The 72089-nt window shown below is 38.6% G+C and overlaps 3 protein-coding genes and 1 long non-coding RNA gene across 5 annotated transcripts; 1 reads left to right on the top strand and 3 right to left on the bottom strand.

The window, feature by feature from the left end:
- Window positions 1–6336: 6336 nt before the first annotated feature.
- On the bottom strand, window positions 6337–6732 carry LOC140889564 (uncharacterized). The gene has a single exon (XM_073297277.1). The coding sequence runs from the start codon at window positions 6730–6732 to the stop codon at window positions 6337–6339; it is 396 nt and encodes a 131-aa protein (XP_073153378.1).
- A 3128-nt stretch (window positions 6733–9860) lies between these two features.
- LOC140889562 (uncharacterized) lies at window positions 9861–11382 on the bottom strand. The gene is made up of 3 exons (XM_073297276.1): window positions 10763–11382; window positions 10294–10717; window positions 9861–10205 (listed from the first exon to the last, which is right to left on the bottom strand). Exons 1-3 carry the CDS (start codon window positions 11380–11382, stop codon window positions 9861–9863), a joined length of 1389 nt encoding a protein of 462 aa, XP_073153377.1.
- A 2133-nt stretch (window positions 11383–13515) lies between these two features.
- Window positions 13516–15577, bottom strand: LOC140891411 (trihelix transcription factor GT-3b-like). 2 transcript variants are annotated; one of them, XM_073299885.1, is made up of 3 exons: window positions 15054–15577; window positions 14185–14810; window positions 13516–13722 (listed from the first exon to the last, which is right to left on the bottom strand). In XM_073299885.1, exons 1-2 carry the CDS (start codon window positions 15321–15323, stop codon window positions 14208–14210), a joined length of 873 nt encoding a protein of 290 aa, XP_073155986.1. In that variant the 5' UTR covers window positions 15324–15577; the 3' UTR covers window positions 13516–13722; window positions 14185–14207. The 2 variants fall into 2 exon arrangements, with proteins under 2 accessions (XP_073155986.1, XP_073155985.1); XM_073299884.1 differs by lacking the exon at window positions 13516–13722 and having other exon boundaries at window positions 14016–14810; window positions 15054–15576.
- Window positions 15578–53475: 37898 nt separating this feature from the next.
- LOC140886464 (uncharacterized) lies at window positions 53476–70329 on the top strand. The gene is made up of 3 exons (XR_012151566.1): window positions 53476–53559; window positions 53639–53670; window positions 70216–70329. It is a non-coding gene; the product is annotated as an uncharacterized lncRNA (long non-coding RNA).
- The last annotated feature ends 1760 nt before the right edge of the window (window positions 70330–72089 follow it).

The following is a 72089-nucleotide window of genomic DNA, read 5'->3' as shown; positions in this document are numbered from 1 at the left end:
ATATCTCGAGCAGTTGCGAACTGCGAAGAGTATGTTTTATATCGAAATAAATGTTTCACTTAATACTACTTCTTGGGTATTGGATACCAGATGTGGATCTCACATTTGCAATTATTTGCAGCTGAAGACAAGAAGTTGCAAGCTTAGGATGGGTGAGACCCAGCTGAGGCTCGAAAATGGTTCTCGAGTTGAAGCCAAAGCTGTGGGAGACATTTGTTTAATTTTGCAAAATGATTTTAAGTAATTTTTGAGAGATGTTTTATATGTGCCAGATTTGATTAAAAACATTATTTCTATTTCTATGCTTGATAGAGATGGTTTTTCTTGTAATTTTGTGAATGGGATTTGCAATATTTACAAGAATGAATGTTTAATTGGATGTGGACAACTTGAAAACGATCTATATAACTTAAAATTAAAAGACGTTCCAATTAATTATGTTGATAAACCGGTAACAACAAATAAAAGGAAAATTGATAATCAAAACCCGGCAAACCTTTGGCATGCTAGGCTAGGTCATATTTCTTCAAGGAGGATGAACAAGCTAGTGGGAGAGGGCATGTTTGATATTAACTCTCTACCTACTTGTGAGTCCTGCCTCAAAGGAAAAATGACTAAATCTTCTTTCAAAGGGAAGCCAGAGCGTAGTCAAAATCTATTGGATTTGATCCATACAGATGTTTGCGGACCATTTAGTATTGGTACAAAATTTGGTCACACCTACTTCATTACCTTTACTGATGATTATTCTAGGTATGGGTACTTATATTTGATAACATATAAGTTTGAATCATTTGAAAAGTTCAAAGAATTCAAGGTTGAAGTAGAAAACAAACTAGGTAAGAGTATTAAAGCACTTCGATCAGATCGAGGTGGAGAATACTTAATTACCGAGTTCTTGGATTATCTAAAAGAGAATGGGATTCTCTCTCAGTGGACTCCTCCTATGACATCTCAGCTGAATGGTGTTTCGGAGCGTCGCAATCGAACCTTGTTGGACATGGTTCGATCTATGATGAGCTTCACTGAGCTTCCACCTTCGTTTTGGGGCTATGCTCTTGAAACGGCGGTATTGTTGTTAAACAACGTCCACACTAAAGCAGTGGACAAAACACCATACGAGTTATGGAATGACAAAGCTCCTAAGTATTCGTACTTGAGGATTTGGGGATGTCCTGCTTACATAAAGCAGACAGTGGGAGATAAGTTGGATAGTCGATCCACCTTATGTTATTTTGTAGGGTATCCAAAGAATTCAATCGGATATTATTTCTATCATCCCACTGAAACAAAAGTGTTTGTTTCAAGGAATGCCACCTTCTTGGAGAAGGAGTTCTTATTGGATAAGAAAGGCAAGATGATGGAACTCGAAGAAATTCGAAAAGAACCCGAGATACAAAATAACGATCCTATACCTCAAGAATCATCACAAGACACGCCTATTATTAGGAGATACGAGAGGACTTCTAGGACTCCTATTAGATATGATCTTCTTCTTGAAGGGGATCAAAGTGAACCCGACATTGGATGTGATCCAAGAAACTTCAAGGAAGCAATTTCTGATGCGGATTCGAATTTATGGTTTGAAGCTATGCAGTCGGAAATAGATTCGATGCATACAAACCAAGTTTGGTCTTTAGTAGATCCTCCCGATGGAATTGTTCCAAGGGTGTAAATGGATCTACAAGAGAAAACTAGGGCCTGATGGTAAGGTACTGACCTACAAGGCACGATTGGTTGCAAAAGGCTACACTCAAAGACAAGGTATTGACTATGATGAAACTTTTTCACCAGTCGCAATGTTCAAGTCCATAAGAATCCTTATTACCATTGCTGCATGGTATGACTATGAGATATGGCAAATGGATGTGTAGACTGCATTCCTTAATGGAAACATTAAGGAAGAGATCTATATGATGCAGCCCGAGGGATTCACATCCATGGGAAGCGAGCATAAGGTATGTAAGTTTCAGAGATCGATCTATGGTCTCAAACAGACATCAAGAAGTTGGAACCAAAAATTTGACGAAACAATAAAGGATTTTGGTTTCATCAAGAACCCGGAGAAACCATGTGTGTACAAGAAAGTAGTTAAGGATGCGGTAACATTCTTAGTACTTTATGTTGATGACATCCTACTCATTGGGAATGATGTAGGGATATTGCAGTCAACAAAGATATGGTTGTCAGGTATATTCTCGATGAAGGATTTGGGTGAGGCGTCCTATATTCTAGGGATACAGATCTATAGAGATAGATCTAAGAGAATGATAGGACTTACTCAAGCTACCTACATCGACACTATATTGAAAAGGTTTTCAATGGATGAGTCCAAGAGAGGACATCTACCTATGTGTCATGGAGTCTCTCTATCCAAGTCTATGTGTCCCAAGACTGACGAAGAGATAGAGAAAATGACACACATACCATATGCGTCAGCCATAGGGAGTATCATGTATGGGATGATATCTACCAGACCGGATGTGGCATTTGCTCTGAGTGTCACGAGCAGATATCAAGCTAATCCCGGTCAAATGCATTGGAAAGCCGTGAAGGATATTCTTAAGTACTTGAGAAGAACTAAGAATGTATTCATGGTTTATGGAGGAAGAGATCTGAAATTGGACGGCTATACCGACTCTAGCTTCCAAAGTGACGTGGATGACTCGAAGTCAACCTCTGGATTTGTGTTCATGCTCAATGGCGGTGTTGTCTCTTGGAAGAGTTCCAAACAGGACACCACAACGGATTCCACCACTGAGGAAGAATACATTGCGGCATCAGCTGCTGCTAAAGAGGCCGTTAGGATGAGGAATTTCGTCCAAGAGTTGGGCGTTATTCCTGAAGCTGTTGGTCTAGTCCCGGTGTACTGTGACAACACGGGTGCCATTGCTCAGGCAAAGAAACCAAGTTCTCATCAAAGATCCAAACACGTACTGAGGAAATACCACATCATCCGGGAGATCGTGGAAAGAGGAGACATCACTGTCGAGAGAGTGGCCTCTGCAGACAATATCGCTGATCCACTAACTAAGCCCTTGCCAGGACCATTATTTGACAAACATCGCGAAGCAATGGGACTACGTAGTTTGACTAGTTGGCTTTAGGGCAAGTGGGGGATTGAAAGAGTTGATGTCCCGCTAGCCAGCTTGTGGCTAAGGGCTTTGAGAGTCTCTTTTTGTAAACAATCTTTGTTTAATATAATATAGGTTCTTTAAATGGCGTTCACTTTATCTTATTATTATATAATGATATACTATTACTATTTTGATAAAGACCTTGAATATACTAAAGTAAGATGAGATAGTGAATATAGAGAGATCACTGTCATGAAACACATCTTATGTTCACTATATATTCTAAACAGTTCCTAGTCAATTGAGCCGTCCACAAATAAGGATAAGGATCGCTCGAGATTGAGACTAGCATTTGTGATGCCGAGTACCACATTTCATTGGTATGGAACATAGAGATGTTCGAATCATGCAAATGGATATTCATATGATGAATGATCGAACTACCCTATTTGGACTTTCCAAGTGGTTATCACTTATCGAATGGATATAGTCCGCGGTTTTGGTTGTACACCATTAGTCCTTATTACTTGAAACATCATTGAGACTCTATATGCTAGTACTGTGCTTTGACTCATTTACCGACTCCATTGGGGTCATCAGGTGTCGGGATTGAATACAGTTACGACACATATAGGATTCGATGCTTTGTTGTCAAGGATTCACCGCACACTTGCGAGTGTGGATATCCTGTGCAATCTGAGGAGATATTAGTGTGACGAATCTCTGGCCAGAGTACATGATGTGTTTTAGGTTACTTGGTTTCCTAGTAGCACATGCAATGTCACTATTTGATCTTCAAGATGCATTGCATAGTTATCAAATCTCAAACGACTCTCGATTTACCAATGGTTGTTGATTCGATCGGGATATATGGATGTAGGGACCGTACTGTACGCTAACCAAAATCTATTGGTTCTTGCAGGCACTATCAGTGATACCTAGGGAATCATGGGGCGATGTTGCTAGGCGCTCTTACCATGATTCGTTGGGTAAGTCAGAAATTGTTGTTCCGAGTCACAAGGAGTTGTGAGCCCACGGTTAGCTGTATCTTTGAACCATTGAGGGTCACACAAGTAATGGATTTTTAATCCCCGTTGAGATAATTAAATTTAAAGAGTTAAATTTAGTGAATAAAGAAGTGGGACTTCTTATTTAAGAGTAGAGGGAGTAAGATTTTCTAAAATTACATAGTGATGGGCATTTTTTGAAATCACTGAATTCGGATTCAGAAAATTTATCTTGACTTTAAAAGATGCAGAAATGGTTTCTGTACACATTGGTGAAATTGGTTTATCAATCTGAGTCACGATGAATTTTATATTAATTTCTGAACATGCGGGCTTTGCTTGTCAAACTTGAACTTATGACTAATGGACCCTAAGCTGTTAGCAGCCCACATTATAAATAAGTTATTGCAGTACAGAAATTACACACAACACATGCATAATTTTCGAAAACCTAGAGCCTCCTCTCTTAGGGTTTTCGGCCGCCCCCCTCCCCTACTGTGTTCGAGAATTTCAGTCTGCAAATTTCGAATTTGCAGTTTGAATTAGCAGATCAAATCTGTTATTTCTCTTCGTCGAAACTTCTGATAGACTTTCTAGTGCAGTCTATCAGAGGGATTAAACTTCTGTTCGTGGACCTGATTGAAGAAACGTTCGTTCATCAATCCCTGGGATATACAACAAGAACAGTTTAATCTGTTGATGTCCATAATCTCGCTTCAAGATTATAAGGTAAAATTTACATTGTTTAAATTTTATGTTATCAATTTTAATCGTAGGAATTTGATACCCATATGGAATCGTTCCATATAAAAATTTTAAAAATTTCGCTGCGCCGGGTATCACTTTCTTTATCGATCCGCAGAACGACCGTGTTCCAACAAGTACGAGATGTGAGCATAAAACGCTCAGCACGAGAGTATGAGTATACATGCATGCAAGTGAACTGCCTACTGACTAGAGGTCAAGAATAGATAACAGAGACAAACCGGGCCCTGGTATGTAGCACGATGTGCCGTCGCTTCAGGAGGTGGCTCACATACCGCAATACTAGTGGAAACGCCGGACCCAAATCGATGGAAGTCCATCCACTAACAGGATAGGGTCGAACCCTACTAACAGACATCTCAAAGGAGATAGTACAAGATGCAAATGTATGCAGCATATAATCATGGCATATAAATCATGCAGTCACATAATACATGCATACTCAGTCAGGATATCTCGAACAGTACTTTCGTACCTCAAATACTAGGCGCGCTCTACCAGCTCTAGGTCTACGCCTATAATCCGCACTACACTGCCAAATGATACTAATATCATTAAAGTGCTCTAAAAGCCTTAACTAAGCTATTGCATACTCCTAAATATTTTTAGGAAGCAAAAGCTATATCTTCGTCCGTCGTTAGCCCTTTGCTGCCGATTGCCTCAAAACTAGGACACAGCTCCGCGCCTGGATTGCTATGCCACTTCCGAATTCCCAACGGGACACCTAGAATTCCCTGGATCTGAGCTAGAAGGCTAAGGAATCGAGAGAGAAGAGGTGAGAGGTGTGCTCAAATGTGAGCCTTGGCACCCCTATTTATATAGACAACGAGCGTTGCGTCCGTTCCTCCAACGTTGCGTCCATTCCTCCGATGAACGTTGCGTCCGTTCACCAACGTTGCTTCCAATGGTGCCAGTGTCACATCAAGTACGTAAGCAGTGACGTTTCTCCGATGGCACGAACGTTGCTTCCGTTCCCTTGAACATTGCATCCGTTCTGCCTGACCCTCCGGACCATTTCTGATCATTCTGGGCCTAACTCCGGACTCCGCTAATCCATTAGAAGTCTCCTTAATCACGTTTAATGATTTAATTAGAAATTACACAGTAAAACTGGATACGGGCTACTACATTGAGTGCCAGACCTGCCTCGGCTTTGAATTCCACTGATGTGGGCCACTGAGGTGGACTTTGAGTGCCAGACTTGCCTGGGCTTTGAATTGCACTGATGTGGGCCACTGAGGTGGACTTTGAGTGCCAGACCTACCTGGGCTTTGAGTGAAGAATATTACCAAAAATCACAGGGTGTTCCATAAAACAGAACTCACTCTTGCAACATTCAAAAACAAAATTGACGCTAAAACAAGACTGGTCCCGATGTAAACAAAAAAGGACTGACTATTACAAACATAAATAATGCAAAAAGACTTGGCTGGTTAAGAACCAGCTTAGTAAGATATAAATAATATGACGAGACCCGAGCTGAGCTACTAGGGATAGTATTTTTTCAAGTGCTGAGCATTCCATGGTCTTTTACCTTTTTTGCCTTGGGCATCTTCTAAGTAATATGCAGCTATTCCAGCTTTTCCTATCACTTTGAATGGGCCTTCATACATGGCCTCTAGCTTTCCTCTTTGCCCTGGATGTTGTATCTTTCGCATAACCAGGTCTCCCTCATGGAAAACCTTAGGGTATACTCTTTTGTTGTAGGCCTGATTCATTCGCTTGCGATAGGCTGCGAGCCTAATTGCAGCTTGGGACCTGTGCTCTTCAAGTAAGTCCAAATCCATTGCTCGCAGTTCTTGATTTTTTGCCCCATATGCCATTATCCTAGCAATTTCTTGTCCTATTTCTGCCGGGGGAACAGCTTCAGTCCCGTACACCATGCTGAAAAAAGTTTCCCCCGTACCAGAATACGGGGCTGCATCCAGTCATGTCTTAAGAGCTTGGACTATCGTTCTGTTGGTAACTTCAACTTATCCATTCCCTTGCGGGTATGCTACAGAGGTGAAAACCTGTTCAATCTTCATTTCCTGGCACCATGCTCGAACTTTGGATCCACATAACTGTCTCCCATTGTCTGATGCCAACCTGCGAGGGATCCCAAAGCGGCACACTATTCTTTTCCATAGAAAATTGAGCACTTCGCTTTCTGTAATTTTAGCTATGGGCTCGGCCTCCACCCATTTAGAAAAATAGTTGACTGCGACCAGCAAAAATTTTCTTTGCCCCGTGCTAACAGGGAATGGTCCTATAATATCCATTCCCCATTGATCAAAAGGACAAGTGACCACCACTGCCTTCATGTATTCTGCAGGTCTCCACTATAGGTTAGCATGTCTTTGGCAATTATAACATGAATTAACCAGATCTGATGAGTCTTTCCGCATAGTAGGCCAGAAGAATCCCGCAAAAAGTGTTTTTCAAGCTAGGGCAAGACTGCCCAGGTGACTGCCACAAGACCCTTCATGAATTTCTCGTAGTACATAACTAGCCTCGTCAGGACCCAAACATTTTAACAAAGGTTGAGAGAAAGATCGTTTGAACAGGATTTGATCGATCATGACAAAGCGAAGAGCCCTTTTTTTTTTTACCTCCTTTGCTTTCTTACTATCGCTTGATAATTCTTTCTTGGTCAGATACTGATATATATCATATCTCCAATCTCCTTCCGGTACCTGAGCTATAATATCATCGAGAGTTTCCAACTGAAAAACAAGCTCCCGGCCTGGAACAATTGGATCGGGCCGGTTGTTGAGGGCACTGGCTAGGCGGGCCAAGTGGTCTGCCTTGATATTTTCAGTTCGGGGGATGAGCTCCAAGTTCAATTCGGTGAACCCCTCTTTGGCTTTGTCTAGTGCTTTGGCATACCTCAACATCTTCCCATCCTTGCACTCAAATTTTTTGTTACTCTGCTGAATGGCTAACTGGGAATCGGAGTACAGAATAGCTCGAGAGATACCTAAGTTTCGTGCCGCTTTGAGTCCAAGTAATAATGCCTCATATTCTGCTTCATTTTTTGAGGCTCTGAAGTCTAATCTGATTGAAATATTATTTTCTTCACCCCAAGGTGAGATGATCACAATTCCAGCTCCGCTCCCGAACTGACATGATGACCCATCTACAAAAATCTTCCATAGTTCTTCTTGTTCTAGTTGAACTGTCTCTGCGAAGAAATCAGCTAGGGCCTGAGCTTTTATGGCTGTCCGAGGCTCAAATTTAATATCATATTCACTCAGCTCTGTAATCCATTTGATAAGCCTCCCTGATGCATCTGGATTGGTTGCAATTTTTCCTAGCACGCTTTTGGTGAGCACGGTGATGGGATGTGACAAGAAGTAAGGACTCAATTTTCTTGCAGTGATGACTAAAGCTAAGGCAAGATTTTCTTGGGTTAAATAATTGATCTCGGCTCCCTTCAAGGCATGACTCACAAAATAAACAGACTGATGGTTTGTTCCGTCCCTCCTGACCAGGACCGAACTGGCTGCTCGGGTTGTGACTGCCAAATATAAGAATAGTTCTTCCCCTTGAATAGGCTTATTCAGCACAGGCAACTGCTTTAAGTAAGTCTTCAAGTCCTGGAAGGCTTTCTCACTTTCATCATTCCATTCAAAATTTTTCGTCTTTCGTAGTGCCTTAAACAAAGGGAGGCTTTTATCTGCTTATCTGCTTATAAACCTGGCCATTGCTATAATTCTTCCTGTTAATTTCTGTTCTTCCTGTATATTATTGGGGGAGTTCATAGTAATGATGGCTTGGACCTTTTCGGGATTGGCTTCGATTCCCCTTCTTGTAACCATGTAACCAAGAAACTTTCCAGCTCGGACTCTGAAAGTACACTTGCTGGGGTTTAGCTTACGCTGATAGTGCTTCAAAGTCTGAAAAGTTTGAGTTAGGTCGGTAATGAACTGGTCCGCAGTTCGGGTCTTGACCAGGATATCATCTACATAGACCTCGATATTTTTGCCAATTTGCTGCTCGAATACTTTATCCATAAACCTTTGGTATGTAAGCCCAGCATTTTTTAGCCCAAACGACATGACCACGTAATAATATGTTCCTGTTGACGTCACAAAACTCACTTTATCCTTGTTCTCTTTAGCTAGTGGGATTTGATGATATCCTTGATAGGCACCAAGAAGCTGAGCAGCTCGTGCCCTGCTGTTGAATCGACAAGTTGATCAATTCTGGGTAACGGATAACAGTCCTTTGGGCATGCCTTGTTCAGATCCCGAAAATCCACACACATGCGCCATTTACCAGAGGACTTTGGCACCAGAACTATATTGGACAACCAGGATGGGAAATAGATTTCCTCAATGTGTCCAGCCCTGAGTAATTCGTCTACTTGTTCCTTTATTACTGCGTATTTCTCAGGACCGAAGTGCCGTTTCTTTTGAATAACAGGATGACAAACCTTTATCACATTGAGCTTGTGCTCTGCTGCTACTTCTCGATGGACCCCTACCAGGTCTGAAACCGACCATGCAAAAACATCTTTATTTTTTTCCAAGCATTCCAATAAGGGTTTCTTTAACTTTTCTTCAAGGGTGCGAGCAATTTTTACCATCCCAGAAGGAGGTGAGATCATGATTTCCTCAATTTCCTCTTCAGTAGTGACAGATGTGTCTTCTATCAGATTGACCTTTTCCATGCTAGAAAGTCCAGGTCTGTCAACTCTATCAGTCCTGGTCACCTTTTGCTCTATTCTGACTTCTTTCACATAACACTTGCAAGCAATAACTTGATCACCTTGTACTTCACCGACCTCATTACCAACTGGGAACTTTATTTTCTGATGCAGAGCTGATGCGACAGCCATGAAAGTGGTCATGGCGAGTCTACCCAGTATGGAGTTATAGGCAGACGGAGCGTCTACTATAATAAAGCTCACAATCCTGGTCTTGCGACCGTTGCCTTTCCCAAGAGTTAGGGGTAGATGTACTAACCCCACAGGTCGGATTGCATGACCCGTGAAACCAAAGAGTGATGTAACGACGGGCTCCATATTTTACTGTCCCAGGTCCATTTGATTTATTGCTTCTTGGAATAGAACATTGACAGAACTGCCTGAATCCACAAATATCCGGGCCACATCATAATTTGCGACCATGGCCCTTATTACCAGTGCATCATTATGGTTGCTAGAAACCCCTTTTAAATCTTCCGGCCCAAAAGAGAGGGTCGGGCCAGTGTTGAATGTCTGATTGTCAATCTCCATATTTATTAATTTTCGGCTGCTAGTTTTCCTAGCTCGATTAGAATCTCCATCGGTAGGACCTCCAGAGATCATGTTGATAATTCCTCGAGCAGGAGGAGCCGGTCTTTGATGAGCTCGGTCATCCCTGGGCTGGTCCTGATTTGGGCGATTGAAATCTTTTTGAGGGGGAGTAGTTTGGGCTCTCTGTCTCGATCTTCCTCGCTGTCTCCTATTCGGGCGATACCCCTCTTGACGGATCAATATATTTTTTTATTTCAAAATGTTGCTGTATTATCCATTCAATCTCTTGATCTAATTGACGACAGTCTTCCGTAGTGTGCCCGTACTCATTATGAAAGTGACAATATTTATCCGATTCCCTATTCCGAGGTCCCTTCTCAGTCCATGGAGGCCTTTGTGTGAGTTTTCGATCGTCACAAATTTGAAGAGCTCGGACTTTTCCCATGCGCAAAGGAGTGAAAGATGTGAATTCTCCCAATAGTGTGGGTCGGAATGGCTGTCCCATCCCAGAATTACTGCTCGGAACCCTACAGCTCTTCGGAATTTTTGGTCGTTCCCTCTTTACAGGTGCTCGCGAGACCTGTATTTCTTCCATGTTGACATATTTCTCAGCTCGGGCGAGTAATTCCTCGTATGTCTCCGGCGGCCTTTTTATTAAAAATTTGAGAAAATCTTTTGTATCCAGCCCTTACATGAAGGCACTGATGAGCAGGTCTGGGGTAGCCATGGGTACCTCGAGAGCCAAGGCACTAAACCTGCGGATATATGCTCTCAAATTTTCATGTTCTTGTTGCTTGATTTCAAAGAGGCTGAAAGTAGTGGTAGGATGCTTTTTGCTGCTAGCAAAGTGATGCAAAAAAGATTTGCTAAAATCCTTGAATTCCTTGATCTTCCCAGGGCGTAGCATATTGAACCATTGTTGGGCTGGTCCTATGAGAGTAGTAAGGAAAGCCCTACACTTGATCTGATCAGAATACTTATGCAACGGAGCTGCATTCTCGAAGCGTGCTAAATGATCTTCGGGATCTACTTTACCATCATACTCCTCGACGTGAGGCAATTTGAATTGTTTGGGGAGGTCGGCATCCAATATCTCCTGAGTAAAAGGAATGTTTCTGGTTGTGGTAGCTAGGTACCCGACCTGCTTCTTCCTTAGCTGCTCCATCTCTTCCATAATCTTTTTGATCTCCTCGAGGTGGGCATTATGATCGGGGTGCGGGGGATTGGCCTCACCCCTTTCCGCCAAAGCCCTCTGAACAGCCTGAGTTACTAATTCCTCTAAATTTGGGCGATCTTCATTCTGATTAGCCATCGAAACTCTTTTTCTTCAAATTTCCACATACGACGCCAATTGATGATGTCGGAATTTTACCTTGGGTCTGGTCTGGTAGAATGGATCCTCCAAATCCTCTATGAAGCAGGTCGGGTCGGGTACCACCGAGTTTTGCACAAGCAACAACTAGGTCAAGGGGCGCCGAAAGTGTTTTCGGCGTGACCCCTCTAATGCCTAAGTCAGTATCTTGAAGGCAGAGGGTACGATTAATGCGAAAACTGAGAAAAGTATGAGTGTGTGAATGTAAAAGTGAGAGTGAGTGCTGATGAATAATGAATAATGAGTAATGAATGAACACAACCATAACAGTACATGTATTTATAGGAAAAATAGAGTAAGTTACCTAGTCGAATTATAACATGTCCTGGAGTAGGACTCTTCATTCATTGGTCCGCCCTTGAGTTTATCCATATCTCATTCACATCTGTGCAATGGTCAAGCTTATCTTCAATGTATTCAAGTCCCACTTAAACTAGAAAACATACCAAGTCCATTGGGCCCCAGCTCGGGTCGGCCCATTAACAGCCGCCCAGGTCTTGACACGCCCTAATAGGTAGAAAACTGGGATGGACCTTATATAATAATAATAATCCCATAACTGGGTCAACCCTCTTAAACCCATAATGAACGGGTCCGGGTTAAAATAATTTCTCGGGGTATCAACTTCTTTACTAATATACTCTTATTAACTATATCTTGAAAATTGTGCAATTATTTTTTAATATATTAAATATGGATAAAATAGAAAGTTTATATAAATTTATTTTTCCAATAAATTTTTTATAATCTGTGTAAAAAACAAAATAGAACAATGTAATCGAAATGGAGGGAGTATTAGAATAAAATTTATTTTTACCAGAATTTGAACCTCAGTCCATTGCCACAATGGAGAGAGAATTATGCCAACTATTCGCACGTTTAGTAATCATCACAAAATAATGCTTCAAAATTCATTAATTAAATGGTTAATTTATGAATTCATATCTATTTTGGAAAGACAATCATTTTAGCCACGAAAACCATGAATTAGTTAGGTGGCATCTTATTGCGTATTGGTTACTCTTCCTAAGATGTTGACATTATAAATGTGAATGCCCATTACCTTCATTTAATAGGAACAGCCTGACCTAGGATTGGGATCTTGAAATCTGCCGTACAAAAGTACAGCATGCAGTTTAATTTGTAAAGGAATATAATATTCATGTTAGTTTCTCTCTATATTCATTTATAAAGGGGGAAATTATATTCCTTGATCATTTGTATGATTTTGTTATTAGTTATTTTACGTTTTTAGTCCATTAACCATATGCTTGTGTTTCGATTTTTTTTTTTAATTGGAGAGTCAACATAACACTAGAAAATGATGGCGCGGTAACAAAAAATAATGAAATGATAGAAATTTACTGAGAGCCAACTCTACAAACTCTATATCCCCTATCCTGCCTTTTCCAGGTAATAAAACACATCCAAAACATGGGAAAATTTGATGTTATCCTTCGGGCTACCACTCAGAAGGATAGATAGATCGAATGATTCAGATTCATTTGTATCTCATGTGCAATGAATTTGGGTCATGGATGCTGGCAAATGGGCACCACCCATCTCCGGACATTAAATCATCCCAAAATATGAACATGAACAACAATTCCATAGTATGAACAACTGTCTGCACTAAAATAACAAGGCATAGCAACTGTTGTATGAGCCAATAAAATTTCGCATTCTCTGGGTACCCAACTCTCTCTAGGGAAGGATATATGTACTCCTAATTACATTACACCGACCCCTTAGATTTGGGCAACATGCGGCACAAGGCTCGACCACGGTTTCTAATACGCTCACACCATGCATGGGCACAGCCCGGCCAACTGCGTGAATTTGTTCGACATCTGGACGTTGTCTCGTCGACTAATAAGTTGTTCGACGAACCAATTTAAGATCCCATGTATTCTTAACTAGTTTATTATAACTTTCTATTTTGGTAGTTTAAGATCTAATTGCAAATAACAATCAATATATATATCGTATAGTAAAATATATTAAACAATAGGAATTATAAAAAGTACTGTGTACATCAACCAAATCTGAATCTCAGTAATAACTTGAAGATTAGCCACAATTGTGTAGTACTGGTTATGAAATAAGTGAGTTAATTACTACATAAGACCGAAAATAAATTCCTTCATTCAATCAGTAGCCAGCCGACTTTCCCACTTTTCTTCCAAGTGAGTGAAATTTCAAAGCTTGTGCATCATATTTAGCTCAACAAATTTCCAACATTCTAGCAATCAATATACATTAGTTTGCGTAGGCAATGACCTACACAATCTTGAACTGATCAACTTATATAAAATTATGTCAAACAATTTACTTATATAAACATGATTAATAAAGCATCAATTCGTGCGAAAGATAAGACATTAAATTATTTAGGTATCACTCTTTAACATATAATATTATATTTAAGTTTTACAAATGATCAGAGTCATACCAATATCGTTATCTTATTCATATATATTGATTTATCATCATGAATCTCGTCTGATCACGAAGTAAACAGTGTGCACTAGATGTGTACGTAATTCCTTATGAACCTAAAAATTACACTCAAATTGAAATCAAAATTTTCATTGGAAAGGACAAGTATAGATGCTGATATATGTATAATCAGCCTACAAAGGTGAGATATGAGTTTCAAGAACATATACCTCTATAGTACTATATATATATATCTGATATATCTCTAGCAATTAGAACCAAGAAATGAAGAAAGAAACAAACCTCAAATTTAAGAGAAAATCAAACTACATGATGTCTTCTCTTCTAAGCTTATTCAAAAGAGCTGTAATAAGAGCATCTCTTCTCTCAGCTCTAGCTTCTTCCCTAACCCTCCTTTGCTCCTCTCTTTCCCTCCATATTCTCTCCATCATCATCCTCTCATTCTCCAAAGCCTCCATTTTTTGCCTCCATTCGATCTCTTTCGCCCTCCTCTCCTCCTCTCTCGCTTCATACGCTTTAATCCACTGCATGTCCATCTCCATCTGCTGCTTCATGTAGTCCTCCATTACGCCCTTTACCCCGTTTATTATCGAACTTATCACGTTGCTAGAACTACTCGTTCCCGCAGAAGGGTAATTTGCTGCTTCTTTCCCTTTGACCATCTTCTTCCTTCTAATTGTTCCCCCGGCCTTCTCCCCTTCGCTCTCCTCGTTTTCGTCTTCCTCGTCGGAGGAAGAATATTGGGCAGCCACCTTTTTCCTCTTCTTCGGAGTACTGCTGGCGGCGGCTCCGCCACCCTCGGCCTCCAGCCACAGCATTCTTTGCATTCTTGCGGCGAATATGGTTTGCAGATCATTGTAGAATGGAAACTGTTGCCTCATCCCTTCTGCTTCCATTGCTTCGCATCCCTATACATATAATAACATAAAATATTAAATCAGAAAACTTGCAAGTTAAGCATCTTTTTTTGGCACAATCTAATCCTAAATATTATCCAATTAATTAAAAATCTTACAGCACATATATTATAAGTTAAAATAATAATAATTGATTGCTCTACATACCAGAAATGATTAAGACCTTATAATTATCTATGGAATTAATATCTGTAATCTAATTATATATATTTTTATATAAATAATATAGTATACCTTATAGCGTGTGACAAGGTTTTTCCACTTGCATTTACACTGATCAGCGCTTCTGGTGTAGCCCTTTTCTTTCATCCTGGTGGAGATAACCTCCCACAGAAGCTTATTCCGCTTGGTCTCCATGAAAGTCGGGTCGAGTTCGGCCCGAATCATCAGCAAATCCCTGGTTTCTTGAATACTCCATTGCGGGAACCTGTCGCTGCTACCCGCGTCGATATTCAGAGCAGCAGAATAAGGATTATGCAACTGAGAATGATGCCCTTGATCCATATACAATACTTCGATATAGGGAATTTAAAAATAAAAATAAAAACTCCTAGCTAGATATCAAGAAAGTGAAGGAAGAAGAAAAAGGGGGCCGGAATGAAAATTACTTGGGAAAAGGGTTTTGTGATAATGGTCGTGCGGTATTATAATTATAATTATAATTTAAAAAATGGGCAGTGTGAAAATATGGTGTGAAAATATGGAAATCTTTTTCAAAGGAATATGTGGCTTAGGTGTCAAAGAAGAGAGAGCAGAAAACCAAACTCTTTTCCTTTTCTTTTAAATTTAAAGATCGTTCCTTTTCTTTTCCACAGTTTCTGTATTCATTCCTTCTGTCTCATCCTTCTACGCGGAAACTGAGTTTTTCCCTTTAAATATACCATTTTTTTTATTTGCTTTATTATTTATTGCTAAAAATAGTTAAAGAAAATAAATATCTTTTTGGAGCATACACATTTGTTCATACTGCGCGCGTTTTGCTGTCGCCATGCTGACGAACTGGAAAACTAAACATAATTAGAGAAGCCGGTGGGTATTTTTGTTCAATATATTTATTGTTTTGCGATTTGGTTTTTTTTGTATTGAATCTAATTAGTTTTAATCTGTTGTTTTCTTTCTCTAAAAATTATTTTAGTCATTTATATGACGTGACACTGATCCGACATGATGATATGTGTGCGTATGCAGTGTCAGCTCGTTGTACAATCTAATTAGTTTTAATCTGTTTTTTTTTTCTTTTTTAAAAATTTTTTTTTATTCATTTATACGATGTGACACCGATTCAACAAGATGGTGTGTGTATGTAGTGTCACGGTGCCGTTGGCACGAAAATGACTAAAATAACTCAAAATTGAAAGATAAGAGAACTAAAATCGTAAATAAGTAAATGTGGAAGATCAAAATTACGACATGTATGTGTGTAGATTGAATCGTTTTACTTTTGTTTTGCTTTTCCCACCCATCAAGTCTGGAATCCATCTCAAGTTATTGACAGTCACATTTTAGTAGCAAAAAGTATGAATATATAATAGAATAGTTATTTGAAAACTTTAAAAATAGATTTTTTTATTTAAAAAAAAAAATAAAAGGTTGTCAATTACATACTCAACTGTAAATTTTGAATTTCTAACTGTTGCTAGTTTTTTTTTAAAACAAATCTCCATGATTTGATTATTATTTTTCCCTTGAAATATATATAAATAATTTTCTTAAGATTTAATTTTTTTTGTTATATAATTTAAAAAATGATTAATGAAGATCATTAATTAATTGATTTGTTGTATTTTTTAAAAAAATGCACGCGTTTGGAGTTGGACATAAAAGTTGTCTTTTATATGTATTTGTTGCTGATGTATTTTTTTACAAAAAGAATAGATATGAAAAATTATAACTTTATTGATATATCAAATATTTTTAAATTTATAAGTTTTATATAAATGAAATCAATTGGATTGAGTAGGAAAAACATAACTTATTTCAGACTCAGATCTAAAATTCAAGATCCAATAATAACAAACACCTCTCGATTTCGAAAACAGAAAACAGTGGTGTTCATGTTTGCCCAAGTGTGTTATAGCTGCTGGCGTGTAGTGTCGAAACCGTGTATTGAAATTGACGAAACGATGGTGTATGAAAATTCTCGTATAATTAATCAATTGATTTATTATATATTTTCTGTTAACAATATTTTTGTAATGATTAAATATAAATTAACAATTAACAAGGCTATAATTTTTGTAATATATATAGACACACGCGCACATTCATATAATTTTCAAATGTAAAGGTGTAAAGCAATGTAATGATAGGATTAGATTATGTCAAAATTGTCTCATCAATCCACCTTCTTTATTAATGACATTAAATTATACGTCTTAATTAAATAAATAGAAAAAGAATAATTTTTGTTTCTTTTGGTGAGACGAGCAATCAAAAGATAATCTTCACATACATGGCAAACCGTGTGCACCTTACTGTTATTGTTATAAAATGGAAATTAAATGTAAGATTTAGCGTTTGTGCTTTAGAAAAAACCGAATAATTGTTTTGTGAGACGGTCTCATAGATTTATGATTATGAGACAAATCAACTTGACTCATTATCTAAAATAAAAAGTAATATTTTTGAAATAAAATATAATATTTTTTCATAAATCGGGTCAAAGATAAGATCTGTCTCACAAAATAACTCGTCACACTATCTCATACGACGTACGACAATTCAATCATTATATTTTTATATGGTTCTCGTAGCAGAGTCAATTACTATGTCAATCATCTCTTTAATTTCTTAATAATGCACTCTTTGCACTCTATAATGAGAATCGAACATGTAACAATATTTACTTTCATATTAATTGTAAGATCGAATTTCGGTAACTGTACAACTCCAATATTTTAAATCGTACAACAGTAGAATTCCATGGTTTATTCAACAAAAAGACTACAAGTTCCAGTCAATTTGGAAAAAAAAATGGAAAGCCTTTTGGAGATATATATATATATGAATGAGGAAATGAAGTTTATGTTTTAAAGGATAAATATAAAGTTAATTAGGCGCAAATCCCACTAAATTATTTAATTAAAATTTATTGGACAAAGAATAAAGAAGGAACATTATAATAGGTTGGCAAGATCCTCCGGCGGATCCGGGGCGGAATCAAACGCGGCCTTGTGTCGTGTCTCACGTGCGCCCGCCAACCATGTTATTCCACGTACCTTTCATGCAATGAATCCCAGGATTTAAGTGTGGGACACAATTTATTTGCTTGCTAACAAAGTTGACTTTATCCCTAAGCTTCCTTTGATATTTTGCCAATTTGGATATGTTTATTGTTTTTTTTTCATGTTATTAAATTTTAGTTTTAATTTGTTAGATTTGCGAATTCGGTTTGTTTCCGACGTGGAATATATGTATGTAGCGTCGCACAATACTTCTAATAAAAAAAATTAAATTTTAAAATCGAAAAATATAAAATCAGAAGCTAGTTTTCATAATATAGTTTAGGGAACAAAATTTTAAAATCGACAAACATACATTCTAAAAAAATGTAATATTTCCTATAGATATATTTATATAAATATAATAAATAGCATATTATGTTAAACTTAAGAATGAAAATATATAGAAAATATTATTCTCAATAATTATAAGGCAAAAAAACAGCGGAATGAAAATACGTCGAACCTTAACACCGAGTAATTTTAGAATACGATAGTAAAAATGAAAAAAACAATAATATTATTTAAAATCATGCATAAAATGATGAAGTGGGATAAAAGTTCAAAGAACTAAAGTCTTATCAAGAATATAAAAATGAAATCCTACATATATATATATATATATATATATATATATATTTATTGCATATCTATAAATAAAGTGTCTTTGAATTCGGGATGTTTCAAATTCTTAATTCAAATCGAATATATATCTCGACAAAAGAATTTGATGATGTTGAAATTTTACTTTGGGTTCGGTCTGGTAGAATGGATCCACCAACTCATGAAGCAGGTTGGGTCGGGTACCACCGGACTCTGCACAAACAACAACTAGGTCAGGGGGAGCCGAAAGTATTTTTGGCGTGACCCCTCCGATGTCTAAGTCAGTATTTTGAAGGCAGAGGGTATGATGAATGCAAAAATAAGAGAATATGAGTGTGTGAATATAAAGTGAGAGTGAATGGTGATGAAAAAGACATAAATAAGATGCGTAAAAGAAGTATATGGGAGACGTATGAAAACGATACAACTTGTTCTAATAAGGGTTAGAGATCCCTTATTTATAGGAAGAGGGTTTGAGTTCATGTAGAATTGTAATGTATAATACAACTAGATTTATGCATATTCATTCAATATTATAATATATCTCTAAAATATAAATAAAGATATGATAGGATTTTTATCATATCATCAATACTACCTCCCTGAGATAAGTGACGATGAGTGAAATGAGGAGAAACTTTGAAGTGGTTGAATTTATATTTTAGAGCATAAAGACAACATTCTGGCTGTTTACAATTTTCTTTGAGCGTTCGCGATAGAGTGAACTTATATGGTGCCGAGTTTGTCGAGCTTTTGATGCAGGCCACGAGTGGCGTGGGCTTACACATTGCCGAACTGGTCGGGCTTTTGAGAACACCACTGACGTGGATTTTTATGTCACTGATGTGGGCTTTTGATGCCACTGATGTGGATTTTTGATGCCACTGATGTGGTCTTTTGATGCCACTGATGTGGGCTTTGAGTGCCAGACATGCCTGGACTTTGTATATCACTGATGTGGGCCACTGAAGTGGAATTTGAGTGTCAGACCTGCCTGGGCTTTGTATACCACTGATGTGGGCCACTAACATGGGCTTTGAGTGCCAGACCTACCTGGGCTTTGTAAACCACTGATGTGGGCCACTGACGTAAGCTTTGAGTGCCAGACCTGTCTGGGCTTTGTAAATCATTGATGTGGGCCACTGACGTGAACTTTGAGTGACAGAACTGTCTGGGATTTGTATACCACTGATGTGGGCCACTGACGTGGGCTTTGAGTGCCAGACCTGCCTGGCTTTGTAAACCACTGGTGTGGACCACTGACGTGATCTTTGAGTGCCAGACCTGCCTGAGCTTTGTAAACCACTGATGTGGGCTTTGAGTGCAAGACCTGCCTGAGATTTGTATACCACTGACGTGGGCTTTGAGTGCCAAACTTGTCTGGGTTTTGTATACCACTGATGTGGGCTTTTTGATGCCGAACCTGCCTGGAATTTTGATGTGTTGGACCACATATTGGGCCTTATTGCTAGATTGCATGCTCAATGACGTAAAAGATGGCCTTACAGCGAGATCGCATTCCCGATACAATAAAATTGGGTCTTACTGCAAGATTGCATGCCCGATAAAATAAAATTGGGTCTTACTGCAAGATTGCATGCCCTATATAATAAAATTGAGTTTTACTGCAAGATTGCATGTCCGATGATGTAAAATAACCCAAACAAAATTACATGGGAAGAGAAGTCCAACAAATTTGATTACAAGAAAACAAACATGTAATTTTGATAGTAGAAGATGCCTCAGAATATTATTAATAATGATAATAAATAAAAATTTAATAATTTAATTCAAACATAAAGATGATTGAAATACTTATATCGTTCATGCGTTGTCGATGACATGACTTTAGATGTATAGCAAGATAACATCTTCTATTCTTTGATCAAAGAACTGACTTGATGTATGAATCAAAAATTGATCTCCATCGTCTAGAATGTGTGTCAAAATGTTTTGAACTCATGATAAAAATTTCAAATAATTTCAACGGTTAGATTTTTCAGAATGTCTTTTTTAATAACACTGCTCAGAAACTATGCAAGCAGATTGTGTTGCAGCTCGGCGGTCTGAGCCATCTTTCTCCAAGTCCAAACATTTCAATCAGGATCTTCACCGTTCAGATCCTAGAAAACATATTAATAAATATGTTTGCAAAATTTAAACCCGATCTGAAGGTTCAATTAATTCTAATAATTTTTCCAAGGTTTTGATGCGCAAGCCATGCGAAAATATACAGAAACTGTGCGAGTGAGAAGTCGCTGTTTGGATGTCAAAATCCCATCCTAAAAGACTCCATTCACAATATACACTGTTCAGATCCTAGAAAACATATTATTAAATATGTATGAAAAATTTGAATCTGATCCGACGGTTCAATTAATTCTTATGATTTTTTCAAGTTTCTATTGCGCAAGCCATGCGAAAAACACATAGAAGTTGTGCGAGCGAGCAGCATCTGTTCAGCGGTCTAGATCTGATTCTACAAGATACCAATCACAATCTCACCGTTCAGATCTTAGAAAACATATTAATGAATATGTATACAAAATGTGAACCCGATCCGACAAATAAATTAATTTCAATGATTTTCGCAAGTTTCTGATGCGCAAACCATGCGAGAATCCAAAATTTGTTTCTTCTCTTGTACTCACCATCTTAACCCTTTGTTTTCAAATTTCCACAGACGGCGTCAATTGATGATGTCAAAATTTTACCTCGGGTTTGGTCTGGTAGAATGGATCCACCAACTCATGAAGCAGGTCGGGTCGGGTACCACCGGACTCTGCACAAACAACAACTAGGTCAGGGGGGCGCCGAAAGTGTTTTTGGCGTGACCCCTCCGATGCCTAAGTCAGTGTTTTGAAGGTAGAGGGTATGATGAATGCGAAAATAAGAGAATATGAGTGCGTAAATGTAAAGTGAGAGTGAATGGTGATGAAAAAGACATAAATAAGATGTGTAAAAGAAGTATATGGGAGACGTATGAAAACGATACAACTTGTTCTAATAAGGGTTAGAGATCCCTTATTTATAGGAAGAGAATTTGAGTCCATGTAGAATTGTAATGTATAATACAACTAGATTTATGCATATCAATGCAATATTATGATATATCTCTAAAATATAAATAAAGATATGATAGATTTTTATCATATTATCAGAATTTTCTTTTGAAATTTCACCTTTTACTATGGTAAATTATTGCACATATTTTAAGAATTTAGAATGATATTTAAAAATACACATTTCTTCAAATCAAGATATTTTTAGTGTTTTATAATCCAAATTCAGGGTTAGCTTAATTTGTTGGGAATATTTAAATGGATATGCCTCGTTCAAACGGTAGAATAGAGGTAAAGGGCCTTTGATCCTGTTTAATTGGGCTAAGGTCATCGTAGACCCAAGCAAGGGGTGGGCTTATTTCGGCCATTTTGTGCTAAAACCATAAAAATAAATAATTAAATAAAACTCGGTTTTCACTTTTCACATGACTAATCCTGTGGGAAGATGACATTCTCTCGGTTTCCCTTTGTTTTGTTTTTTAACCCAATTAAGTAGTGTTTAGTAAGGGCGAGTAGTGATGAGGAGAATATTATTTTAATTTAATTTGAGCATGTTAGGATTAATGCTTATCATTTTTTTGAAGAAATTAATGATTATAATTATTAATTATTGTGATAAGAGTATGAGCTTGAGTTGTTATTTAGATAGTATTTGGAAAAGCTTTTCAAAAGTACTTCTCAGCTTTTCCTTAACAAAATTTTAAAAATTTGTGAAATTTTGTTAAGGAAAAGCTGAGAAGTGCTTCTTAGAAGCTCTATCAAACACTACCTTAAGTTGAGACCCACTAAGTGGGCAAATTATGCCCCTAAGCCCATGTCTTGGAAATCCCAAAGCCCATTTGAAAAAAATTTATAAATAGGAGACTCTTCTTCAAATTAATGGTACACACTCATTCTCTCTCAATTTATACTCTAAAAGTTTTTTAGTTTTTGAATTCATATTTTGAGATGAACGCTGACTTGAGCGTCAGATGGTTTTCAACGGATATCTCCCGGCTCTTCTAACCTTATTTCGTGACACAGAGTCACAGATAACAACCCAAATTTTGCTGGGATAGATGCATAAGGAGCAGTTGGTCACTTAGAGCGACGTGTTCACCCTAACTGACTGATCACACAGAGTCCTTATTTAGGATAACTTAATTTCATACAGCATCAAGTAGACACTATCAAAAGCACTTCCTAAAAATAATCTCAAACACTACCTAAATCTAAGAAAAACGTTGATAGTTTGGATTTATTTTAAAATCAATCAAACTAAAACATATTACTTTGGTTCAAAGTTTATATTTTAAAAAAAAATATCAAACCAAACAGATTTTATACATGTATAATTTTTTAGTCATAGAAAATATTTTATTTTTTTTTAGAAATACATTTTGTTGTAATTGATTTTTTTTATTTTTTTAATCAATTTTATTATTTTCTAAGAAATGTTTGTTGACAAAAGTAACACTAGATTAGAGCTTTCATATTGGAAAACTCATGGCGAGGCGGGGCGGCCCACCAAAAACCAACCGTTTGGCGATCGAGGACGGGTCGGCCCACTATCTCGACAGGCTGAAAATCCTCAACCCGACCCAACCAATGGTGGATTGCGAGTTAAGCGGGACGGTCCGCAGGTTGGCTTACTACAAATACAAATCATTATAATTAATTATAAATTTTATTTCATAAATAAATATTAATAGGAACATTTTAATAAAATTTCTAATTATTGATTTCACACGTTTATATTTTATATAAAATAATTAATAAAAAAATCACAATTTTCATTAAAAAAATACATATACATCATCATAAAGTAAAAAAAAAATTAAAAAATTTTACTCCAGGCGCACCTCGGGTTGGCCCGCCTAGGTCCGTGACCCACGCGGGTTGGCCCGCCTTTATTTGAGTTGAAACCCAAATTGTGTGGTGGGGCGGGCCGACTCGACGGGCTCAACCCAAATTGACGGCTCTACAATGGATGGCCGTGTAATTTATTTGAAGATTTAAATTCTTAATGTTAAATTTGTAATAACATCATATATTATATTTCTCTCTCTCTTTCTCCTTTTTTTTTTTTTTCAAAATTATATTATATTATATTGTCAAATGTTTTAGGCATTGTTTGGTTTGATGTATTATTAATATATATATAACTTATACCAATCAATTTTGCCTTATTTTCGTCATATTATTTATTTATTTATTAATTAATCATTTTACATCAATTAAATCAAATAAATTATAATCTATCCATCAAATCAAATAATGTATTAACTATTTTTTCTTATTTATTTTTAATTTACATTATATTATTTATCTATAAATTAGTTATCATATCACTCAAACCAAACTGTTCCTTAATATCTTAATATTTGTCTATTTATAGTAGCTAGTTTTAAAAACAGTCAAAGTATTTCATTTAAAGAAAACAGAAAGTTTAAAATCACTCAAACCAAGATGATGATCTGCAAAAAGTGATCTCGTGGTGATATAAGATCCCTCGTTGAATCTGGAGATAAGGGTGTTGAGCTGAGCCATATATGACATCTCAACCTGTAATGACTGAAATCACGAATAAGAGTGTTAGAAAGGGTCGAGAGGTGTTTTCGATGTACTTCTACGGCGCTCAAGTCAGATATGAGGACGAAAAAATATAGTGAGTTGTGTGTATTCAAAAAGTGAAAGCCTCAACAATGAGCTCAGATCTCAAAACTTGTATTATAGGAGAGACTACCGGATTTTGTGTCGGCTTTCCTTAACAAGAATCCGTGATTTGTGGGGGTCGTGATCCCGTGAATCTAGATGGAGATCTGTCTAAATTCTCCCCTAAAGATACAAGGTCGAATCTCTCGAGTGATGGGGTTCTTGCTCTTCGTACCGATGTTAATTGGCTGATCTGGGAGCTTAGCCGACCTGAGAGGTTATCCGACTGGGGGTATTGTTGATCTAGGAGCCTGGCCGACCTTCCATTTTACTGACCTGAGGGGTTAGCCGGCCTGGGGTCTTATTGCTACGGAAGCCTAGTCGACCTGCCACTTGGCCGACCTGGGTCTTGGCTTTAGCCTTTAGGCCCTTGAGGAATGATGCGAGAGATGAGCTAAGCTCATTCGTATGGTGGACTGAGCTCATCCTGGGGATATCACAAGACAAACCCAAACAAACTTAAAATTCGGTTTGATTTGATTTTTAATTATGAATGGTTTTGTTTTGTTTACTTTAGGGAAATTAAATCGATAAATTTCATATATATGGGTCGACTTTTTAATCAAAACTAGAACCAATCCGGTTTGTGTGTATTAGTGAGTAAGGAAAACATATAGTTTGTGTTTTTACAAACACAATAATAGACGAGTCACTCGTTTGTGTCCCGCATTCCCATTAATTTTACGGTACTTTGAAAGTGAAAATACTTTCACAAGTTTTCATTATCAAGTCAAAGTTCATGCAGTAGTCGTCACCAAAGTACGCATGATTTATGGTTTTAGACTTAATTCCCACTCATCTCTATCATAATTAAAGAAGATTAATTACTCAGAGGGAACATACAAATGGCAAGTCAAAATATTTATTATTTAATAATAGGTTAATCCTATAGAAAAATTGATTTTGGTCATTAATTTGGGTAGACTAATATGTCCTTGGTTTCCATTTTTTTAATCAAAAAGTAAAAAAAAATGATAATATCATATGATAAACTTCTCCACTCTCTCCATTTCCTCCCACGTTCTCCAAAAATCTCTCATCCATCATTTTGTCACTACAAAAAAAACTTCGAGTTTAGCCACGATTTTTAAAAAATCGTGTGTAAACTAACAACTGGTTTTTAAAAAACCGTATTTAAGTAACCACGGTTTGAAAAACCGTGGTTACTTAAAAAACGTGGTTATATAACCACGGTTTTTTCAAACCGTGGGTAGCATTAACCACGGTTTTTAAAACCGTGGTTAGGTAACCACGGTTTTTAAAAAACATGGCTTAAAACCGTGTTTTTAAAAAACATGGCAATTTAAGCCACGGTTTTTAAAAAACCGTGGTTACTTAACCATGTTTTTTTAAAAAATTGTGGTTAGTTAACAACGGTTTTATAAACCGTTGTTAAATTTAGCAACGTTTTTTTTAAACCGTGGCTAATGTAGCCACGGTGTTTACAAACCGTGGTTAATTTTTCACGATATCGAAAACCGTGGATATTTATACCCACGATTTTTTCACACCGTCGTTAAATAACCACAGTTTTTAAAAAACCGTGGTTAGAGTTAGCCACGGTTTTTTAATAGAGAAGATATACATCAATTTACTGTTATCAACTCTATTTTTTTTTTTTATCGTTATTGAATCTATTGTTTTTAGTATTGTTAGTGATGGTGTTTTTTTCGAATTTTTTTTTTTCTCAGTACTATAAAATTTATTGTTGCTATTATTATCTTAGCTTATTAATTTAATACAAGTATTATCCCAAAAATTTTTGCATTATTATTTATTTGTAATAAATGTAGTATTTTTTTTTAAAAAATCAAAGATATCAGCTATATTATTATTGTTGTTTTATATAAATAGTATGTAATAATTTCATTTTGAATATATTATTATAATTTTAATAATATAATTATTTTTATTGCGATACATATTTTTCATTGATTATTATTATTATTATTATTATTATTAATATCTACCCATTTAAAGTATTTGTGCGACAAAAAACATTTATAAAAAAAAAATAGCACTTGTGCTCCAGCGTGACAAAATGTACAACTTACTGTTTAGGGTGCGCTCGAGCACAAGAAGTTGTGCTCTAGCGAGCCCTGGGCAGAGACATAAGTTTATGAGCGTGCTCGAGCACAAGATGTTGTTCTCGAGCGCGATTGCATGGTTTTTTCGAGATGTTGTGCTCGAACGTGTTTGCATAGTTTTTTTTTAAAAAAATCGCGTTCTCTTTCTTTTTAACCTCTCTCCTTCCCCAAACCATGTTCCCTCTTTCCTTTAATTTTCTCCCTTTTACCCTGGACGCCGCTTGAAGACGACGAATTGCCGCCTAGTAGCCGGCCGGAATCTCCAAATGAACGTAATATCTCCATCTTCACTTCAATTTAGTACATAAATCTTGAAGAATCTCGCCCTAATTAAGCTTTAGATCGTTGAATATGTGTTATTTTTACTTGCGATTTATTTCAAATCGAGTCGTTTCTTCTTCATCCATCTTCTCCCCCTTTCCCGCGGTCGATCCCTTTTATCCTTGTTATTGATTTTCTTATGTTGATATATAGATGTTATAAAATTTTTAAAATTTTATAAGATCGATCTATACGATGTGGTAATATATATATATTGTACTACTATTTTGCTACATCATAATCGGTAACGATAATCATGACAATGTCATGGATTTGTGACTTCGGATTTTTAATTTTTTTCACAACTTTTAACAATTTTTCCCAAACCCTTGGAATTATGGTTGAATGATGTTAGGTAAAGCAATAAAAGTTATTGTATCCTAAAAAAAGATTCACGTGGACCTAATTGTTTGTCTCATACTTTTGTTTGAAACCAAAATTTAATATCACATAGCGAAGACCTTAGTATTTCTAGTTCAAATTTTATTGTGTGTGCATGTGGGATGAAGGAATATAACGGGAACCTTAATGCAGTATCTTAGTGAGGAACCATCTTTTGTATCACATCATTATTGACATATAAATTTGTTAATGTAAATGGCTTGATATTTGAATAAATTAGAGGTATGTATAGTCATGGTTTTGATTTCAAACTCATTGTATGAGTAGTTACAATTATTTGTAGTGATATATAATAAACTTTTCTCTTTACTTAATATATTGTTATTGGTTATTGTTCAGTATGCATGAATTATGAAGCTCATGTGTAGTTATGTCGTTACAAGAAATATTCGAGTATGCTACCTAAAAGAAATGTTGATGAGGGTGGGAATCCTAGGGAGTTCATATGGATCGAACATGAGTAGGCTATGAATTATTAATATATAGAATAATCGTTGCAAATCATTTTGATTATGTTACACGTTTTTGTCTGAAATCAATAAAGATCTGTAATATGTTTGTGGCTCGGTCGGTGCAGGGTCATTAGAAGGTTACGTGAGGAGGTACGAGCAGCAACTCAAAGCGCCAAAGAAGCGAATGACATAGTAGTAGAAGTACTTCGAGAGTGTGAGGAGCAGAAGGCACGCGTGGCATCATTGGAGTCGGTTCATTTCTTACAACTGTCATGTGGATCCCACAGCGGACATGTCTCACAAAGTCAAGAGACGAAGGGGAGCAGCTCATCACATAACTCAAGATCGTGATATGCACATGCATGCTTTTGTGGACATGGATGATAACTTGAACAATTTGTGATGTCGATTATGATTTGCATAGTGAGAATCAAGAGTCGGGGAGTTGTTATTTTGTTGAAAAACCTTATGGTCTTTAATTAGTTTGGTGTTTAATTTCGTGAACAATGTCTACTTTTGCGTATGAATTTTGGTAATTCTTATTTAAGTATCATGGTTATTTGTGAGTACTTGTCTTGAAATATCTATATCTATTATTATAAATTATGGTAATTCAAACTTGATTAATGGTTTTAAAAATCGTAGCTATTTATCCATGATTTTAAAAACTCTTTTGAATTAAAACCACGGTTTTTAAAAAACGTGGTTAAATTTAGATAAAGTTTGAAAAAACCGTGGCTAAAGGAGTCACTGTTTGTTAAAAGTGTGGGTAATTTAGCCACGATTTTAAAAATGAGATATTATTATTGCCCCCGCTCCATTCTCCCATTCCAGATAATTCTTTTTTTTTTCTTTAAAAACCGTGGTTAATTTTATAAAATCGTGGTTAATTTAACCACGGTTTTTAAAACCGTGGGTAAATGAGATATTATTATTGCCCCTGCTCCATTCTCCCATTTCAGATAATTCTTTTTCTTTCTTCAACTTTCTTTACCTTCTTTCAGATTTCGCCATCTTTGACCGCCAATAAGTTTCTTGTCAGATTTCGCAATTTACATGGGAGAGTAATTCCGAAATATTCCTCTTGTTTGGGACTTTCTATCGGTGCCTATTTTTTTTAAATTTTAAAATTGTAACATCGAACCCATATTCGGAAGCCGTTGTCCGTCGACGATTTGCCAAGTTATTGCGGATTCTTTATCCGTGGAAGTAAGTACAACTTCAACTCTCATTATTGATCGATTTCATTCTTGGCTCATCTGAATTGTCCCATTATTTTCATATTTTATTTTTTTATTTGATCTTTAGATGGATTGTAGTGTTTTATTCAAACAATTTGTAATTCAAGTTAGTTTATTAACTTGATGTTTAATTATTAACAATTCATTTGTAATTATGAATATTAATTTAAATTAGATTTAATAATGGATTGAACATGATAAAAGGTGGAATTCGAGCGTTTTTTAATTTATGAAAATTTTGAACTATATATATAAGAAATAAACTAGATATATTCTTTGACATATGCATTAATTTATGAAAAAATAAGTTTTTTGGTCCATTAACTTGTCCATATTTTGGTTTTGGCCCATTAACTTTTTCGATGTGAGTTTTGATACATTAAATTTGCATTTTCAGTATTTTTTGGTTCAACTGCATACGTGTCGACTTCTGATTTGTCCAAAATGATGACGTGGACCAATCAGAAGATGATACGTATGCAGGTGGACCAAAAAACACTGAAAATGCAAAGTTAGTATACCAAAACCCAAATCGAAAAAGTTAATGGACCAAAACCCAAAGGAAATAAAGTTACTGGACTAAAAAACTTATTTTTCCTTAATTTATACTTACAATATATGTATATTTCTATAGATATATATAATATATATATATATATAGAATATATATTATATATATGCAAAATATTAATTATAATCAATCAAATAATATGCATATACCTTTGTTTTTTTAGGAGAATATGGATCACGCTGATAGAAGGTGGATGCATCGTAGATTGCAAAACGGATATGTTACTGATGAGTATATTAATGGTGTAGATGGATTCATGGTCTTTGCTCTTAGTCATGTTGAATGTTTATCAGCGGATAAAGTACGTTATCCTTGTAACCTCAAAAAGTGCCAGGACAAGGTCTTCTTAGACGCGGTCACAATGAAAGTGCACTTAGGTCATTATGGTTTTGTATCAAACTATTACAATTGGCATTTTCACAAAGAAGGGTATATTTGTCCATATTTTACAAATACCAATCCAGATGTTCCGTATTCTTCATGGGCTCAGAACATGATTTTGGAGAACGAGAACATACATTTGAATCATAGTTTTCATATTCACGATCAAGAATATTTCTTCACTACTCAAAATGATCTTGGACAAGAAATACCTATAGATTATCATGAAGAAGTTCCATCACAATATGTACACCCCAATATCGATCACGTAGAAACACCCAACGACTATATCAAAGGGTTGTATGACCTCATAAAATCAGCGGAGAAAGAAATTTGGGACGAAAATCCACACGGCCACTCTTTGTTGTTCGTCCTTGCGAGATTATTGAAGATGAAACATGAGCGCAATATGTCCGAAAGAAACTTCAATGACATGTGCCAGCTAATGTCAGAGTTATGTCTAGCCGATAACCACATGCCTTCCTGTTTTAATTCGACGAAGAAGCTCATCAAAGACCTAGGTCTCCCCGTCGAGAAAATCAACTCTTGTAAGAATAATTGCATGATTTACTGGGGTACAGTTTCAGACTTAATTGAATGTAAGATATGCGAATATCCTCGTTATAAATCGTCTCGTTGAAGGGGAAAGCAAAATCATAAGAAAGACGTTCCGTACAAGAGGATGTACTATTTTTCTATCACTTCTCGTCTCCAGCGGTTATATGCATCTACCGCGACTTCTTCACATATGCGATGACATCATGACCACCATTTTGACCTAGATACAATGACACACCCATATGATTCTTCAGCATGGCATCATTTCGATGAAACACACCCGTGGTTTGCTGAAGAAATCCGGAATGTCAGGTTAGGAATTTCAACTGATGGGTTTCAACCATTTGGGCAAACAGTGCAACAATAATCATCGTGGCCCGTCATTGTGACCCGTACAATCTGCCACCTTGGATGTGCATGAAGGATGAGGTGATGTTTCTTTCCGTGATCGCACCTTTACCGAGTAACCCAAAGGATAAGCTTGATGTTTTCTTGCAACAATTGATTTCCGAGTTAAAACAACTTTGGTACGATGGAGCACCCACATACGACATACACTCGCATACTAACTTCACGATGAGAGCAGCATTGATGTGGACCATAAGTGATTTCCCAGCGTATGCAATGCTTTTCGGTTGGAGCACATATGGAAAACAAGCATTCCCTCTTTGCATGTCTGATTCGGAAGCGTTCCATCTAGTGCACAGTGGTAAGATGTTGTGGTCGACAACCACATGAAGTTTCTGCCCAATGATCACCAACTACGGCGCAAGAAAAACATGTTCATACGAGGAAGAAGGGTTTTTCAGTCAGCTCCTGCCATTAGAATAGGATCCGAGATGCTAAGTGAACTAGATGATTATGGTTTTCTACTGTCGTAATGTCGACGTTGAGAGCAGTAACATAGAGATTTGCCATCTTGCAAAATGTGGTTGGAGAAGACACAATATTCTATGGGAGTTACCGTATTGGCGTACCAATCTTATCAGACACAATTGGATGTGATGCACATTGAGAAGAATGTTTTTGAAAATGTTTTTAACAAAGTCATGAATGTTTCCTGACGTACGAAATACAATGCAAAATCAAGGGCTGATCTAGTTGAAAAGCGTATCAGACCTGAGTTACATCCAGATGTGTCTATAGGTAGATATCCTAAGGCCAGTGTTGGAACACGTTTTCAGATCAGTTAGATCTGATACCCGGAGCAGCGGAAGTTTAAAAATTTTTCTTTTCTGATATGGAACGATTCCATATCATGGGTATCAAATCCTTACGATTAAAATAAACAAGTAAAATAATAATAACAATTATAATTTTACCTCTTCAAGCTATGGCTTGAACTATGGACTCCAACAGATTAAATTTGCTCTTGTTGTAAATCCCAGGAACCGATGACTCGCTCGATCAACTCCTGAATTAGGTCCACGAATAGAAAACTGAAACCCTCTGATTGATTGCACTAGAAATCAATCAGATGTTTATCGAAAAGATTTACAGATTTGATCTGTCAATTCAGAATGTAATTTTTTAGAAAAATCACAGACTGAATTCTCTCAAAAAGGAAGACTGATTTTTGAAAATCCTCTTGAGACACTCTCTCAAGATTTTCGAAAATTCCTCTTTTAATTATGAGGTTGTGTGTGTCGAAAATCCCATCAACCCCTATATATAATTTCTGTACTGGACTAATTATATATCTAATAGGACACTAACACCTTAGGGCCCATTAGTCATAACTTAAGCCCAACAAGCCAAGTCTGTTATTATAGAAATTAATATAGAATTCATCATGACTCCGATTGATAAACTAATTTCACCAATGTGCACAGAAACCATTTCTGCACCTTTTAAAGTCAAGATAATTTTTCTGAATTCGAATTCAGTGATTTCCAAAAATGCTCATCCCTATGTCATTTTAGGAAATTCCACTCCCTTTACTTAAGAAGTCCAACTTCTCTTTCGCCAAATTTAACTTTTTAAATTTAATTATCTCAACGGGGATTAGAAATCCATTACTTGTGTAACCCTCAATGATTCAGAGATACAGCTAGCCGTGGGCTCACAACTCCTTGTGACTCGGAACAACAATTTCCGACTTACCCATCGAATCATGGTAAGAGCGCCTAACAACATCGCCCCATGATTCCCTAGGTATCCCTGATAGTGCCTGCAAGAACCAGTAGGTTTTGGTTAGCGTACAGTATGGTCCCTTCAACCATATATCCCGATCGAATCAACAACCATTGGTACATCGAGAGTCGTTCGAGATTCGATAACTATTCAATACATCTTGAAGATCAAATAGTGACATCGCATGTGCTACTAGGAAACCAAGAAACCTAAAGCACATCATGTACCATGGCCAGAGATTTGTCACACTAATATCTTCTCAGATCGCATAGGATATCCACACTCGCAAGCGTGTGGTGAATCCTTGACAACAAAGCATTGACTCCTATATGTGTCATAACTGTACCCAATCTCGACACCTGATGACCCTCAGAGAGTCGGTAAACGAGTCAAAGTACAGTACTAACATATAGAGTCTCCATGATGTTTCAAGTAGTAAGGACTAATGTTGTACAACCAAAACCGCGGACTTATCCACTCAATTAATGATAACCACTTGGAAAGTTCGAATAGGGTAGTTCGATCATCCATCATATGAATATCCATTTGCATGCTTTGAATATCTCTATGTTCTATACCAATGAAACGTGGTACTAGGCATTGCAAATGCTAGTCTCAATCTCGAGCAATCCTTATCCTTATTAGTGGACGGCTCAATTGACTAGAAACTGTTTAGAATATACAGTGATTATAAGATGTGTTTCATGATAGTCATTCAATTCTACTATCACATCTTACATGCACTCTAGTATATTCAAGGTCTTTATCTAAATATCGTATAGTACGTCACAACATAATAATATGATAAAATATAAAGTAAATGCCAATATAAAAGTGTAAATTATATTAAAAAAAGATTGTTTACACATAGAGTCACAAAAGCCCTTAGCCACAAGTTGGCCGGGCACCCACTCTTTCAATCTCCCACTTGCCCTAAAGCCAACTAGTCATACTACGTAGTCCCATTGCTTCGCGATGTTTGTCAAATAATGGTCCTGGCAAGGGCTTAGTAAGTGGATCAGCGATATTGTCTGCAGAGGCCACTCTCTCGACAGTGATGTCTCCTCTTTCCACGATCTCCCGGATGATGTGGTATTTCCTCAGTATGTGTTTGGATCTTTGATAATACCTTGGTTTCTTTGCCTAAGCAACGGCACCAGTGTTGTCACAGTACACCGGGACTGGACCAACAGCTTCAGGAATGACCCCCCAACTCTTGGACGAAATTCCTCATCCAAACGGCCTCTTTAGCAGCAACTGATGCTGCAATGTATTCTGCCTCAGTGGTAAAATCCGCTGTGGTGTCCTGCTTGGAACTTTTCCAAGAGACAACACCGCCATTGAGCATGAATACAAATCCAGAGGTTGATTTCGAGTCATCCACGTCGCTTTGGAAGCTATAGTCGGTATAGCCTTCCAATTTCAATTCTCTTCCCCCATAAACCATGAATACATTCTTAGTCCTTCTTAAGTACTTAAGAATATCCTTCACAGCTTTCCAATGCATTTGACCGGGATTGGCTTGATATCTGCTTGTGACACTCAGAGCATAGGCCACATCCGGTCTGGTAGATATCATCCCATACATGATACTCCCTATGGCTGACGCATATGGTACGTGTGTCATTTTATCTATCTATTCGTCAGTCTTGTGAGACATAGACTTGGATAGAGAAACTCCATGGCACATAGGTAGATGTTCTCTCTTGGACTCATCCATAGAAAACCTTTTCAATATGGTGTCGATGTAGGTTTCTTGAGTGAGTCCTATCATTCTCTTAGATCTATCTCTATAGATCTGTATTCCTAGAATATAGGACGCCTCACCCAAGTTCTTCATCGAGAATCTACCTGATAATCATATTTTTGTTGACTGCAACATCCCTACATCATTCCCAATGAGTAGGATGTCATCAACGTAAAGCACTAAGAATGTCACAGCATCCTTAACTACTTTCTTGTATACGCACGGTTCCTCCGGGTTCTTGATAAAACCAAAGTCCTTTATTGTTTCATAAAATTTTTGGTTCCAACTTCTTGATGCCTGTTTGAGACCATAAATTGATCTCTGAAGCTTGCATACCTTATGCTCGCTTCCCATGGATGTGAATCCCTCCGGCTGCATCATATAGATCTCTTCCTTAATGTTTTCATTAAGAAATGCAGTCTTCACATCCATTTGCCATATCTCATAGTCATACCAAGTGTAAGAGTGGGTGCCCAGTGAGCCAACTGTGTGGCTATGGGCTTTGTTGACTCTTTGTATAAACAATCTTTTGTTTAATATTATTTACACTTTTATGGCAATGACTTTATATTACTTCATATTGTTATATTGTGATATACTATTGTTGTTTTGATAAAGACCTTGAATATACTATAGTGTATGTAAGATGTGGTAGAACATGGAGATGTCTATCATGAAATACATCTTATAGTCACTGTATATTCTAAAACCGTTCCTAGTCGATTGAGCCGTCCGATAATAAGGATAAGGATCGCTCGAGTTTGAGACTAGCATTTGCGATGCGGAGTACCACGTTTCATTGGTAGGGAACATGGAGATGTTCGAAGCATGCAAATGGATATTCATAGGATGAATAGTCGAACTACCCTATCCGGACTTTCCAAGTGGTTATCACTTATCGAGTGGATAAAGTCCGCGGTTTTGGTTGTACACCATTAGTCCTTACGACTTGAAACATCATGGAGACTCTATATGCTAGTACTGTGCTTTGACTCGTTTACCGACTCTGAGGGGGTCATCAGGTGTCGAGATTGGGTACAGTTACGACACATATAGGAGTCAATGCATTGTTGTCAAGGATTCACCACATACTTGCGAGTGTGGATATCCTATGCGATCTGAGGAGATATTAGTGTGACAAATCTCTGGCCAGAGTACTTGATGTGATTTAAGAAATGGTTTCTTAGTAGCACATGCGATGTCACTAATTTGATCTTCAAGATGTATTGCATAGTTATCGAATCTTGAGCGACTCTCGATATACCAATGGTTGTTGATTCGATCGGGATATATGGATGAAGGGACCGTACTGTACGTTAACCAAAATCTACTGGTTCTTGTAGGCACTATCAGTGATACCTAGGGAATCATGGGGCGATGTTGCTAGGCGCTTTACCATGATTCGTTGGGCAAGTCGGAAAGTGTTGTTCCGAGTCACAAGGAGTTGTGAGCCCACGGCTAGCTGTATCCCTGAACCATTGAGGGTCACACAGTGTAATGGAGTTTTAATCCCCGTTGAGATAGTTAAATTTAAAGAGTTAAATTTAATGAACTAAGGAGTTGGACTTCTTAAATAAGAGTAAGGGAGTAGGATTTCCTAAAATGACATAGGGATGGACATTTTTGGAAACCACTGAATTCGGATTCAGGAAAATTTATTTTGACTTTAAAACGTGCAGAAATGGTTTCTGTGCACATTGGTGAAATCGTTTCATCAATCGGAGTCACGATGAATTTTATATTAATTTCTGAACGAGCGGGCTTTGCTTGTCGGGCCCCAGCTTATGATTAATGGGCCCTAAGGTGTTAGTGGCCTGCATTATAAATAAGTTATTTCAGTACAGAAATTACAACACAACAGGTCATTATTTTTGAGAGCAATTTTCGAAAACCCTACCCTCTCTCTCAAACATATTTCGGCCGCCCCCTTCACTCTGCCCGAGAAAATTCCGGTCTGTGATTTTGAATCGCAGTAAGGAATAACGAATCAGATTCGTGTATTCTCTTCGCAGAAAACTTCTGATAGATTTTCTAGTGCAATCTATCAGAGGGATTAAACCTCTGTTCGTGGACCTGATTGAAGGCGTTCATCGGTTCCAGGGAGAGACAACAAGAGCAGAATTGTTCTGTTGGTGTCCATTAATCTCGTTGCGAGATTTGAGGTAAAATTTATTTAATTGTTATTTAAATTTTACACACACGTAATTCAATCGATGAACGGTTGATACCCATACCATGGAAACGTTCCATGAAAAATTTTTAAACTTCCGCTGCACCGGGTATCAATCGTAATTGGTCTGGGAACTCGCCAGTTTTCCAACAGTGGTATCAGAGCCAGGTTGCTCAGATCAATCGATTGAATTAATCAATTGTACAAAATTTTTGAGTCTCGGTTTTTGAAACAAAATAAATATTTTAAATAAAAAAAAAAATATTTTTTTTTCCGGGGGGCGAAACCCGGGCAGCGATTGGATCGCTGCCCGGAGGGGGCAGCGATGGTCGCTGCCCCCAGGGGCGGCGCACGGCGCCGCCCAAAGGGGGCGCACGGCGCCGCCCAGGGCGGCGATCGTCGCCGCCCAGGGCGGCGCACGGCGCTGCCCAGGGCAGCGCTGTGCGCTGCCCAGCGCAGCGCTGGGCGCTGCGCAGGGCAGCGCTCGGCGCTGCCCAGGGCGGCGCACAGCGCCGCCCAGGGCGACGCACGGCGCCGCCCAGCGGCGGCGCCAGGCGCCGCCAGGGCAGCAAACGTTGCTGCCCTAAGGGGGCAGCCGGGCTGCCCCGGCCCGCGCCCCGGGTGCGGGCCAACCCGGGAATGTCCCGGGTGGCCCGCGGGAAAAATTAATTTTTTAATATTTTTATTAATTTTAATATTTAAAATTTTATTTTTGGTCCGGTCAAAAATTGTTTTTGATTGGTTCACGAGATTTCGGATCGAATTGTTCGAGTCCGTAAATTTTAAAATTGATTTTGGATAAATTTGAATTTTTGGAAAATTTTAATATTTTATCCGTAAATTGAATTTTGAAATCAATTATTTTGGTACAATTGATGATAAGATATGATCTTATGATATATTAGATAAAATATGATTTTATTTGTAAAATTGGATTTTATAGATAAAATATGATTTTATTTGATATGGAGATAAAATATGATTTTATATGTGAAATGTGATTTTATATATAAAATATGATTTTATCTTGTTTAAATTTGAATTGCCACAGCATGTTATCCAATAAATTAATTTTGAATTAAATGTTATTGGATAAGGATGATCGATTGCCATGACCAATTTTGTAGGTGTATGTTAGGAATTTACATTTTGTCTTTATTGTTGTTGGTTTTATTAATGGGCCTGGTTTATGGCCCGATATGAATGTCATATGTAATAAAAGTGGGCTTGGTTTATAGCCCGTTCCCACCCCCTAAAAATGTATCCCCTACTTGTCATTGTTATTTAATTGTAAATACATTAGATTTAGTGGGAGATCAAGATTTGAAGATGGTGGGCCCAGCAGACAATGAAGACTGAAGAAATGTAAATTGGAAGCATATGTAATAGGATTGCATTTGCATACTGCATATTACCTAGGATTGGACTAAGACCCGTGATTGGCAACCACGGGTCAATTAGAAATGGAATCGATCATCCTATATAATATGTGATATTATGATTGTATGCATGTTTAGACATAAATTGCGTGAATCCGGCAATGCATGCAATAAATTAAATATGATGAGACAAATATTTTTATAAATAAAATCCCTCATTTTAAATATGATTTAAAATTTATATCAAGATAAATAAAGGAAATTTAAATATTGTTTAAATGTTCCTACCTTCCATCAACGGTCAATGTATGTGATGCTACCCGCGGATACGGTCCGGCTCATATTATTGGGGGGGCCCGTCCGTCGGAAAGCTGTACATTGGATCGACAAATGTTGTAAGTTGGGTGGAACTCCCATGGGATCGGCTCATATTATTGGGGGATCCACATGGCGACCGTCCATCAAAACTTAATATTGATGGGTCATCTTGACATGTCACTTTAAACGGCGTCATATTATTGGGCCCTTATTGGACATGAGGTAAATACATGGGGGTTGCTTTGGAAGCAATTGGGCTCTACCTTTTGAGAATTATGGTTGGCTGATATTATTCGGGACCATAAGTTTGTCAATTGGACTCCATGTTCTCACTAAGGAAAAAGTTTCCCGTTTTCACTAGAGGGTGGTGAAATCGTTAAAATAGTGGGAGTGAGATTCATAAAATAAAATTCGCCAATTTTATGTCTTAGTAAATTATTTAAACAATCATCGATAATTGTCTGTTTTATCTCAGTAATCCACATGTTTCTGTTCTCCAACAAAACAAACTTATTGACGCAAACAATACAGAATGATTCCATAAGTTAAGATTGTCCTAAGTTCGGAAAAAGATTTTCTAAGTGTTAGAAAAGGCTTCTCCGAAAACAGCCCTGGCTGATGTAACTAGAGAAATGGTTGGACCATGATCTCAAGGCAAAATGTTACATACAAAATTGGACAAGTCTAAACAAGTTTGCCATCACTGCAAGAAACCCGGTTATTGGAAACGTAACTGCAAGGAATACCTCGAGCAGTTGGGAACTGCAAAGGGTATGTTCTATATCGAAATAAACATGTCACTTAATACAACTTCTTGGGTATTGGATACCGGATGTGGATCTCACATTTGCAATGATTTGCAGGTGATGACAAGAAGTCGCAGGCTTAGAATGGGTGAGACCCAGCTGAGGCTCGGGAATGGTTCCAGAGTTGAAGCTACGGCCATTGGAGATGTTTGTTTGATTTTGCAGAATGGTTTTAAATTATTGTTGAGAGATGTTTTATTTGTGCCAGATTTAATTAAAACATTATTTCTATTTCTATGCTAGATAGAGATGGTTATTCTTGCAATTTTGTGAATGAGATTTGCAATATTTACAAGAATGAATGTTTAATTGGAAATGGACAATTTGAAAACGATCTATACAACTTAAAACTAAAAGACGTTCCAATGAATTATGTTGATAAACCGGCTACAACAAACAAAAGGAAAAACGATAGTCAAAACCCGGCAAACATATGGCACGCTAGGCTAGGTCATATTTTCTCAAGAAGGATGAACAAGCTAGTGGGAGAGGGCATGTTTGATATGTCTGATATTAACTCTCTACCTACTTGTGAATCTTGTCTAAAAGGAAAAATGACTAAATCTCCTTTTAAGGGGAAACCTGAGCGTAGTCAGAATCTGTTGGATTTGATCCACACAGATGTTTGTGGTCCATTTAGAGTAGGGACTCAACATGGCCACACCTACTTCATTACCTTTACTGATGATTATTCAAGGTATAGGTATTTATATTTAATGAAATATAAGTCTGAAGCATTTGAAAAGTTCAAAGAATTCAAGGCTGAAGTAGAAAACAAGCTAGGTAAAAGTATTAAAGCACTTCGATCGGATCGAGGTGGAGAATACTTGAGTACCGAGTTTTGGACTATCTAAAAGAGAATGGGATTCTCTCTCAGTGGACTCCTCCTATGACACCACAGCTTAATGGTGTATCGGAGCGTCGTAATCGAACTTTGTTGGACATGGTTCGATCTATGATGAGCTTCACTGAGCTTCCACCTTCGTTTTGGGGCTATGCGCTTGAAACGGCGGTATTGTTGTTGAACAACGTCCACACTAAAGCAGTGGACAAAACACCATACGAGTTATGGAATGGCAAAGCTCCTAAGTATTCGTACTTGAGGATTTGGGGATGTCCTGCTTACGTGAAGCGGACAGTGGGAGATAAGTTGGATAGTCGATCCAGCTTATGTTATTTTGTAGGGTATCCGAAGAATTCAATCGGATATTATTTCTATTATCCTGCTGAAACAAAGGTGTTTGTTTCTAGGAATGCCACCTTCTTGGAGAAGGAGAAGTTGGAACCAGAAATTTGATGAAACAATAAAAGATTTTGGTTTCATCAAGAACCCGGAGGAACCTTGCGTGTACAAGAAAGTAGTTAAGGATGCGGTAACATTCTTAGTACTTTATGTTGATGACATCCTACTCATTGGGAATGATGTAGGGATGTTGCAGTCAACAAAGATATGGTTATCAGGTAGATTTTCGATGAAGGATTTGGGTGAGGCATCCTACATTCTTGGGATACAGATCTATAGGGATAGATCTAAGAGAATGATAGGACTCACTCAATCAACCTACATCGATACCATATTGAAACGGTTTTCAATGGATGGGTCCAAGAGAGGACATCTACCCATGTGTCATGGAGTTTCTCTATCCAAGTCTATGTGTCCCAAGACTGATGCAGAGATAGAGAATATGACACATGTACCATATGCGTCAGCTATAGGTAGTATCATGTATGGGATGATATCTACCAGACCGGATGTAGCATTTGCTCTGAGTGTCACGAGCAGATATCAGTCTAATCCTGGTCAGATGCATTGGAAAGCCGTGAAAGACATTCTTAAGTACTTGCGAAGGACTAAGAATATGTTCATGGTTTATGGAGGACGAGAACTCAAACTGGAAGGCTATACCGACTCTAGCTTCCAAAGTGATGTGGATGACTCGAAGTCAACCTCTGGATTTGTGTTCATGCTCAATGGCGGTGCTGTCTCTTGGAAGAGTTCCAAGCAGGACACCACAGCGGATTCCACCACTGAGGCTGAATACATTGCAGCATCAGCTGCTGCTAAAGAGGCCGTTTGGATGAGGAATTTCGTCCAAGAGTTGGGCGTCATTCCTGAATTTGTTGGTCCAGTCCCGGTGTACTGCGACAACACGGGTGCCGTTGCTCAAGCAAAGGAACCAAGGTCTCATCAAAGATCCAAACACGTACTGAGGAAATACCACATAATCAGGGAGATTGTGGAAAGAGGAGACATCAGTGTCGAACGAGTGGCCTCTGCAGACAATATCGCTGATCCACTTACTAAGCCTTTGCCAGGACCATTGTTTGACAAACATCGCGAAGCAATGGGTCTACGTAGTATGACTAGTTGGCTATAGGGCAAGTGGGAGATTGTAAGAGTGGGTGCCCAGTGAGCCAACTGTGTGGCTATGGGCTTTGTTGACTCTTTGTATAAACAATCTTTTGTTTAATATTATTTACACTTTTATGGCAATGACTTTATATTACTTCATATTGTTATATTGTGATATACTATTGTTGTTTTGATAAAGACCTTGAATATACTATAGTGTATGTAAGATGTGGTAGAACATGGAGATGTCTATCATGAAATACATCTTATAGTCACTGTATATTCTAAAACCGTTCCTAGTCGATTGAGCCGTCCGATAATAAGGATAAGGATCGCTCGAGTTTGAGACTAGCATTTGCGATGCGGAGTACCACGTTTCATTGGTAGGGAACATGGAGATGTTCGAAGCATGCAAATGGATATTCATAGGATGAATAGTCGAACTACCCTATCCGGACTTTCCAAGTGGTTATCACTTATCGAGTGGATAAAGTCCGCGGTTTTGGTTGTACACCATTAGTCCTTACGACTTGAAACATCATGGAGACTCTATATGCTAGTACTGTGCTTTGACTCGTTTACCGACTCTGAGGGGGTCATCAGGTGTCGAGATTGGGTACAGTTACGACACATATAGGAGTCAATGCATTGTTGTCAAGGATTCACCACATACTTGCGAGTGTGGATATCCTATGCGATCTGAGGAGATATTAGTGTGACAAATCTCTGGCCAGAGTACTTGATGTGATTTAAGAAATGGTTTCTTAGTAGCACATGCGATGTCACTAATTTGATCTTCAAGATGTATTGCATAGTTATCGAATCTTGAGCGACTCTCGATATACCAATGGTTGTTGATTCGATCGGGATATATGGATGAAGGGACCGTACTGTACGTTAACCAAAATCTACTGGTTCTTGTAGGCACTATCAGTGATACCTAGGGAATCATGGGGCGATGTTGCTAGGCGCTTTACCATGATTCGTTGGGCAAGTCGGAAAGTGTTGTTCCGAGTCACAAGGAGTTGTGAGCCCACGGCTAGCTGTATCCCTGAACCATTGAGGGTCACACAGTGTAATGGAGTTTTAATCCCCGTTGAGATAGTTAAATTTAAAGAGTTAAATTTAATGAACTAAGGAGTTGGACTTCTTAAATAAGAGTAAGGGAGTAGGATTTCCTAAAATGACATAGGGATGGACATTTTTGGAAACCACTGAATTCGGATTCAGGAAAATTTATTTTGACTTTAAAACGTGCAGAAATGGTTTCTGTGCACATTGGTGAAATCGTTTCATCAATCGGAGTCACGATGAATTTTATATTAATTTCTGAACGAGCGGGCTTTGCTTGTCGGGCCCCAGCTTATGATTAATGGGCCCTAAGGTGTTAGTGGCCTGCATTATAAATAAGTTATTTCAGTACAGAAATTACAACACAACAGGTCATTATTTTTTAGAGCAATTTTCGAAAACCCTACCCTCTCTCTCAAACATATTTCGGCCGCCCCCTTCACTCTGCCCGAGAAAATTCCGGTCTGTGATTTTGAATCGCAGTAAGGAATAACGAATCAGATTCGTGTATTCTCTTCGCAGAAAACTTCTGATAGATTTTCTAGTGCAATCTATCAGAGGGATTAAACCTCTGTTCGTGGACCTGATTGAAGGCGTTCATCGGTTCCAGGGAGAGACAACAAGAGCAGAATTGTTCTGTTGGTGTCCATTAATCTCGTTGCGAGATTTGAGGTAAAATTTATTTAATTGTTATTTAAATTTTACACACACGTAATTCAATCGATGAACGGTTGATACCCATACCATGGAAACGTTCCATGAAAAATTTTTAAACTTCCGCTGCACCGGGTATCAATCGTAATTGGTCTGGGAACTCGCCAGTTTTCCAACACCAAGCTGCTATGGCAATAAGGATTCTTATGGACTTGAACATTGCGACTGGTGAAAAAGTTTCATCATAGTCAACACCTTGTCTTTGAGTATAACCTTTTGCGACCAATCGTGCCTTGTAGGTCAGTACCTTACCATCAGACCCAAGTTTCCTCTTGTAGATCCATTTACACCCTATTGGAACAATTCCATCGGGAGGATCTACTAAAGACCAAACTTGGTTTGTATGCATCGAGTCTATTTCCAACTGCATAGCTTCAAGCCATAAGTTCGAATTAGCATCAGAAATTGCTTCCTTGAAGTTTCTTGGATCACATCCAATGTCGGGTTCACTTTGATCCCCTTCAAGAAGCAAACCATGTCGAATAGGAGGTCTAGAAGTCCTCTCGGATCTTCTAGGAAGAGGCGTGTCAATTATTGGTTCCAGAGGCGCGGGATCGTTATTTTGTATCTTGGGTTCTTCTCGTATTTCTCCGAGTTCTATCATCTTGCCTTTCTTATCAAGTAAGAATTCCTTCTCCATGAAGGTGGAATTCCTCGAAAAAACACTTTTGTTTCAGTAGGATGATAGAAATAATATCCGATTGAATTCTTCGGATACCCTACAAAATAACATAAGGTGGATCGACTATCCAACTTATATCCCACTGTCTGCTTCACGTAAGCAGGACATCCCCAAATCCTCAAGTACGAATACTTAGGAGTTTTGCCAGTCCATAATTCATATGGAGTTTTGTTCACTACTTTAGTGTGGACATTGTTTAACAACAATACCGCCGTTTCAAGTGCATAGCCCCAAAACAAAGGTGGGAGCTCAGTGAAGCTCATCATTGATCGAACCATGTCCAACAAAGTTCGATTGCGAAGCTCCGAAATGCCATTTAGCTGAGGTGTCATAGGAGGAGTCCACTGAGAAAGAATCTCATTCTCTTTTAGATAGCCCAAAAACTCGGTACTTAAGTATTTTCCACCTCGATCTGATCGAAGTGCTTTAATACTCCTACCTAGTTTGTTTTCTACTTCAGCCTTGAATTCTTTCAACTTTTCAAATGATTCAGACTTATATTTAATCAAATATAAATACCCGTACCTAGAATAATCATCAGCAAAGGTAATGAAGTAGGTGTTACCATATTTAGTACCAATACTAAATGGGCCACAAACATCTGTATGGATCAAATCCAACAGATTTTGACTATGCTCAGGTTTTCCTTTGAAAGGAGTTTTAGTCATTTTTCCTTTTAGGCAGGACTCACAAGTTGGTAGAGAGTTAATATCAGACATATCAAACATGCCCTCTCCCACTAGCTTGTTCATCCTCCTTGAGAAAATATGACTTAGCCTAGCATGCCAAAGGTTTGCCGGGTTTTGACTATCATTTTTCCTTTTATTTGTTGTTGCCGGTTTATCAACATAATTAATTGGTACGTCTTTTAATTTTAAGTTATATAGATCGTTTTCAAGTTGTCCATTTCCAATCAAACATTCATTCTTGTAAATATTGCAAATCTCATTCACAAAATTGCAAGAAAAACCATCTCTATCAAACATAGAAACAGAAATAATGTTTTTAACCAAATCTGGAACAAATAAAACATCTCTAAAAAATAACTTAAAATCGTTCTGCAAAACTAAATAAACGTCTCCCACAGCTTTGGCTTCAACTCTAGAACCATTTTCGAGTCTCAACTGGGTCTGGTCTCACCTATCCTAAGCTTACGACTTCTTGTCATCACCTGCAAATCATTGCAAATGTGAGATCCACATCCGGTATCCAATACCCAAGAAGTAGTATTAAGTGAAACATTTATTTCAATATAAAACATACCCTTTGCAGTTCGCAACTGCTCGAGATATTCTTTGCAGTTACGTTTCCAATGACTGGGTTTCTTGCAGTGATGGCAAACATCTTCATATTTGATCACGTTTGAAGCCTTTGTCTTGTTCTTCTTCTTGGGTCAAGTTTTCTTGGGTGGGGCAGAACGTTTCTTACCCTTTGCACTTGGTCCCTTCTTAGAGTTAGAAGAGGAGCCTACCAAGAGTACCGGTTTATCCTTCTTTAATGTGGCCTCATATGTGACAAGCATATTGACCATCTCTTCAAGGGTGGCCTCTATCTTGTTCATATTGAAGTTCATCACAAAACCTTCAAACGACGAAGAAAGAGATAGAAGTAATAAGTCCGCATTCAGTTCGTGCTCCAATGTCAGATCGAGTGTTACCAACTTTTCAATGAGCCCAATCATGTGTACCCCATGCTCACGGACCGAAGTCCCATCTCGCATGCGGCATGTCATGAGCTCTTTGACAGTCGCAAACCTCTCGGATCTCGACTGAGCTCCAAAAAGTTCTTTGAGGGCCTTGTGAATGTCAGCAGCATTCACTGCATCCTCAAATCGCCCCTGAAGTTCATCAGACATCAAAGCCTGCATGTATCTTTTTGCCTTGATATCATGGTCCCACCATTTATAAAGTTTAGCCAACTCTTCCGGACTCACATCAGCCGGGGCTTCCTTCGGAGGAGACATTTCTAACACGTAGAAAGCCTTTTCCGAACATAGAACAATCTTTAACTTACGGAACCATTCCGTATAGTTTGCGCTAGTCAGTTTATTTTGTTCGAGAATAGAGTATAGTGGATTTTGCGAATTCATCATAATGAAATACTGAAAAGAAACAGACAATAATTAGTGATTGCTTAATTAATTTATTAAGACATAAAATAAGGTTATATTAATTTTATGAATCACACTCCCACTATTTTAACGATTTCACTGTCCTCTAGTGAAAACGAGAAACTGGTTTCCTTAGTGGGAACATGGAGTCCAATTGACAAACCATAGTCCCGAATAATATCAGCCAACCATAATTTTCAAAAGTAGAGCCCAATTTCTTCCAAAGCAACCCCCATGTTTTTACCTCATGTCCAATAAGAGCCCAATAATATGACGTCGTTTATTGTCACATGTCAAGATGACCCATCAATATTAAGTTGTGATGGATGGTTGCCATGTGGATCCCCAATAATATGAGCCAATCCCATGGGAGTTCCACCCAACTTACAACATGTGTCGATCCAATGTACAGCTTTCCGATGAACGGGCCCTCCCAATAATATGAGCCGGACCATGCCCGCGGGTAGCATCTCATACATTGATCGTTGATGGAAGGTAGGAACATTTAAACAATATTTAAATTCCGTTTTGTTAATCTTGATATCAATTTTAAATCATATTTAAAATGAGGGATTTTAATTTTGAAAAATTGTCTCATCATTTAATAATTTATATGCTTATGAGATTCATGCAATTTAGTCTAAACATGCATACAACAATAATATCAAATATTATATAAAGGATTATCGATGCCTAGATCTTATCGACCCGTGGTTGCCAATCACGAGTCTAAGTCCAATCCTAGGTGACATGCAAGTATGCAATGCAATCCTATTACATTGAGCTTCCAATTTACATTTCTTCGGTCTTTATTGTCTGCTGGGCCCACCATTGTCTTCAAATCTTTATCTCCCACTAAGTTTAATAAATTTACAATAAATTTCGATGACAAGTTGGGGATACATATTTAAGGGTGGAAACGGGCCATAAACCAGACCCACTTTTATTAAAAATGATAAATCAAATTTGGGCCATAAACCAAGTCCATTAATAAAACCCAACAACAATAATAAAAACCAAATGTAAACAACCTAACATACACCTACAAAATTGGTCATGGCAATCGATCATCCTCTTATCCAATAATTAATTCAATAATTAAATCATTGGATAACATGCAATGACAACATAATTAAAAAGATAAAATCAAATTTTATCTTATATCTTCATAAGATCATATCTTATTATCAATTGTATCAAAATAATTAATTTTATAAAATCTAATTTAACGGATAAAACTTATAAATTTTTCAAAGATTCAAATTTATCCAAAAACCAATTTTAAAAATTTCGGACTCAAATAATTTGACCCGATGCCTCGTGGTCTAATCAAAACAATTTTCGATCGGACCAAAAACTAAAATTTCAAAAATTTAAAATTCTAAAAAAAAACAAATTTTCAATTTTCCGGGCTACCCGGGACGTTCTCGGGCAGCCCCGCCCCCACGAGGGGCCTGGGCAGCCAAGAAGCGCCCAGCGCTGCCCTGGGCAGCGATCCAATCGCTGCCCGTGTTGCCCTTAAAATTTTAATTTAAATTTTTTTTTTGTTTTCCAAAAAAAGAGGCCAAAATTTTGTACAATCGATAAATTTTAATCGTTTGATCTGAGAACAACCTGTCTCTGATACCACTGTTGAAGCACGTTTTCAGAGCAGTCAGATCTGATACCCGGAGCAGCGAAAGTTTAAATTTTTTTTTTTCTGATATGGAACGATTCCATATCATGGGTATCAAATCCTTACGATTAAAATAAACAAGTAAAATAATAATAACAATTATAATTTTACCTCTTCAAGCTATGTCTTGAACTATGGACTTCAACAGATTAAATCTGCTCTTGTTGTAAATCCCAGGAACCGATGACTCGCTCGATCAACTCCTGAATTAGGTCCGCGAATAGAAAACTGAAACCCTCTGATTGATTGCACTAGAAATCAATCAGATGTTTATCAAAGAGATTTACAGATTTGATCTGTCAGTTCAGAATGTAATTTTTCAGAAAAATCACAGACTGAATTCTCTCAAAAAGGGAGACTGATTTTCGAAAATCCTCTTGAGACACTCTCTCAAGATTTTTGAAAATTCCTCTTTTAATTATGAGGTTGTGTGTGTCGAAAATTCCATCAACCCCTATATATAATTTCTGTACTGGACTAATTATATGTCTAATAGGACACTAACACCTTAGGGCCAATTAGTCATAACTTAAGCCCAACAAGCCAAGCCTGTTATTATAGAAATTAATATAGAATTCATCATGATTCCGATTGATAAATTAATTTCACCAATGTGCACAGAAACCATTTCTGCACCTTTTAAAGTCAAGATAATTTTTCTGAATCCGAATTCAGTGATTTCCAAAAATGTCCATCCCTATGTCATTTTAGGAAATTCCACTCCCTTTACTTAAGAAGTCCAACTTCTCTTTCGCCAAATTTAACTCTTTAAATTTAACTATCTCAACGGGGATTAGAAATCCATTACTTGTGTAACCCTCAATGGTTCAGGGATACAGCTAGCCGTGGGCTCACAACTCCTTGTGACTCGGAACAACAATTTCCGACTTACCCATCGAATCATGGTAAGAGCGCCTAGCAACATCGCCCCATGATTCCCTAGGTATCACTGATAGTGCCTGCAAGAACCAGTAGGTTTTGGTTAGCGTACAGTATGGTCCCTTCAACCATATATCCCGATCGAATCAACAACCATTGGTACATCGAGAGTCGTTCGAGATTCGATAACTATGCAATACATCTTGAAGATCAAATAGTGACATCGCATGTGCTACTAGGAAACCAAGTAACCTAAAGCACATCATGTACTCTGATCAGAGATTTGTCATACTAATATCTCCTCAGATCGCATAGGATATCCACACTAGCAAACGTGTGGTGAATCCTTGACAACAAAGCATTGACTCCTATATGTGTCGTAACTGTAAGGCCCGGGATTAATTAGAAATTAATCTGAATTTAATTTGATTTTAATCCGCGTATATTTAATTTGGGAATATTTAGAGTTTTGATTTAAATTCTAATATTCTTAAATTATTTAGGATTGAAATTGAATTAAAAATAAGGTCGAGGACTGAATTGCAATTTACGAAGTTTCAGGGGCCAAATTGCAATTAATTGAATACATATCCGATTATTGTTGGATTTGTCCACATGATTACGTGTTATATGATAGTTCATTCAGAATATTAGAACAGAGCAAGCCGACCTTCTTCGTTTCTTTTGAATTTTGGATTTTCGATTTGCCGTAACTTTTGAACCGGTTATCCGATTTCGATTCCGTAAATTGTTTTGGAATCCTTACGACAAGGGCTTTGATCTCGTGTAAGTTTTATGTTGTGTTATATGGATTTCGAAATCAATAAAGGGCAGATATCAGATGTTGAGTTTTCTATTATGTTTATCGACGTTTATGCGATTCTATATCAAAACCGGATTGATGAGTTTGTGTTATTTGTATCCAATCTTGATTCCAACATGTTAATCGATTTTTATAGCTATTGAGATGAGGAACTGAATGATTTATCAGCTGGTTATTGACTTGAATATACGTATGATTGGGTTTTGAAGTTAGAAATGGTTTCGGGATTACGTCGGTTACCGATTTTCAATCGCTACGCCGTTTAATCTAGTTTTTGGACTGTGTTGTTATTCGATAGCTAAGCTGAAACACTTATCTTGATGATGTGAATGTTATGGAATTTTATTCTTCCGTTTCAGTCGAGTTTGGAAGGCCAACGACTCGAGACAACGACTTTGAACCGAAGAAGTTGGATTGAGGTTTGAAATGAGTTTGATCGATGATCTTATGTTGTTTTCGACTCGATTTTGATATGATAGATTGAAATGAAGTTGATATATGTATTTTGATTATATCTTACAGATTTGAAGAGTTCAGAACCTCAATAAACGAAGGTATAATGACGACATCGCGAAGTAGGGACTTTGAAACTCAAGAACGACTAATCTTGAGTTGGCCCGCAAAAACCACATACTTGTTTATGTTTTTAATTTGATTGTGATGTTGTCGATCCATCTCAGGTAGTGGATCTTTATATTCGAGTTGATATGATGCTATATTGAATTGATTCTATGCCAAGGTTGCTGTTAACCTGATTTGCGAGTCGGTTACGAACTCGTTAGATGGATATCCATGTCAAGATCAGTTATGAATCTTGATGGCCTCGAAGTTATGTGAATCAATTTGTATTTGAAGCGTTAATTTACTCTATTTGTTGAGTCGAGTTAAATAGAGTCTATATGATGTATTTAACGCTTTCTATATGTTGGTTATACTGATAATTGTTTCTCATCGGAGTTTATCCGGCTGTTGTCTTGTTTTGTATGTGTGCATGACAACAGAAGGGGCAGAAGCTATTCATCGACGTCATTGACAGCTGGGAGAGAGTCTAGCACGTGAGGACTCGGGTTGTAGATGATGTCTTGAACTTTAGAAGCATGAAACTTTAGTCTAGTTGGTTTTGAATTACATGTATAAAGTTTGAGATAATTGATGTCGTTTACCGATCTTTAGCGACTTGTTGATGTAATGAAATGCATGTATAAATGCTTATGACCTGGTTTATATGTATATGCATGTTTTGGAATTGATATATCATGATTTGGATCGAATTTGGTGATTGGAATTGATGGTGCACGATTTTGACAGCACAAGAACTTCTCTGCAGATTTCTGGAATTTGAAGCCTGCTCGATCCGCAGAAGTTGACGGATCGAGCGAGCCCTGTATTTTGCAAATAGAGGATTTGAGTTTTTGGCTCGCTCGATCCGCAGAAGTTGACGGATCGAGCGAGGCCAAATTATGTTTCCATCCGAGAGTTGAGCAATTGTGCTCGCTCGATCGGGTGTTTTTCACCGATCGAGCGAGACACTGAGTTTTAAAATTTTTTTTTACTTGGCTCTTGGTTCCTTAATTGATGTTTAATGAATGTTAATTGTTCATTAATTACCCTAAGATGAGATTAGCAACCCAAGGTCCCCACAACAGGTGGTATCAGAGCATAAGTTTCTTGGACTGAGATTAGATGAGCGGGGGTAGATCGAGTCTTCTATTCTGATTTATTTATTGCTTTCATACTTGTATGGTATATGATTGATTGATTACAGATATTAAATTGTTACATGATGCTGTGATAATTTGCGAAGAATATGCTATACAATGGGTTGAATTATATGCTATCTGGTTATTTGATTTAAGTACTAGCATGTATTATGAGGATGAATCGAAACTCGATCTTTTATGAAGACAATGTGGATTGTAACAGATTTGTTGTAATTGAGATTGAACTGTATACTAATCTGTTTGATTATCAGATATGCCTCCCCGACCAGCACCGAGAGTTAGACAGACATTGGCTACGAATCAGCCTGAACAGACAAATGCTGCACAGGTCCCGGTGACAGTGTCTGAACATGGACAGGGTAGTACGTCTAATGATGAGTTTAGTGATGCTAATCCAATGGAGAAACTTCTGAAACGATTCCAGTCATTCCAACCATCGAAGTTGCAAGGAACTGAGAATGCTGTGGAGTGTGAGAACTGGCTGGAAGATATTGAGCAGTTATTCGAGTCCATTGACTATTCAGATGATTGTCGTGTGAGGCTGATTATGCATCAACTGCATGGCCTTTCCAAGAGTTGGTGGATAGCGGCGAAGAAAGCATTGGAAAACCAAGGTACTGTTATTACCTAGTCTGTATTTCGAACTGCTTTCTATCAGCGTTTCTTTCCTATGTCTTATCATAAGGACAAAGGAGCAGAGTTTGCAAGTCTGCAATAGGGGCAGTTAAATATCGAGGAATACGTTGCAAAGTTCACCAGCTTGTTGAAGTTTGCTCCACATATTGCTATTAGTGATGAAGCTCAAGCCGATCAATTCATCAATGGCTTGAATCCTGATGTATTTACACTTGTGAATTTGGAAAGACCGAATACCTTTGCTGATGCTCTGAATCGAGCAAAGGGTGTAGAAGTAGGGATACTAAAACAACGAGGAGCACAGTTTGTGCCACATCCAGTGAGACAGTCCCAAGAGCAGCCACAGATTCCACCGCCACCTCGATTTGAAGCTGGAGGTAGCAGTAGTGGAAAGAAGAACTTCTTCAAAGGCAAGAGTAAATAGTTCAAGAGATCTGGTGGTAGTAGCTCTTCGAGTTCAGGTAGTTCCCGACAGTCTAGGGCTGGACAAAAGTCTGATGTGTATTGCACCAAGTGTGGTGGATGCCATACCAATGAACAATGCCGAGGTGTATTTGGAAGCTGCCACATTTGCAATAAGATGGGACATTTTGCACGAGTGTGTCCACAACGAGGTTCTGAAGGTACACAGGGTGCGGGATCATCGAGACCGGTAGGTCAATCTACATCTTCTGTTCACTCTTTTCAACCACAACCTGCAGCACCGAGTAGAGGAGGAGGTCAGACGGTGAATCAACCTCTGAGGCAACAAGCACGAGTGTTTGCATTGACAGAAGAGCAATCACAAGCAGCACCGGACGATGTGATTGCAGGTAACTTTTTTCTTTCTGGTTATCCTGCCTATGTTTTATTCGATACTGGTGCGTCGCATACTGTAAGGCCCGAGATTATTTAATTTTAATCCGAGAATATTTAATTTGGGAATATTTAGAGTTTAGAATTAAATTCTAATATTCTTAAATGAATAAGGATTGAAATTGAATTAAATCGCTTTTCCGAGGACTGAATTGCAAATAGCCAAAATTTCAGGGACTAAAGTGCAAATATGCTATATATATCTCATTCTCCACTTGAATAATTCTGAATTACACGTGACATATTAGAATTTGGAGAAGGAAAACAGAGGAAACGATTCAACCCTCCAAGACACCATTTTTGATCCGAAAAAGCTTCGATAACTCGCGCTCCGGTTGTCAGAAATTCCAGATAAATATATATCTGCGATCACCGCTCCGAGACCTTCGATTTGGTACAAGTTTCATTCACTTTTCTCAGATTTTATTTTTATGTTGAAGATGGAAATTTATGATTTTAAGATATATGCGTATATCAGCTGTACCGATCGTGTATTCGCAGACGGTTCGGAAAAAGACTGTCATTCGGATTTCTTATGATTTTAAGAAGCAAATATTCGAACCCTACACTATGTGATTGTGATGTTTTTGATGGAATTGAGTGGATATGATGAGTTATCTTGATTGGTATATTGATTTGAATATTGTTTGGATTGCCGGTTTATAGTCGTTACGCCATCGATTCGCAAAATGTCAAGACTTTGATATTCTTAAAAGGGTGAGCCCCACCCCCAAGGGCCCCACACAGAGCCGCCCCAAGCCTCGGCGTGAAGGGAGGTAAATCAGGGTTATGCCTGGCCAGGTAAGTACCCAAGGAGAGGAAGGCTCGCAAGCGCAATAAACAAGGCCAAATACACCTTTTACGGGATTCGAACACTCGTCACCTTCTTTTTCACCAAGGCCTTTGCCAGTCTAGCTGTGCCCCTGGGGGCAAGACTTTGATATTCTTGATTCAAAGAAGCATGTTTTGAGTTGCATCTGATCTTGTTAGCTCTTTGACATGTTATTTCTCAGCTTTCAATAGAAGATTTACGAATCGAGAGTGCCGAGTCGCAACGAGAAGAAGTTGAAGCAAGGTTTGCTAGCATTGTATTTGAGTTTGAGTTGAGAACTTGAGCAACCGTTTGATATGCTTTATCATTGATGTCTTTGCAGACTTGAAGTACTTTCAGACGTGTTATTGAAAGGTATAAATGACAGCTAATCCAGATGGGATAGAACACTCGAAATAGCTATCGTTTTGAGTATTCCCTTGTTAATCACATACTTAATTGTTTATATGTTTTATGTGATTAGATGTTTTAATTGCTTTGCTTGCTTATGTGATTAGTTGTTCAAGATGTTTTATAGACTTTAATGCATACAATATATATTGCATTCATCTTGAACTCCAGCCTAATAAGCACAGAGGGTTCAAAGCCTAGAGTGCATATGACGTTTGGCGGATTGTAGTTGAGTGGCATGGATTGCAGCCTTCGCTTTCAGAGCCAGAAGACTCTCTATAATTGCACCAAAGTCAGAGGATTAAAATACTTGATGCCGCCTCGATTGGGAGTGTCGGTGGTTTGATAGTTATTTTATTCCTCGGGATCCTAAAGAACCAAGCCTTTGATAGCAGTTTTGATAGCCTATTCTTCAAACATGCATTGCATGTATGTTATAGCATTAGATGAGATGCTATCTTTATTGCATGTTATGTTGTTTATACTGGGATTTTATTCTCACCGGAGTTATCCGACTATTTCTTTGTTTTGTATGTGTGCATGGCAATAGGTGGGGCAGGAGCTAGTCAAAAAGACAAGGATAGCTCAAGATAGAAGCATAGAAAGTGAGGACACGGGTTTTAGTAGCAAGACATGTATTTTGAGTTGTTAAACCATGCGAGAAATAATACAAGAACTTTGTAAATTGTGGTTTGGAATACATGCTAGTTTATGTATATGATGTTTAGAAGCTTGTAAGAGGTTATAAGATGACATGTATTTGATTTTGTATCAGGTATATCAGATTATGTGATTTGTTTTCAAGTCTTGATAGCAGAATTTTAGCAGCAAAAGTTTTTGCATTTTAGGCTCGCTTGATCGGTCGAAATGCACCGATCGAGCGAGGCCATTATTGTGCTAAACAGAGGAGCAAGATTTGTTGCTCGCTCGATCGGTAGAAATTCACCGATCGAGCGAGGCCTTAAATTCTGAAATAGAGCGTTTGAGCATTTGAGCTCGCTCGATCGGCCAAGTTTCACCGATCGAGCGAGACCCTGCTTCTTTAAAAAAAAAAAAAAATTTTTTAGCTCTTGTTTCTTTAATTCTTTTAAGTACTTGTTTAATTGTTAATTACAATAAATTACCCTAAGATAAGATTAGCAACCCGGGTCCCCACAACAGGTGGTATCAGAGAATAAGTTTCTGGAATGAGATAGAAGTTGATGAGCGGGGTAGAGTGAGTCTGTTTGATTGTTTGATATTGTATGAGATTATATATTGTATCTGATTATGTGCATTATATGCTAGCATGCTTATATATAGCAATAATTATGTGATTGCATGATTATGTGCTTTTATTGCTACTGCATGCTATATATGCACTTGTATTCCAGATTATCCTCAGTCAGAACCTGAATTCTCATGAGAATGCATGAGAATGCTTATCAGAGAAGGATGGAATAAATTGTTGCATATGATATTGTTTATGCACTAATCTGTTTGACAATCAGATATGCCTCCCCGTAAAGAACCGGCCATTAGACAACCATTAGTGGTTCCTCCAGCTGAACCAGCACCAGTACCACCGCCAGCTGTTGAACCTCAGAATGCACAGGGTAGTACATCTACTGACCCGTTGGATCCTACTGCTACTCCAATGGAGACTTTACTGAAACGATTTCAGTCATTCCACCCGCCAACATTGAAAGGAACAGAAAACTCAGTGGATTGTGAGAATTGGCTTGACGATATTGAACAGCTGTTTGAGTCAATTGATTATACTGATGATCGTCGTATCCGACTGGTAATACATCAACTTCACGAAGTTGCCAAAAGTTGGTGGATTACTACAAAACGAGCATTAGAACAATGAGGTACGATTATCACCTGGACTGTCTTTAAAACTGAGTTCTATCAAAGTTTCTTTCCAGTCTCCTACAGGAAGGATAAGGGTGCTGAATTTGCCAATCTAAGGCAAGACAATTTGAATATCGAAGATTATGTGGCCAAATTTTTCAAGTCTTTTGAAGTTTGCTCCACATATAGCTGCAACTGACGAAGCAATGGCAGATCAGTTTATCAATGGCCTTAATCCGGATGTGTTTACATTGGTGAACAGTGGAAGACCTAATACTTTTGCTGATGCTTTGAACAAAGCTAAGGGAGCAGAAGCAGGTATATTACGACAACGAGGAACACCGTTTATTCCCCAGCCATCTCCCCAGCCTGTATCATCTTTCATTCCACAAAATCCGCCACAGTTTCAGCAACCATCTCCCAGATTTGAGGGAGGAAGCAGTGGCAGAAAGGATTCTCGATTCAGGCCTAAAAGGAAACAGTTTAAACGGGCAAGTAGTAGTTCTTCCAGTTCTAGTGGACAGAGACAGTTTGGTACAGGTCAGAGAACTGGTGAATCAGGAGTGTTTTGTGGTAAGTGTGGTGGACGACATGCTATCGAACAGTGCAGAGGTGTGTCAGGTAATTGCAATATTTGTCGCCAACCAGGTCACTATGCCAAAGTATGTCCTCAACGAGCTATGGGTGAAAGTTCTTATTGACCAGCACTTCAAGCAGAAAGACAATCAGTGCATTCATTCCAGCCTCAACAATAGATTAGAGCAGGAGGAAGCCAGACTGTGACTCAACCTCCTAGACAACAGGCTCGAGTTTTTGCACTTACTGAGGAACAGGCACAGGCGGCACCTGACGATGTCATAGCAGGTAAATGCTCTATTTATGGTTATCCTGCCTATGTTTTGATAGATACAGGTGCATCTCATACATTCATCTCTGAAAAATTTGTTATGATGCATGCTTTATCTTCTGAGCCATTGCCTACTGTTGTTTCTATTTCTTCACCTTTGGGTGAAGGTATTATATCTGTTCGAATGATTCGAAACTGTGCTTTGCAATATGACAAAAATGTGATTGATATCGACTGTATAGTACTTGGATTATCAGATTTTGATTGTATTGTCAGTATAGACATGTTAACCAAATACAGGGCGACTGTGGATTGTTTCCAGAAAGTGGTCAGATTTAGACCAGAAATGGCATCAGAATGGAAATTCTACGATAAGGGTTCTCGAGCCAAGATCCCTTTGATATCTGTGTTATCTATGACCCATTTATTGCAGAGAGGGGCGGAAGGATTTCTGATTTATGCAATCGATGTGTTGAAATCCAGTCCAGCAGTAACAGATATTCCAGTTGTGAATGAATTTGCGGATGTATTTGTAACGCCCCATTTTTATCTTAATTGAATTTATTTGAGTTAATCAGAGATTACAGAGTTCTCGAGCCGGTTTGATTTTGATCAGGGTCCTTTTTGCAAAAATTGGATTTTTCAGGGACTAAAACGCAATTATCGGTTTTTATAGATATTTATAAGGATTTTGGACCCACTCTCTTCTCCATCATCTTCCTCTTCACGCCTCCCTCCTCCATTGTTGAAGAAATCGATTCTTCAAGCTTCCAGATTTCATCCCGAGCTCGATCCGGCCGTTGGAATTTATTTCTGAAGGCAGATTATCGATCACTGCTGTGACAGCTCTGTTATATTGTAAGTTCTTCTACGATCGGATACATTCTAGTTTTTGGATGTTGTTAGAATCGTTCGAGATTCGAGTATGTTGTTCTAGACAGAGTTCTGATCGTTTATTATCTGTCGGTTTTGAATTAGAGCGACGTTCGGATTTGTTATGATTTTTGGAAGCCATTTTCGAAAATGTGGATTTTTAGATTGATGGGTTTGCTTTGTTATTGTTGTTTTGGGCATTGATATGAGTTTATATCGGTATTGAACTGCTGTCTGCATTTCCGGTTTGTTCAGTTTATAGCCGTTATGCCGTCGGTTTGAGTTTTGGGTTTTCGAATCGTTTTTGTATTGATTGAAGTCTTGGCGTGTGAGGGATCGTGGTTGTTGATCAACTCTTGAATTCTTACAGATTCGTTGGAGTTTGTCGAGCCCTGTGTTAGCAGCATTGTTCTTCGAGAGTTGGACGAAGAACGGTATAAAGAGTTTTCCTTGAACCGTTGCCTTGTTGTTGTTAGATTGTGTAGTTGTTTATACAATCTCTTTTGTAGCTTATCCAGAGTTGGAGCTACTGCATTGAAAGGTAAAAGCAGTCATCGCAGCGGGATAGCATACTCGGGACTGTGGTTCTCGAGTTTTCCCTTTTGAAATCACGTACTTGCATCTACACTTGTTCTAGCATGAGGAACTTGTGTTTTGTTTGATTGTTTTGGCTTATGTTTTATGTTTCTGTTATGCATTCATCTTGAGCCAATCTCGTTTTCAGCGGGCAGAACCGCCCTTTTTGTTTAGACGTTTGGGAACTATGATTGAGTGGCCCAGGTCGTAGTCGTTTCGTCTGGTGCTAGCATACTCATTATAGTTGCTCAAAGTCTAGAGGAGTGAGATACGTGGCACCACCTCGATTGGGAGAGTCGGTGAGTTGTTACGTGATCTTACCCTCGGGATCCCAAAGGCACAGCTGCAATCCCTCGTTATCATATTTAATATCCCTGTTTAAAGACATGCATTCATTACGATGTTACTGATTTCGTTATTGTATTGAAAGCATGTTTGTTACTTGTATTACTTGTTATGTTGCTTTTACTGGGAATGTTGTTCTCACCGGTTATCCGGCTGTTGCTTTGTTTTGTATGTGTACTTGGCAACAGGTGGGGCAGGAACAAGTCAGAAGAGGCATGGTTAGCTTCGAGGGCAAGTAGTAGAAGTGAGACTCGGTTTAGAAGTCGAATTAGCATGTTTATCTAGTTTAAGATTGGAGCATGTTAGAACTCGAACTTGATATGTTTTGTATTCGAACTCTTTCTTGTAATTGAATACTTCGTTGTTGAAAAGTGTTAGTTGGATCATGTCGGAGCCTTTCCGGGTGTTGGATTGCACTTTTGGAGCCTTATTTTGAGCTAAAACAGCAGGCCATGCGCGCCCGCGCCTGGTGAGGAGCGACCGCGCGTTCTGCTGCCTTTCTCGGAGGCCCGGGCAGCTCTGTATGCGCGCCCGCGCGTCACCTTGTAAAAAAAAAAAAAAAAAAAACTTTGCTTTTAATCTTAGATCTTGTATGCGTTATTATTGTTTATTCTGAGATTAGATGATTAGAATCGAGGTCTCACATTAAGTGGTATCAGAGCATTAAGATTCTTGGTCGAACTAGAGTGAGCGGGGTAGATAGAGTCTGTGTGCAATGACTCCTCGCATGTGTTTGAATTATTTAATTGTGTACTTAATTCCATGCGAGCATGCTTTATTGTTTGAGCATTATTTGAATTACATGGTTGTGTGATTTAAATTAATAAAGCATGATCTACTTGAGATATAACTGTTTCTGTTCTCGACTGGTATTCGGTATTCCAAGCGGTTGTAAGGGCACTGATGGTAGCAATTGAGATATCTCGTGTGCTAACCTTTGATTATCAGATGGGTCCTCGTCGAGTGATAAACAGAAACACACCACCAGTTATCCCTGCGACTGAGCAAGCTAGCACTGAGGTTGATCAGTTGGATGCTTCAGCGACTCCTATGGAAACCTTGTTGAAGAGGTTTCAGTCGTTCAATCCGCCATTGTTGATGGGTTCAGAAAATCCAGTTGACTGTGAGAGTTGGTTGGATGATATGGATCAGTTGTTTGATTCCATTGACTACACAGATGACCGCCGAATCAGGTTAGTAATTCATCAGCTGCGTGGTGGTGCTAAGAGCTGGTGGATCATGACAAAGAAAGCAATTGAGAGTAGAGGTACAGAGGTTACTTGGACTCTTTTTAAATCTGAGTTTTATAAGCGGTTTTTCCCTATCTCGTATCGTAAGGATAAGGGAGCAGAGTTTGCAAATCTGAGGCAAGAGAATCTGAACATTGAAGAGTACGTGGCTAAGTTCGATAGTCTGTTGCGTTTTGCACCGCTAATTGCCGGAGATGAAGAAGCTAAGGCAGATCAGTTCATCAACGGGTTGAACCCCGATGTCTTCACGTTGGTTAACACCAACAGGCCTAGCAACTTTACGGATGCCATGAATTACGCAAAGGGAGCAGAAGCAGGCTTGTGGAGGCAAAGAGGTAATCAGGGGGCACCTCAGCAGCAGAGGCAGTATCAGAACCAACCATTTCAGTACCAGAATCAGCCACCTCAACATCAGAACCAGCAGCAGAGGTATGAAGGTGGAAACAGTGGGGGAAACAGAAAAGATCAGTACAAGGCAAGAGGTAAACAGTTCAAGAGACAGGGGAACAGTTCGTCCAGTTCCAGTGGTTCGAAGCAATTCGGTTCAGGACCGAGTTCTGGGTCATCATCCTTGTACTGCAGCAAGTGTGGAGGAAGACACTCACCGGATTAGTGTGTGGGAGTCTTCGGCAATTGTAACACATGTCAGCAACCGGGACACTTCTCTAAAGTGTGCCCTCAACGTAATAGAGATAGAGCTCAGAGTGGGAGTTCGTCTAGACCTGCAGCTCAGCCGGAGAGGCAGTCGTCTGCAGTGCACTCTTTCCAATCCCAGCAACAGCAGAACAGACAAGGAGGTAGCTCTAGTGCAAATCAGCCTCCGAGACAGCAAGCACGAGTCTTTGCATTGACAGAGGATCAGGCTCAGGCAGCACCTGACGATGTCATAGCAGGTAAATGTTCGATTTTCGGTCATTCTGCTCATGTCTTGATAGATACAGGTGCTTCCCATTCCTTTATCTCTGAGAAATATGTGTTATTGCATGCTTTGCCAACTGAATTGTTGCCTACTGTAGTAGCTGTTACTTCACCTTTGGGTGGAGGAATTGTTTCTGTCCGACTAGTCAGGAACTGTGAACTTTGTTTTGAGGGAAATTTGTTAGAATTCGACTGTATTGTACTTGGACTGTCAGATTTTGATTGTATTGTCGGGATAGATGCTTTAACCAAGTACAGGGCGACAGTTGATTGTTTTCTGAAGGTTGTCAGGTTCAGACCTGAAATGGCAGACGAGTGGAAATTCTTTGGTAAGGGTTCTCGATCTAGAATTCCTTTGATTTCAGTGTTATCTATGACTCGTTTGTTACAGAGAGGTGCAGAAGGATTTTTGATTTATGCGGTTGATGTACTGAAATCTAGCCCAGCTTTGGTTGACTTACCGGTGGTTAGAGATTTTGCTGATGTGTTTCCGGAAGATGTTCCTGGATTGCCACCCATTCGAGAAGTCGAATTCAGCATTGACTTAGTGCCAGGTACTCAACCTATTTCAAAAGCTCCTTATCGTATGGCACTTGTTGAATTGAGAGAGTTGAAGGAGCAGCTTGAGGATTTGATTGCCAAGGGATACATCAGACCTAGTGTATCGCCTTGGGGTGCTCCTGTTCTATTCGTTCGGAAGAAGGATGGTTCTATGCGGCTCTGTATCGACTACCGCCAATTGAATCAGGCTACAGTTAAGAACAGATATCCTTTACCCCGAATAGATGACTTGTTTGATCAACTGCAGGGTTCTTCTGTCTACTCTAAGATTGATCTGAGGTCAGGCTACCATCAGCTGAGAGTGCGAGAGGAAGATGTTCCTAAGACCGCATTCAGAACGAGGTATGGTCACTTTGAGTTTATAGTCATGCCGTTCGGTTTGACCAACGCTCCAGCTGTTTTTATGGGTTTGATGAACCGTATCTTTCAGCGTTATTTAGATGAGTTCGTCATTATTTTCATCGATGATATTCTTATCTACTCGAAGAACCGTACTGACCATGCAGAGCACTTGAGAATCGTCTTGCAGATTTTGCGAGTTGAGCAGTTGTTTGCCAAGCTATCGAAATGCGAATTCTGGTTAGATCGAGTTGTCTTTCTCGGTCATATTATTTCTGAAGATGGGATTTCTGTCGATCCCAGCAAAATCGAAGCGGTTATGAATTGGCCTAGACCGACATCAGTACCTGAGATCCGAAGCTTCATGGGTTTAGCTGGTTATTACCGTCGTTTCATCGAGGGTTTCTTGTCTATTGCCAAGCCTATTACCCAGCTGACTCAGAAGAATGCGCCTTTTTTCTGGACTCCAGATTGTGAGGCTAGCTTTGTTGATCTAAAGAGGAGACTGACCAGTGCTCCAATTCTTACTATTCCGAAGGGTACTGGAGGGTTCACAGTCTATTGTGATGCTTCTAACCGAGGCTTGGGTTGTGTTCTTATGCAACATAAGCATGTGGTGGCGTATGCATCAAGGCAGCTGAAACCGCATGAGACTCGTTATCCGGTCCATGATCTTGAACTAGCTGCGATCGTCTTTGCTCTGAAGATCTGGCGTCACTATCTTTATGGTGAGTCTTTCGAGATCTTTTCTGACCATAAGAGTCTTAAGTACTTGTTTTCTCAAGCAGAGCTGAATATGAGACAGAGGAGATGGTTAGATCTGTTGAAGGATTTCGACTGTGAAATCAAGTACTATCCGGGGAAGTCTAATGCAGTTGCAGATGCCTTGAGCCGAAAGCTTTGTTCTTTATCTCTTTCTACTATGGGTGTTTCCCAGTTGATCGATGATTGTTGCACTTCTGGTTTAGAGTTTGAAACAGATAGGGAGACTATCAGAGTGTTTGCTATTCAAGCCGAGCCAGAGTTGTTTGTTGCAATCAGAGAAGCACAGAAGTCTGAGCCGAGCATCCAGATTTCAGTAGAGAAAGTCAGATCGGGCCATCAGTCTGAATTCCAGGTTAGAGATGATGTTTTGTTCGTGAATAATCGTATTGTTGTGCCTGATATTTCGGAGTTGAGACAGCGTATTCTCCGAGAGGCTCATTGCAGTCGGTTTAGCGTTCATCCTGGAGGTCGTAAGATGTACAACGATCTGAAGAGTCAGTTCTGGTGGAAGAGAATGAAGGACGATGTTGCGAGATTTGTATCTTGGTGTTTGAATTGTCAGCAAGTGAAAGCAGAGCGGAAGCGACCAGGTGGTCTTTTGCACAGCCTATCTGTTCCTGAATGGAAATGGGATCACATTTCTATGGATTTTGTCACGAAGCTACCACGATCCGTTCGAGGATGCGATGCTATTTGGGTAGTGATCGACCGATTGACGAAGTCTGCGTGTTTTATTCCGTACAGGATGACGTATCGTCATGATCAGATGGCTGAGTTGTATGTTAGCAATGTTGTGAGATTGCATGGTGTGCCGAAGTCGATCGTTTCAGACAGAGATCCTAGATTCACTTCTCACTTCTGGCACAGTCTTCAGGGGGCACTTGGTACTTGATTGCATCTGAGTACAGCTTATCATCCTCAGACAGATGGACAGTCAGAGCGGACTATCCAGACGTTGGAGGATATGCTGCGAGCGGTAGTGCTAGACTTTGGCACTAGTTGGCAGGATTCTTTGCCTCTTGTCGAGTTTTCTTACAACAACAGCTTCCAAGCGAGTATCGGTATGGCGCCTTTTGAGGCTTTGTATGGTAGAAAGTGCCGATCTCCGTTGTTTTGGGATGAATTGTCCGAGTCACCAGATTTGGGACCGGAGATGCTTAGAAATATGGCAGAGCAGGTTAAGATCATTCAGACCAGAATGAAGTCAGCTCAAGATAGACAGGCGAAGTATGCGAATGTTAGACGTCGACCTCTGAGTTTTGAGCAGGGAGACCGTGTATTCCTTAAGATTTCTCCGTTCAGAGGCACCGTCAGATTCGGTAAGAGAGGAAAGTTATCTCCGAGATTCATCGGTCCGTACGAAATTCTCGAGAAAATAGGCGATCTTGCCTACAGACTTGCACTTCCTCCGTCTTTATCTGGTATTCACGACGTTTTTCACGTCTATATGCTGCGAAAGTATCAACCAGATATTTCTCATATCCTTCAGCCTGACGAAGCCGAGTTAGACGAGACCCTGAGCTATTTTGAGCGACCGATTCAGATCCTTGATCGGAAAGAAAAGCAACTCAGAACCAAGTTGATTCCATTGGTGAAAGTGCAGTGGAGCCGTCACGGCGTCGAGGAAGCGACTTGGGAGACAGAATCTGACATGAGACAGCGATTTCCGGAGTTATTCGGATGACGTGAGTTCTTCTTACTGTCTTTAGTTCTTTATTCTATCTTATGAGTTATGGTTCTTGTGGATTCGAGGACGAAATCTCTTCTTAGTGGGGGAGAATTGTAACGCCCCGTTTTTATCTTAATTGAATTTATTTGAGTTAATCAGAGATTACAGAGTTCTCGAGCCGGTTTGATTTTGATCAGGGTCCTTTTTGCAAAAATTGGACTTTTCAGGGACTAAAACGCAATTATCGGTTTTTATAGATATTTATAAGGATGTTGGACCCACTCTCTTCTCCATCATCTTCCTCTTCACGCCTCCCTCCTCCATTGTTGAAGAAATCGATTCTTCAAGCTTCCAGATTTCATCCCGAGCTTGATCCGACCGTTGGAATTTATTTCTGAAGACAGATTATCGATCACTGCAGTGAGAGCTCTGTTATATTGTAAGTTCTTCTACGATCGGATACATTCTAGTTTTTGGATGTTGTTAGAATCGTTCGAGATTCGAGTATGTTGTTCTAGACAGAGTTCTGATCGTTTATTATCTGTCGGTTTTGAATTAGAGCGACGTTCGGATTTGTTATGATTTTTGGAAGCCATTTTCGAAAATGTGGATTTTTAGATTGATGGGTTTGCTTTGTTATTGTTGTTTTGGGCATTGATATGAGTTGATATCGGTATTGAACTGCTGTCTGCATTTCCGGTTTGTTCAGTTTATAGCCGTTATGCCGTCGGTTTGAGTTTTGGGTTTTCGAATCGTTTTTGTATTGATTGAAGTCTTGGCGTGTGAGGGATCGTGGTTGTTGATCAACTCTTGAATTCTTACAGATTCGTTGGATTTTGTCGAGCCCTGTGTTAGCAGCATTGTTCTTCGAGAGTTGGACAAAGAACGGTATAAATAGTTTTCCTTGAACCGTTGCCTTGTTGTTGTTAGATTGTGTAGTTGTTTATACAATCTCTTTTGTAGCTTATCCAGAGTTGGAGCTACTGCATTGAAAGGTAAAAGCAGTCATCGCAGCGGGATAGCATACTCGGGACTGTGGTTCTCGAGTTTTCCCTTTTGAAATCACGTACTTGCATCTACACTTGTTCTAGCATGAGGAACTTGTGTTTTGTTTGATTGTTTTGGCTTATGTTTTATGTTTCTGTTATGCATTCATCTTGAGCCAATCTCGTTTTCAGCGGGCAGAACCGCCCTTTTTGTTTAGACGTTTGGGAACTATAATTGAGTGGCCCAGGTCGTAGTCGTTTCGTCTGGTGCTAGCATACTCATTATAGTTGCTCAAAGTCTAGAGGAGTGAGATACGTGGCACCACCTCGGTTGGGAGAGTCGGTGAGTTGTTACGTGATCTTACCCTCGGGATCCCAAAGGCACAGCTGCAATCCCTCGTTATCATATTTAATATCCCTGTTTAAAGACATGCATTCATTACGATGTTACTGATTTCGTTATTGTATTGAAAGCATGTTTGTTACTTGTATTACTTGTTATGTTGCTTTTACTGGGAATGTTGTTCTCACCGGTTATCCGGCTGTTGCTTTGTTTTGTATGTGTACTTGGCAACAGGTGGGGCAGAAACAAGTCAGAAGAGGCATGGTTAGCTTCGAGGGCAAGTAGTAGAAGTGAGACTCGGTTTAGAAGTCAAATTAGCATGTTTATCTAGTTTAAGATTGGAGCATGTTAGAACTCGAACTTGATATGTTTTGTATTCGAACTCTTTCTTGTAATTGAATACTTCGTTGTTGAAAAGTGTTAGTTGGATTATGTCGGAGCCTTTCCGGGTGTTGGATTGCACTTTTGGAGCCTTATTTTGAGCTAAAACAGCAGGCCATGCGCGCCCGCGCCTGGTGAGGAGCGCCCGCGCGTTCTGCTCCCTTTCTCGGAGGCCCGGGCAGCTCTGTATGCGCGCCCGCGCCTTGGGTGGCGCGCCCGCGCGTCACCCTGTAAAAAAAAAAAAAAACTTTGCTTTTAATCTTAGATCTTGTATGTGTTATTATTGTTTATTCTGAGATTAGATGATTAGAATCGAGGTCTCACAGTATTTCCTGATGAAATTCCTGGTTTACCTCCAGTCCGAGAGATAGATTTCAGTATTGATTTAATGCCAAGTACGCAACCAATATCCAAAGCTCCTTACAGAATGACACCTATTGAATTGAAGGAGTTGAAGGATCAATTGGAAGATTTGTTAGCCAAGGGGTACATTAGACCGAGTGTTTCACCTTGGGGCGCTCCGGTACTGTTTGTACGAAAGAAAGATGGTTCCATGCGCTTATGTATCGATTATCGTCAATTGAACAAGGTAACCATCAAGAATAAATATCCACTGCCTAGAATAGATGATTTGTTTGACCAATTACAGGGTTCAGCTATCTATTCTAAGATTGATTTGCGATCCGGATATCGTCAACTGAGAGTACGAGATGAAGATATTCCTAAAACTGCTTTCAGAACAAGGTATGGACATTATGAATTCATCGTCATGCCTTTTGGTTTAACCAATGCTCCGGCAGTATTTATGGGATTGATGAATCGGGTATTTCAGAAATATTTGGATGACTTTGTCATTATTTTTATCGATGATATCTTGATTTATTCCAAGACTGTGGATGATCACGCTGAACATCTCAGAATTATTTTACAGACTTTGAGAAATGAGAAATTATATGCCAAGTTATCGAAATGTGAATTTTGGTTGCAGAAAGTTGTATTTCTTGGGCATATTATTTCAGGTGATGGTATTTCAGTGGATCCAAGCAAGGTCGAGGCTGTTTTGAATTGGCCTAGACCTACATCAGTACCAGAAATCCGGAGTTTTATGGGCTTGGCAGGTTATTATCGACGCTTTATCAGAGATTTCTCCAGCATTGCGAAGCCTATTACGCAATTGACTCAGAAAAATAAGCCGTATGTCTGGACTGAAGCCTGTGAAACTAGTTTCTTGGAGTTGAAGAAGAGGCTTACCAGTTCACCTGTATTGACAATTCCATCAGGTACGGGTGATTTTGTAGTATATTGTGATGCTTCTCACAAGGGTCTGGGTTGTGTGCTTATGGAGAGAGGTCATGTTATCGCTTATGCATCGAGACAGTTAAAGCTACACGAGACTCGATATCCTATTCATGATTTGGAACTTGCCGCTATTGTCTTTGCATTGAAGATATGGCGACATTATCTTTATGGTGAGAAGTTTGAAATCTTTTCGGATCACAAAAGTTTGAAATATCTGTTTTCGCAATCAGAATTGAATATGAGACAGCGTAGATGGCTTGATTTATTGAAAGACTTCGATTGCGAGATTAAATATTATCCAGGAAAATCTAATGCAGCTGCAGATGCCTTGAGTAGAAAGGTATGTTCGTTATCCTTATCTACGATAGATGTATCTCAATTGGTGGAAGATTGTTGTATTTCTGGATTAATATTTGAAACAGATATGCAACCTATCCGTTCTTGTGCTATATGAGCTGAGCCAGAACTTTTGATACGAATCAAAGAAGCACAGAAAGAGGATCAGAATATTCAGAATTCTATTGCTATGGTCAGATCTGGACATAAATCTGAATATCAGGTCAGTGCTGATGATGTTTTATATGTGAATAACAGACTTGTTGTTCCAGATGTTTCAGCTTTGAAACAGCAAATATTGAAAGAAGCTCACAGCAGTCGATTCAGTATTCATCCTGGTGGCAGGAAAATGTATAATGATCTGAAGACACAGTATTGGTGGAAACAGATGAAAGCAAATGTCACAGATTTTGTGTCTAAATGCTTGAATTTCCAACAGGTAAAAGCAGAAAGAAAGAAACCAGGTGGTCTATTACAGAGTTTATTAGTTCCAGAATGGAAATGGGATCACATTTCCATGGATTTCGTTACACAGCTACCACATTCATCCAGAGGGTATGATGCCATTTGGGTGATTATTGATCGTTTGACGAAATCAGCATGTTTTATTCCGTACAGAATGACGTACAGACATGATCAGATGGCAGAAATCTACGTCAGAGAAGTGGTAAGATTACATGGTGTGCCTAAATATATTGTTTCAGATCGAGACCCTAGATTTACATCACACTTTTGGCATAGCTTGCAACAAGCTCTTGGTACTCAATTGCATCTGAGTACAGCATATCATCCTCAAACAGACGGACAGTCAGAGCGGACTGTCCAAACACTTGAGGATATGTTACGAGCTGTAGTACTAGATTTTGGTACTAGTTGGCAAGATTCATTACCACTTGCAGAATTCTCTTATAATAACAGCTATCAGACTAGCATTGAGATGGATCCTTTTGAAGCATTGTATGAAAATAAATGCAGATCACCGTTGTATTGGGATGATATCTCACACGTACCAGATGTTGGGCCAGATATGATCCGAGAAATGACAGAGAAAGTAAAGCTTATACAGAAAAGAATGAAAACAGATCAAGACAGACAAGCCAAATATGCAAATATCAGACGACGACCTCTATCTTTTGATCAGGGAGACAGAGTTTTCTTGAAGATTTCCCCGTTTAGAGGTACAGTCAGATTTGGTAAGAGAGGAAAGTTATCTCCACGTTTTATTGGTCCGTACGAGATTATCGAGAAGATAGGCTATCTTGCTTATCGACTCGCTCTTCCTCCATCTTTGTCTGGTATTCATGATGTATTCCATGTCTCTATGCTGCGGAAGTATCAGCCTGATCCTTCCCATATTCTCCAGCCTGATGAAGCTGAACTTGACGAGACTCTCAGTTATTTTGAGCAACCAATTCAGATTCTTGATTGCAAAGACAAACAGCTCAGAAACAAGACAATTCAGCTAGTCAAGATTCAGTGGAGTCGGCATGGTACTGAAGAAGCAACTTGGGAGACTGAGTCAGATATGAGATAGAGATTTCCAGAGTTGTTTCATTGATGTGAGTTCTTATTCTGTTTTCAGTTATTCATTCTCTTATGTGTATACAGATTATCTATACAGCTTGCTTATGATTTCGAGGACGAACTCATGTCTTAGTGGGGGAGAAATGTAAGGCCCAAGATTATTTAATTTTAATCCGAGAATATTTAATTTGGGAATATTTAGAGTTTAAAATTAAATTCTAATATTCTTAAATGAATAAGGATTGAAATTGAATTAAATCGCTTTTTCGAGGACTGAATTGCAAATAGCCTAAAGTTCAGGGACTAAAGTGAAAATATGCTATATATATCTCATTCTCCACTTGAATAATTCTGAATTACACGTGACATATCAGAATTTGGAGAAGGCAAACAGAGGAAACGATTCAACCCTCCAAGACACCATTTTTTATCCGAAAAAGCTTCGATAACTCGCGCTCCGATTGTCAGAAATTCCAGATAAATATATATCTGTGATCACCGCTCCAAGACCTTCGATTTGCTACAAGTTTCATTCACTTTTCTCAGATTTTAATTTTATGTTGAAAATGGAAATTTATGATTTTAAGATATATGCGTATATCAGCTGTACCGATCGTGTATTCGCAGACGGTTCGGAAAAAGACTGTCATTCGGATTTCTTATGATTTTAAGAAGCAAATATTCGAACCCTACACTATGTGGTTGTGATGTTTTTGATGGAATTGATTGGATATGATGAGTTATCTTGATTGGTATATTGATTTGAATATTGTTTGGATTGCCGATTTATAGTCGTTACGCCGTCGATTCGCAAAATGTCAAGACTTTGATATTCTTGATTCAAAGAAGCATGGTTTGAGTTGCATCTGATCTTGTTAGCTCTTTGACATGTTATTTCTCAGCTTTTAATCGAATATTTACGAATCGAGAGTGCCGAGTCGCAACGAAAAGAAGTTGAAGCAAGGTTTGCTAGCATTGTATTTGAGTTTGAGTTGAGAACTTGAGCAACCGTTTGATATGCTTTATCATTGATGTCTTTGCAGACTTGAAGTACTTTCAGACGTATTATTGAAAGATATAAATGACAGCTAATCCAGATGGGATAGAACACTCGAAATAGCTATCGTTTCGAGTATTCCCTTGTTAATCACATACTTAATTGTTTATATGTTTTATGTGATTAGATGTTTTACTTGATTTGCTTGCTTATGTGATTAGTTGTTCAAGATGTTTTATAGTCTTTAATGCATACAGTATATGTTGCATTCATCTTGAACTCCAGCCTAATAAGCACAGAGGGTTCAAAGCCTAGAGTGCATATGACGTTTGGCGGATTTTAGTTGAGTGACATGGATTGCAGCCTTCGCTTTCAGAGCCAGAAGACTCTCTATAATTGCACCAAAGTCAGAGGATTAAAATACTTGATGCCGCCTCGATTGGGAGTGTCGGTGGTTTGATAGTTATTTTATTCCTCGGGATCCCAAAGAACCAAGCCTTTGATAGCAGTTTTGATAGCCTATTCTTCAAACATGCATTGCATGTATGTTATAGCATTAGATGAGATGCTATCTTTATTGCATGTTATGTTTTTTATATTGGGATTTTATTCTCACCGGAGTTATCCGGCTATTGCTTTGTTTTGTATGTGTGCATGGCAATAGGTGGGGCAGGAGCTAGTCAGAAAAGACAAGGATAGCTCAAGATAGAAGCATAGCAAGTGAGGACACGGGTTTTAGTAGCAAGACATGTATTTTGAGTTGTTAAACCATGCGAGAAATAATACAAGAACTTTGTAGATTGTGGTTTGGAATACATGCTAGTTTATGTATAAGATGTTTGGAAGCTTGTAAGAGGTTATAAGATGACATGTATTTGATTTTGTATCAGGTATATCAGATTATGTGATTTGTTTTCAAGTCTTGACAGCAGAATTTTAGCAGCAAAAGTTTCTGCATTTTAAGCTCGCTCGATCGGTCGAAATTCACCGATCGAGCATTATTGTGCTAAACAGAGGAGCAAGATTTGTTGCTCGCTCGATCGGTAGAAATTCACCGATCGAGCGAGGCCTTAAATTCTGAAACAGAGCGTTTGAGCATTTGAGCTCACTCGATCGGCCAAGTTTCACTGATCGAGCGAGACCCTGCTTCTTTAAAAAAAAAAAAATAAATTTAGCTCTTGTTTCTTTAATTCTTTTAAGTACTTGTTTAATTGTTAATTACAATAAATTGCCCTAAGATAATATTAGCAACCCGGGTCCCCACACATACCTTCATATCTGAACAATTTGTTACTTTGTATTCATTGCCTGTTGAGTCATTAGCTACTGTAGTGTCTATATCTTCACCGTTGGGAAAAAGGTATAGTATCAGTGAAGTCTGTTAGAAACTGTGTACTACAGTACGAAGGTAATGAAGTTGAGCTTGACTGTATCATTTTTGGTTTATCTGATTTTGATTGTATAATCGGTATTGATATGTTAACCAAGTACAGAGCAACAGTTGACTGTTTTCATAAGATTGTGCAGTTCAGACCTGATATGACTGATTAATGGAAATTCTATGGTAAGGGATCACGAGCCAGAATTCCTTTGATTTCTGTTATTGCTATGACTGATTTGTTACAGAAGGGAGCAGAGGGATTCTTGATCTATGCAGTTGATATACTGAAGTCTAGTCCAAGATTGACTGATATACCGGTGGTGAGTGAGTTTGCAGATGTATTCCCTGATGAGATTCCAGGATTGCCACCGTACAGAGAAGTAGATTTCGATATTGAATTGATGCCAGGTACACAGCCGATATCGAAAGCACCTTACCGAATGGCCCCGATTGAACTGAAAGAACTGAAGGACCAACTTGAAGATTTGTTGGCCAAAGGATATATCAGACCGAGTGTATCCCCATGGGGTGCTCCGGTATTATTTGTTCGAAAGAAAGACGAATCAATGAGATTATATATTGACTACCGGTAATTGAACAAAGTAACGGTAAAGAATCGCTATCCTTTACCTCGTATCGATGATTTATTTGATCAATTGCAGGGATCGTCAGTATATTCGAAGATTGACTTACGATCCGGATATAATCAACTGAGGGTTAGAGACGAAGACATTCCTAAGACTGCGTTTAGAACCAGGTATGGCCATTATGAATTCATAGTCATGCCTTTTGGTCTAACGAATGCACCAGCAGTTTTTATGGGATTGATGAATAGAGTATTTCAAAGATATTTAGATGACTTTGTGATTATCTTTATCGATGATATTTTGATATACTCTAAGAATCTGTGTGAACATGCTGATCATCTCCGAACTGTATTGAGAATATTAAGAGAAGAAAAATTGTATTCCAAGTTATCCAAATGTGAGTTTTGGTTGCAGCGAGTTGTTTTTCTTGGTCATGTAATTTCAGGAGATGGTATTTCAGTGGATCCGAGTAAGGTTGAAGCTGTGATCAGTTGGCAGAGACCGACATCTGTGCCAGAAATTCGAAGTATTATGGGCTTGGCTGGTTATTACTGAAAGAGTGGGTGCCCG

This window comes from Henckelia pumila, chromosome 3 (assembly GCF_033568475.1).
Source record: "Henckelia pumila isolate YLH828 chromosome 3, ASM3356847v2, whole genome shotgun sequence".
NCBI classification, from domain to species: Eukaryota; Viridiplantae; Streptophyta; class Magnoliopsida; order Lamiales; family Gesneriaceae; genus Henckelia; species Henckelia pumila.
The sequence above is the reverse complement of the archived record's forward strand: the minus strand, read 5'-3'. Positions and strand labels throughout refer to the sequence as shown.

Coding starts and splice junctions, on each gene's coding strand:
- LOC140889564 (XM_073297277.1), bottom strand. CDS start 6,732: ATGGTGTACGGGACTGAAGCTGTTCCCCCGGCAGAAATAGGACAAGAA.
- LOC140889562 (XM_073297276.1), bottom strand. CDS start 11,382: ATGGCTAATCAGAATGAAGATCGCCCAAATTTAGAGGAATTAGTAACT. Junction 10,718..10,762: donor CTGCTCATCAGTGCCTTCAT/GTAAGGGCTGGA, acceptor TTTAATAAAAAG/GCCGCCGGAGACATACGAGG. Junction 10,206..10,293: donor ATATTGATCCGTCAAGAGGG/GTATCGCCCGAA, acceptor CGCCCAAATCAG/GACCAGCCCAGGGATGACCG.
- LOC140891411 (XM_073299885.1), bottom strand. CDS start 15,323: ATGGATCAAGGGCATCATTCTCAGTTGCATAATCCTTATTCTGCTGCT. Junction 14,811..15,053: donor ACCTTGTCACACGCTATAAG/GTATACTATATT, acceptor TTATATGTATAG/GGATGCGAAGCAATGGAAGC.